At 41.7% G+C, this 72,089-nt stretch overlaps 1 long non-coding RNA gene across 1 annotated transcript; it reads left to right on the top strand.

Moving 5' to 3' along the window:
* Positions 1-30,773: 30,773 nt before the first annotated feature.
* On the top strand, positions 30,774-46,023 carry LOC115635321. The gene is made up of 3 exons (XR_003996560.1): positions 30,774-30,926; positions 39,423-39,653; positions 45,677-46,023. It is a non-coding gene; the product is annotated as an uncharacterized LOC115635321 (long non-coding RNA).
* The last annotated feature ends 26,066 nt before the right edge of the window (positions 46,024-72,089 follow it).

Raw genomic sequence — 72,089 nt, forward strand, 5'->3', positions numbered from 1 at the left:
GTGTGTCCGTACTTGTGTGTGTGCTGAGTATTATTTATATTTAATTCTTCATCCTTTGCTATTTCTTTTCTTTCTGCTTTTTATTTTAAATGGCATATTTTCATATGCTTTTGGATCCACCTTTGTGTGTACAAAATGTTTACTCAATTTGCATGCACTGTTACTGCCACTGCAGATGCAAATTGGCTAGAACATACAAATAGTTAAGTAGACATATTTGCATACAATTGTCTGATTCTTGCCCAGTCATGATAATTGCATATGCAGATTAGGTGCACAGTTGTGCATGTAAATTTTTGAAAATCTGGCCTCAATAGTTTATTAGGCAAGCTCCAAGTTTCCTCTGACAAAATATTGAAGATTCTGGTTGAACCCCTGTGGCTTTTCAGTATTATCTTCCCTCAGTAAATGTTCTGCACATTTTTATTCCCTCTAGTATTCAAGAAAGGGTTAGTCTGCAGATTTATATAGCCATTATTTCAGGGTGTTTTTGATTTTTTCCAAATGCCTCCATTAATCCACTTTAAAGTAGGAAAAAATACCTCTATTTTAATTTTCAGAGGCTATTCCACTCCGTGTGATTCTGTGTTTTCAGTTGAAACTGCAGTTTCTCAGTGAATTAATTGTAATGGAGCTGAAAAGATTCTTCTACTAACAGAGATTTCATCAGATGCTAATTTTGATCTGTGAAAGCTGGTCCCCAATTGTGCTCTGTCACTGCTTCCATGCTGGAAATGGACTTCAGCAGTGACTAAAACAAACATGTTCTTGAAAACAGTTTCTATCCATCTGAAAATTTCCCGAGTGCAAATTTGGGGCCTGAGCCTGCAGTTTTTCCAAATGAAGAACTTGCTTTAATACTATTTATTGTTTTCATTGCAGTGATGTCTTGAGTCCCAGGCGCTGATCCTCTTCACACTGAAATCAGTGGCAAAACTCTCAGTGGCTTCAATGGAAGCTGGATCATGCTTCCAGTCTGGGTTATTGTGCTAGGTGCTGTATTGACCCATAATAAAACAGAATCCAGGAGTTGTATGTAGATAGGAGTGTAGCTTAAAGCTTTTCAGTTTCCTCAGATTGTATTGAAGCTTCAGGTATTTTTAAGCTCCTTGTTCTTTTAAGCTCCTAGCCACATTGTTCTGTAATTAAAAAGAGAGAAACTAATGAGAAGTTGATTTTCTTTAAATATACCAACAAAGCACAAAAGAAGTTAGAAAAGCAACTGCCTAATTTGACTGTGAAAGATCCGTGACTGCTGAGGTAAAGCAGCCAATTTACAGTGATTGTCGCAACTACACCTGCAACGTAGACCAGCGACAGTGTACACTTTTTGTACATGCCGTTCTATGCCTAACACTTTTGAAAATATGGTCCACAGTGAATAAAAGTACAATCAGTAATCACTCTGTCATCGGGACTTTGAAGTCAACAGGAGTCCATGAACAATGCTTACAAGGTTAGGTCCACTGTTCCTTTGTGGATAGCCTATTCCTAGAATGGTTTTTGCAGCTGACATAATTAGCCAATGCGTGGGCAGTGGGGGAAATGCGAAAAGATGTTCATCCTTCCTCAAAATGTGCTCCAGTCAGCTCCAGTCCTGCTGAAGCCTCTTATTGCATTCCCATTACGGCATGTCATCTGGAAGGAGGCCTTCTGCAAATGTTTCCTAGCAGGGAGAAGAACAGATGACTCATGGAGGAAAAAAAACAAAATACAACAAAAAACCCACCAAGGTGCTTCTTCAGAGTGGCAAAGCACTGATTTCTGTTATAAATGGCTCCTTTCATTCTGCAGGGAGCCCTTTTCTGAGACTGCAATTGGCAGATCCCACTGGTGACCGAATCTCCGGTGTCAGAACACCCCTCCCAGAAAATGAGATGATATTATCGAGGAAAAATGAGTTGTTTAATGGGGCCCAATTGTTTGCTTACCCCCACAGGACAGCTTCTGAAAAATATAAGAACGAACACCTTTCTGAATGACATATCTAATGCAGCCTCAGATATGACTGGAGCAGAAAGGACGAAAGAAAAATCTCCAGAAGAAAAAAAGCTAAAGTGAAGTCTGAATCTCCTTACCAGACAGCAGCCATCTGATTAGGTCGTCTTCATGCCAGGATTAGAAATCTATTCACATGAAAGAAGATTTGCAGAACCGTGTCTTATTTTCTTCCGCTGCCTTGATCTGTTTTGATCCTGGGGAGCCTTTGGAACTTGTTCATATGGGGTTTTCTGCACACACTTTCTTTCAGTCTCTGCAATGCTCTTTTTTCCATTACCTTCTCTAAAGTAATAGACTTCTTCCTGCTCTGATGCTGTAACATGGTGGCTCTCCAGTCCTTCTCACGCCTGAGGAACACAATAGAAAACCAAGGGGAGGGGTTAAAGTAAAGAGAATCTGGTACTATATAACTCTAAAGTTCAACTCAAGAACCAAAAGGAATACACAACAAAGACATCAGCATTCCAAATTTTCAAGTGCCAAATATAGTATCTGCCAATACATGGCCAAACCACGCTCGGCCACTTTCTGATGTCACTCACTACCTGGGATGGCTTCAGTGGGGTTATTCTGGATTGGCATTAGTGTAACCAAGGCTTTGTCATACCAGCACTTTTGTCGGTAAAACTTTTGTTAGTCAGGGATGTGAAAAAACAACCCTCTGACCAACATAAGTTTCACCGACAAAAATGCTGGTGTGAGAAAGACTCTCCTGCCAACATAGCTAACGCCACTCATTGGGGGTGGTTTCATTATTCCAGCGGGAGAGTGCTCTTCTGTCAGCAAAGAGCAGCTATACGAGAGACCTTACAGTGGCACAGCTGTGCCGCTGTGTGGTCAGTAGTGTAGACAGAGCCTAAGATCTGACTGCAGTTCCAGTTAGATATATCCAGATAGTAGCATCTCTCATCCAATGCCTGCACTTCCTGGGCCTGATCCTCAAGTCCAGCTGAGTTATGCTTATCTCCAGGTCCAAGGTGTGGGGCAGAAAAGGTGGTTGTATGACACCTTAGCGCCATCCTGAGCCTACAGAGGGCTGGCTGCTCCGTTACTAAAGAGTGCCCAGCTACTAATGGCATCAAGGGGCTGTTCAGCAGTTGAAGATCATTGGAAAGCGGCTGGGGTTTGGCTACACTTGCTTGCCTTGGCCACACCCTGATTTTCCGGTGCCTGAGTAGGGGCTTGTTAAGGGGATAGCTACTCCACACTCCGTCCTGTTGAATGTGTTGTAAGAGTGCTCCATACAAGAGAAATGCCTGCATTTATGTAAATAGTTAATAGATACAATGCCAGTAGAGTGCATTAGAATATGTAACAATGTTTGTAGGCTTTGTTGCATCCGTAAAGCTTATTGTTGTGTGCTACAAATGACTTCATCTGTGCAGGTTACATGGAGTTCCTAAGGAGTCTCACACAGCAGGGGAATCCTCAGCTGGTTGGCTGAGAGGATGATCAGAGTCTGGTGCCCCATGTGCACATCGTATTTAGGGCTGCCAGCAAATCTTGAGCTGTGATCCTTGGCTGGCATTAGCTTTACAAAGTGAGCTTAGAGGAGCCTCCCTGATGATTAAGAGAGCAGGAGCTGTCCTACATTTTTCTTAGTGGTTAATTCCCTTTTGCCAGCGTCATGTCTTCTAACCCAAGTTCAACAGTAATATTATACCCTAGCCACTCTTTCTCCTTTTACCTTACTAGACAGGCTGCAATGAATGTAATTTCCTCAACTTTAACTGTGTCATGTAGTATTAAACTTCATTAAAATCAAATTTGGGGTTTGTTTTTATGCCAAAAACACAGTTTGTAAACCCCAGGCAGAAATTACCTGGAAATGTCCTTCTTTTTGCAGAAAACCATATACCATTATAGCATATTATGGCCTGCTCACGCCTGCCAAAGCATGTTACTCAGTCCCAGTTTATTCTTGAGTTTGAAGACTGCTTTTTAATTAAAGTTCTGTTTGATTCTCTCCAGCTCAAACAAGGCCAGATGTGGCCATTTGGATCTTTGCAGGCTATACAGCAGAATTTCAACCATATTTATACACCTTGAGAAGTCATTTAAACCAATCACCTACAATCCCCATTGACTTTCAGGCAGAAAATTTACCAGGAAACCCACTGTCAGCATTTGGCATGTTAAAAGAAGAAAAATATGTTTAACCCAGCTCCAGTCCATAACCTATTTTGGCCTGAACAATGTCCATGGGAGAGAATCTTGGGGCAGGTAAAGTCTCCTTTGCTCTGTTCCAGTGCACTCTACTGCAGTACTGGTATGGGAAAGTGAAACTGACTAGATAAACAAGTGAACTGACACCACAGATTTTCATCATCTGCGGTAAGAGAAATGCAAAAAGTAAGCAAGGAGCATAAATCAGGGACCTACAAATTGGATTTAAAATAAAAAAAATCCCTTTAAATAGTAAAATGGATTTTTGATAGTGTTGTAGGTTAAGAAATTTGTTTGTTTACAATACTGCCTGTGACTTTGAAGTTGAACATTTCCAAAGGCTGGGAAAGTGGAAGCAAGATGCTAGCAAGCATTGTTAACGATCTTATAACATCCCACAAGAGAAGGCTGTTTTGGGGTGTAAGACACTAATGAAACCTAAGATGAAGTAGTGAGTGTGGTCCTTATTCCTTAGAAAAAGCTAAATTGTTCTTTAAGTAATTCAGTGCAGTAAAACCAAAATTATCTCAAGTATGAAAGGTTTAATTTTTAAGAGCAAGAAACAGCAGGAAATTGGTCTTATTCTAACTGGAAGGGAGCAAGAGTGAGTGAGAGAGAGAGAACATACTGACCTAAATAATTGAAGGTTTTGGAACTTTGAGGGAATGGATAAAAATTGATCCTGGCAAACGCCTCACACATTGAAAGAATAAGAGTGCAGCACCTATCCTTAGAACAGTGTATTTAAAACATATGGAACAAGTGATTGTGAAGGGCTATTTGAAGCCTAGAGGCAACACCGGCTGACAGCAAGAGGCATCTAATGCAGAGTCCCAAAGGAAAAGGAGAATTATAAAGGAAGCAGGCATAATGGTTCACAATACTTTTTTTCTTTTTCTGTGAATTTGTGCCGTTTCTATGTGACAGGAACCTTACCAATTACCAGCAGTGATAGGAGCACCACTACAAAAAATATTGTATCCTCTCTCTGTGGAAAAGTCCATTGAGACATAAGGAGGGGGTAAAACCTGCATGGGTGTCAGGCTGTTTTTTAGGGACGACCTTCAAAGTATGTGATTTGACAGATGGCCCTTTTGAGAATGGTGTAACAGAATCAGGAAGGAAAATATCAGTGGGTTTGGTGGGTAACTGAAGAGGTTTGGTTGGAGTGTCTGGTAACCAAACTAACACAATTAGTTGATGTAAACTATGGACACTGGACTGTACAGCAGAATTCAACAGAAGAACGGCAGAGAGGGAGAGAAGAGTTAAAAAAGGGAGTAATAAAGGATAAGGGGAAATGGTTAGCTGAATATTCTTCTAGGACACTTAAAGCAGGTAGCATCTGAAATAGGGACCTCACCAACCTAATGATTCTTTTACTTACATCAGCTACTATGTTTGCTGTTGCAGAGAATGCTGAGGCTGCGGTACTAGGGACATAACTGCCTGCCAGCTTTTTTGTGTGTTCCTGTTCGAGGCTGAGTTTTCCTTTCTAGGGCTTTCAGAAAAAGCAAACATGCAATTTTACATGCAAAATGGGTGAACCGTTTACAACGGATGCGTGCATGCAATGGCCATGATTTTGCATGCAAACTGAATACTTATCCATTTGCACATGGAAATCAATCAGATAGGGGTTCCCCTAAACTCTATTTAAAATTTGGCTTTCAATGGAGGGTAGTGAGCTGGGCAGATAAGACTTCACTGAAATAAGAAAATGAGTGTTAAGTTTTGATAACAAAAATATGCCAGTAATTTAATGAACTGGGAAACCTTGTCTTGGACCAAATAAGCATGGAAAGATGCATGGTCTTGTTGAAACTGTGGACTGAGTTCTGATGGTACAGGTAACTAGGGCAAGTCTCTCTTCTTTTTTCTCCCCCTTGAGAGCTGGTGACAATGTTCTACTCATAGACTCATAGGCCAGAAGGGACCATCATGATCATCTGACCTCCTGCACATTGCAGACCACAGAACCTCACCCACCCACTCCTGTAATAGACTCATAACCTCCGGCTGAGTTACAGAAGTCCTCATATCATGATTTAAAGACTAGCTGTTCCAGGCTGGTGCCAGTGGGGAAAATGTGTTGGAATGCGAAGGGAACAAATGGGCCAACATTTTTTTAAAGCTTTTCTTCTTGATTTTTTAAAAAACCCTTTCTCCCACTGCTATCGACCTGAGGTCAAATTCACCTCTCCTATAAGTCCACAGAGGCTAATTTGGCCCATGATTTTCCCTGTCTCACACTGAGAAGACAAACTTAAAGAGATGCCAACCAAAAAAGAAGTTGTTTGTGTTACATACTAATGGCTCTCCCTGGGCTCAGTCCTTTACATGCGCTGCAGTCTGTCACCAGCCAGTGGGAAGTTAGTGGCGAATAGGTCTGATGTGCATGTTCTATGAGAGGATCGTCTTATTTCAGCATGAACTGTTTGGACCCACTCTCCTTGCTACTGCCCCTGAATACTCCATCCTGGGCACCTCCACAGCCATTACATGTAGCCAGGCCTGAAAGCAGGGATTTTTCTTTTTAACTGGGAGGACTCATTTGTGCTGAGTACAGTTTTTATGAGGCTGCCTGCAGGACAATACAATAAAAGATTGATCCTTAATAGCATTTCACTGAAGTTTTGCCATAGGAGACAGGTTTTTTTCCTTCACTTGCTATGAAAGTTTCTATTCTCTGCTTTTATTTTTTTTTATTATTATTATTTTTTAACACAGCATAATCCCAGATCTCCTCTAGTTCCTTTTCTCTACTCCTCATCTCCTCCCCCTGTTCCCCTCCCCCACCCTGCATCCTTTGCCTCTTCAGAACCCTTCTTCGATCCTTTCCCCTTCCTCTTTTTATAGTTAAAGCAGGACTGACATGAAGCAGGTTGGCTTTGAGCAGAGCAGTGGAAAATGGCAGACTATGCAATGAGATGAGAGTGCTGTAGCGCAGGTTCTCCTTTGATCTGCCCCAGCTCTCTAAGGCACCAGGCACCAATTCGACTCAGCTACTTCGGTGAATCTTTCTCTTTTAAACCCTGCAGTTTTAAGATGCGATTTTGGAAGCCTTCCTCACGTTGGTGACATCGATGGGACTATATGTGTCAGTAATCACCAGCATGAGCATGGGATGCATAATGGGGTCCTTATGGTTAGTCTTATAATATGGATATTTGGGCCCAAATCATGCTTTCCTTGTGCCTGCAAAGCAGTCATTTAAGTCTGTTTACTCCCAGGACCTTCCTCTATAGCATACTCCCTGCACAGAGGGGCTTCCCCATCGAGCACAGATCTGATTCCACCCCAGCTCCATCCTCTCACCCGCAGCCCTCCAAAAGACCCCTCAGTGTAGGGAACACCCCATGCTGGAGATGGGTCAGGGGACTTCCCAGGTTTGGAGGGCTGTAGCAGAGCAGACCTACTTTCTGGCTATTACCTAGCTGCCTCAAAATCCACAGGGGCTGTGGCCAGCAGGACAATATAGGGCAGCCCTCGGGGGAACTCTAACCAGGGCCAGGCACTGATTAGACTCCCAGCTACCCCAAGATTGGGGAGCATAAAATACCCCGCTCCTCTTTGCCAGGCTCTGCACTGCACAGGGATGAATCAGGGGCTTATCCCTAACCACCCATTAATGGTGGTTTCTGACATGAATTATTATTCTAGATGTTTGTGTATTGCACCTGCTGCAGCCAAGCAAGTGCATGTTGTTCAGTTGCCTAAGTCATGCCACACTGTTTCTGTTCCCAATTGGCTGGCTTATCTAATGAGCCAACACAGTGCAAATTACATATTCAAGTGTGAAATTCAAATGTGCCATTTGAGTTAAAATGTCTGTCTTACCAGTCTTCCTACCAATACAGCTTGCTGACTGGAATTGTCACAGATGGCAAACACAGAAGGGGGTGTGAATGTCAAAATAAATTCATTTGAAAGTTCAAATGAACAATCACAGGCATTTTCCACCCCAGAATTTGCCCAGTTTTAGGTGGCACTTGTCTGAATATTTGAGTACTATCCCAAACTGTACCTCCAGACTTTTTGTGGTTCCTCCATCACATACTGAGTGTAGTAATTGTGACACCTGTTTGTTTTTTTTATGAAGAAGCGTGTAGCTAAAAAGACACACAGAGTTCCAGATGATTCCCTTCTAATATTAAGCCAGACCCTGCAACCCTTATCTAGTAGTCCTTGAGCAATCCCACATGCTTGAAGGATGTCATGACAGAGCCCAGTACTAACCAATTTCAGAGTCTTTCAGGGATGCAGCATGAGCCGGTGTCTAGGGCACTGGATTGGGAATCAGGAGAGGTGGATTTTATTCCCTGCTTTGCTACCAACCTGCTGAGTGACCTTGGATAGATCACTTAATCCTTTTATGCTTCATTTTCTTCATCTGCAAAATGGGGATAAGCTATTTTCCTTCAATAAAATGTTATGTATCATAAAGAAATTATTATTACAGTCCTCTCAGCAGCCTTGCTGCGTGAACATCCAAGCTCTGCTTTTCTAGAAGGTCTGAAGACAAAAGGAATCTCCGTTATTTGTTAAATAATTATTTAGAACTAGAACTTTTACTCTTCATTTTATAGGTAAAATAAATCAATCAGATTTAACAAAGAAATGAAGATGATTTGCCCACAACCATGTCTGAGTGCAAAGATGCCATTTTGCAACCTAATGAAGCCTTCAGTTAAAAAAAAATAAACAGGTACAGAGAGAACACCTTTTGATGCCTAATAAAAATGTTTTGGTATCCAGATAAGCTTGACAAGTGATATGACTTATGAACCTTCCAAAGGGGCAACATAACAGCAGAGGGGGAATTGAAATGGGTATGCCACTGACGATATCGAATAATAATAATGAATCCTCCCAAAAATCCAAAAGGGCTTGGTAGAACCACTGTGAATTGAAAGGAGCCAAAGTGAGTTGACAAATACAAACAAGTCACCTAAAGAGAAAAGGTAAACTTTGCATTTGGGACCTAATCCAGCATAGGATTTAAATTTGTACTTAACTTTAGTCAGGCATTCAGTCCCATCTAAATTAATGGGAAATTACTTCGACTGTAAATTCTTTGGAGCAGAGATTGTCTTTCTGTTTTGTATTTGTACAGCACCTTTTACAGTGGGGTCCTGCTCCATGACTGGGATTCCTATGTATTTACCAATATAAATAATGCCTCAATACAGATTATAATAATAAATGGACTATATCTGTGCTTAAAATTCAGCGTATGCTTAAGAGTTTTCCTGGATCAGGATCTAAGCAGATCAAATCCTAATTTCATATTTAGGCAAACCAAAGTCCCAATCCTTCAATGAACTCCAGAGACAGATTCCTCCACCAGCATCCAGTCCCATTGGCTTCAGCGGGGTTCCTCTCAAGCATGGGAATCTGCCCATACACAGTTTATTGTAGGGTAGGGGCCATAGTCCTCGTTTGCATATTAACCACTTCCATCCTTTCTGACATCGAACAAGGTAACGTTAATTTGCTTTCCCCTCTTCTCTTTACCGATACTTCATGTTTGATCATGACAGAGATTAAATGGGGATCCATTTAAAAAATGCTCTTTAGCATCTTTATAAATCATCAAAACTTCATAATCTGAGATTATTACCAGGTGGGTATCTGCTGAGGCATGTCTAAAGGGACTATCCCTGACTTTGATGTATTTTTTTCAATGCTGCTAACAAATGGGTCATAGCCCATTTCTTTGATTATACAACACATTTACAACTTCTGCCACACTGAAGATGCACGGAATATTTCTTATTTATAGGCTGGGCCTAGGCATGCCTATTGTATAAAGAAAAAGGTTCCCTTCCCTTTTTCCCCTTTGTCTATGCCACGAGAAGCTTCACATATGTAAACCTTCCCTGCTGTTACATGTGAGAATTGTACTACTGACACGTACAAACATAATCTCTCCCAATCTTAAATAAGCTTTCAAGGTTGGCAACAAAACCTGATTAAAATTGTGCTGAATCAAGGCTCCTATGTTATGAAGTATCATCATCCAAACTCTTTAAATAGTATTTCTATAGCGCATTCCTCCATAAGTTCAGTTTGTATTCAGTCACTTAAGAAAATTGCTTCTTTTGCTGTTTTCACAGCAGCTTTGAAAGTCAGCCTCTGATTTAATAACTGCTTTTAATCACAGTCTGGCTTGTTTCACTCTGACAGCATAGATATAACAAATTATTTATTTTCTATAAGTTAAATATAATGTCATGGCAGCTCCCAGAACTTTGTTAATGCAACAAAAAATACAAATGACAAGGTTTCCATCTCACTAAGGACATTTCTGTACATATAATTTTCAGTAAACACAGCAAATGAAATAACATGCATTCTCTCCTAACAGTGTCACTTAAAACCATTTGTACTTGTTTCAACAGACGAGCCTATTTTTCACGTTCTCCTATATGTTCCAGAACATGCGGGGGGGGGGGGGTTCACAGAGATCCCAAGCTGTACTATATATGCAGAATCCTCAAGCGGTGATTGCATCACAAGTATTGTTACTCTGAACAGATCTCTACTCATTTGCCATGGATCGTTGTGTTCTGTGTAGGAAAAAAAATCAAACTATGTAAGTAATAATGGATGCTTGTTTATATATTTTTAGGAGAGGACCGGTGGAGGGAGGAATGGAAATCCTGCCACTAATTTGTTCTGATCCTGCTGCCTCATTAGGGCAGCCCATAAAAGATGGGAAATGTTTACCATGTCAGTGAATGTGAACTTTCTGCATGGAGCTGTTAACGCCGTAAATAGCTCAGGAGGAGGGAAAGAGACAGCTGGAGCACACTGAGTTTCATAAAGACTATACCAGGGCCTTGAATCTTCATTTAACCCATCACTGAGGTGACAAATACCCACCGCTTTGCTGCTGAGTGATGCTGCTGCTGCTTGCCTGTTAATTTATCTGTTTTCAGGCTGTCTAGACATTGTTTGGGTCAAAATGTGCTGTCTCTCCCCCGCCGTGAGATTTGCCTGTTCAGCACTTGTTACAGAGTCCTACTGTGCCAAACAGGGTTTACAGAAGAATGCTCCCTCTGTTGGGGTGGTTTATTAAACAGGACTTGGACTATGTGTTTTTTTTTTTGATGGGTCTGAAGTTTTCTACAAATAAAGTTTATTTTTAAAAAACCCTAAAAATACAAACTGGCTGAGCTAAACATTTCAAGTATGTTTTTCATTCAGTTAAAAACCTGAAATGCTTGAAAGTCCCAGTGAAATGCTCATTGTTTGCTGTGTATGTTCTTGTAGGTTTCAGACCTCCCATCTCTGGCATAAACTAAATTGTAAGCTCTTTGAGGGTGGGACTGTTTCTACCTTTGGGTTTGTACGGTGCCCACAGCACACTGGAGCCCTGATCTTTTGCTGATACTCTTGATTGTTACTGTTCTGTAAATATTAAAGAATGATTCTCACAACTGAGATTCCACCATTCCCACTTTTTAAATTGTACTTCAAGTCAATCACATTTGTTATCGGGTGACTTGCATATACGTTTCCCAGCACTGATCAGGAAGGTGTCACATTTTGCAGAGACTACAGTGATTTTTTTAGATCGCTTTTTCCAGTTGCCTTACCCAAATTGCTGCTGTTAGGTTTCCAAGGAAATAATCAGAAGTCCTAGAACAGCAGAATGTTCTTTCTACAAAAAAATTGGAGCTGCATTATATCTTATATACTACTACTGGCTTTCTACTGCTTTTTTCTACAGTGATAGAACACAGAGGTAATGGCCCATCTAGGGTTGGTCAACATTTTTCCATAAAGAAGAAGCAGATGAGAGGTTAAAGTCAATTTTTTTTTTTGCAGAAGTGTCTGCTTTCCTTGAACATTTTTTATTTTTAATTGAGAAAACAAATGCCCCCAAACTTAAATATTTTGATTCTGAAATTCCATGGTGCTTCATTATGGGAGCTGTAGATGTGTTCCTTGAGTTCCCACTCTCCTCTGTCAGTCAGACTTCATAGCCAAACTTTATCTCCCATAATTCACTGCAGGCATGTAACTGCCATAATGCACCACCTCCTCTTATCAAGAAAGGAGACCGTGCTGCATCATGGGAGATATAGTCTGATCAGACAGTCTGCCTAGAGAGGAGATTGGGAGCATAAGGTACATGAACTACAATTCCCTGGACACTGCAACAGTATTTCAAAATAGAAATATTTTGGAGTTTGGCCAAAATATTTTATTTCAATTTTTTACCTAAAACTCATTTTGTTTCATGAATATTTCTGACATAAATCAATTTTCATTGAAATTTTCTACAGAGAAAAACCTGTTTTCCAACTAGGTCTAGCTCCATTCCCTGAGTCTTTTCTTCTCCCTGTGCCTGGAATCTTACTCTAGGCAGGCCATAAAGAAGAGTAGATGGATGTGCAAACTCCCCATTCCCTTGCACAGCCTTGTAAGGACAAAGGACAATCTTGCTCTCAGTGAAACTCATCTATTTTTTCAGCTCATACACTGACTGGGAACAGATAGGAATTTTCTCACATTTATATATTATATAAAGTTATTTGCTGAATAATTTCTGGCAGCAATTCTTGGTTTGCAACTCTTTTATCGGACAAGAGGCCCTGGTCCTGAATTGTGAATCCACACAGGCAGACTATTGAATTTGCACAGAGCCCCATTGACTTCAAGGAGGCTCCACTGGGGCATAATACATGAATCACAACAGACGATTGGGTCCTTAGACGACCAAAGTTCAAGCAGTTCTTATTGGACACATAGGTCACTTGGTAAGTTTCTGTTGATAGTAGTTCTTGGAATCTTGCTTTACAAATATTCTGCAATATGCTTTAAGTTGCACTCGGTTAACAGAAATTATTGTTGGTAAACGCACATGCTGAAAGGTTTGTAGAAGAAAAGATGAAAGGGAGGTACATTTAGAAGAATGCTAGCAGATAATTCATTGCAGCTCTTACGCAGCTGTAGTTTCAGTTTCACTGACCAAGACTCTCAGACCTGAGAATTAATTCTCACTGAACAAGCACTATTGGGCGAGGTTGTTTTGTTTTGTGTGGGGTTTTTTTTTAAACTTTTTTCCACTGAAATTTAAAACAAAATGTCATGGAAACATAAGATTTGTAAAAGTTAATTATTTCAAAGCCTACATTTTAGGCCCAGTTAAACTTGAAAGAGTCCCTTTATTAGTCCCATGATACATTTCTATATTTTTTTCACAGAATTTGTATAGTTTTTCTTAAGGAGTTACAATAAGAATAATTCTAGAAATAACACTTCCCACAAGACAAATGGAATGAAGGGGTAATTTGGCTGAGTGGTTAAAGATCTGTGAGATACAAATTTTGGGCAGCACTCTGTGTGGTATGTCCTGCTGATGCAAGACAGTGAAGCAAGTGAGGGTCACTTAACTATCAAGAACCAAGTGTAATCTAACACATTCACAACACCTTGTAAATTGACCTTGTGCAGATACTGCTTTAAGCACCTTCCACTCAAAGGCATCTCCTGCAAACCCTTTCCCCAACCCTACTGTGAGAGTTCATTCCCCCATCCCAAATATCTGTTTGTCATGGTGCAGAAACATACCTTATCATATTGCATCTATATAAATCCATGGTATGCCCATATCTTGAATACTGCATGCAGATATGGTTGCCCCCTCTCAAAAAAGAATATTGGAATTGGAAAAGGTTCAGAAAAGAGCAACAAAAAATGATTAGGGGTATGGAATGGCTGCCATATGTTCATTTCCTTTGGGGCATCTGGCACTGCCCACTGTCGGAAGACAGGTTACTGGACTAGATGGACCTTTGGTCTGACTCAGTATGGCCTTTCTTATGTGGCTGGCCCATGCCAGCTGACGCAGGGCTCAGGCTAAGGAGCTAATTACTCCCATCTCACAGGGTCCCTGAACCCGAACATCTACACCACAATTAAACAGCACCTTAGCCTGAGTCAGCTGGCATGGGCCAGTCACAGGTTTTTAATTGCAGTGTAGACATAGCCCCACAGATTTCCTTTGCGATCTTGGGGTAGTCAGAATAGCTTCAGAAGAGGATTAACTTAAACCATGCAAAAGCACTTAATGCAGAATAAGAATGTCTACACAGTTAGTTAGTGTGGTATAGCTATTGTGCTTTAAATTCACACCCTAGTTATTTTGCACTAGCTTCTCTATGAATTCCCTCCGTGGAAACGCCCTAAGCTTCTCTGTGCCTCAGTCACCCATCTGTAAAATGGGGATAATAGCACCATGCTATCTCACAAAGGTTGTTGTGAGGATAAATACATTAGAGATTGAGAAGCACTCAGATACTATGGTAATGGGGTCTTGTAAGTATAGTAGGTAGGGCAGTTGAAAGACAAGATTGAAGAGAGAAGAAATTCTCCATTGTCAGATGGTTTCTTACCTAAATCTTTCTCATCTGCTGGTGCATACTTTTGTAAAACTGACATTTTTCTCTATGAATCACCAATGGAAGGCACATCTAATGTCACACACACATGCACGCACACACACACACTCACTCACTAGTGGAAAGAACATGACTCAGATGTACTCTTCTTCTGAATAGAGCCATAAGACAAAATGTTTTGTAGCAGTCTGGCTTGGAGTGCCTGTTCTCCTCCCTCACTATCTTCCTTTATTTCCCTCTTCAGGGGGTTGTTTACTGCTATTGCTTCACTTCAGCCATAGGTCATGGCTCTTATTATATAGTTATGATTATTCTAGAGCAAATGCCATTCATCTGGTCAGGAATGCTTTAAAAACCTTAATTATTTTGTGGCTAGACATCAGGTTGTATTTCTAGAAGTAGCTTGTATTTCTGTACCATGTTCATTTCCTATAGTGCCTGGTTCTGTGAGGGTTGCTGAAAGCTTTCAGGTTCTTGGGTCCCTTGGAAATTCTCCCCAGACAAAACAAAAGGTGAAAATTTGGAAAGGTTTTATTGTTTTCAGATCTTTGGCTAGTTTTAATCAAATAAGTGTCATCAATTGGAGCATCTCTTATTTACACCCCATGAGGATCTAGTATAAATAACTCTTTTTTTATGAAGCTCTCTGTTTATGTATATCAGTTTTCTACATTTCAGGTTCCTGTGGGATGAAACGTGCTATAGAAATTATTATTATTAACATAATATAATTTCTGATAACGGCCACAAACCTTGTTAATTTTTTATATTTTTAGAAAGATTTACAGGGAATCCAGTGGAGAGAGACAGTAAGTTATTTCCTTGAAGTTATGTCCCCTGCAATTTGATTTTTCTTGACAGCTTATCCATCATGTGATATGCTTATTTAGAAAAATAAATAAGGCTGCTTCCTCCAAGCCTGGCCCGAGGGCTCTATAATTACATTTTAGCAAAACTCACAAAAGTCTGCCAGCTTTTCCTGCAGTATTAGAAAAGATGATGTAGTCATATCATATCATTATCATATGATAATATTCTTTCCATTCCACTAGCATCTCAGGAGGATGTTAAATAGCAGCTACTAAAATCAGATGCTTTTAAATCAGCAGGTCTGGATAACTTGCATTCAAGAGTTTTAAAACAGCTGGCTAAGGAGCTTGCTGGACCATTAATGTTGATTTTCAATAAGTCTTGGAACACTGGGGAAACTGCCGAAGTCTGGAAGGAAGCTAATGTTGTGCCAATATTTTAAAAAGGTAAACATGACTCGGGTAATCAAAGGCCTGTCAGACAGACATCGATCCTGTGCAAGATAATGGAGTGGCTGATATGGGACTTGATTAATCAAAGAATAAAAATACGGTAATATAATTAGAGCCAATCAATATGGATTTATGAAAAATAGATCCTATAAAACTAACTTGATGCTTCTTTGGCTGAGATTATAAATTTTTTTTATAAAGATAATAGTTTTGATGTAATATACTTAGACTTCTGTAAGGTGTTTGACTTGGTATCACACAACATTTTGATTAAAAAGCTTTGACGATATGATATAAATGTGGCACACATTAAATGGATTAAAACCAGCTAACTGATAATCTCAAAACATAATTGTAAACAGGAAATCATCATTGAGCGGGTATGTTTCTAGTTGGGTGCCATACGGACCAGTTTTTGGCCCTACGTGCTATTTAACATTTTAATCTATGACCTGGAAGAAAACAAAATTATCAAATAAAGTTTTCAGATGATACAAAATTGGGGGAGTGGTAAATAATGAAGACAGGTAAGAGTGATCTGGAGTGCTTGATAAGCTAGGTGCAAGCAAACAACATGTGTTTTAATATGGCTAAATGTAAATCTATACACCTAGGAATAAAGAATGTACACCATAATGTATACTGGGAAGCTGTGATCCTGAAAAATAGTTGGGAGTCATGGCAAACATGAACTCCCAGGCCAAAAGGGCTAATGCAATCCTCGGATACATAAACATGGGAATCTTGAATAGGAATAGAGAGTTATTTTACTTCTGTATTTGTCACTGATGTGACCGCTGCTGGAATATTCTGTCTAGTTCTGGTGCCAACATTTCAAGAAAGATGTTGATAAATTGGAGAGGGTTCAGAGGAGAGCCATGATTAAAGGATTAGAAAATCTCCCTTATAGCAATAGACTCAAGGAGCTCAATCTATTTGGTTTAAAAAAAGAAGTTAAAAGGGTGAACATAAGAACAGACCAAAGGCCCATCTAGCCCAATATCCTGTCTTCCGGCAGTGGCCAATGTAAAATTCCTGGCAAATTAGTAGCAAATCATTAGTGCATCTGTAATTGCTGTGGAAATCTGATAAATACATGTGCACATGCACATTATCGCATGGTGCACACAAGTCATCCACTTGCATGTGTAAACTAGGAACATATTTATGCCCCTAATTTATCTGAAAATCTAGATTTTAATTTACAACCTGCTATGAAGGTCTCTGCGATGCAGACTAACACGGTCCGCACAGGAGATAAATGTGAAAAGCTCCTGGGCTGTACTGAATGGCCCAAATATCAGTGTGAAATCACCCAGAATAATCAGGGTAACTTTAAAAACTGAAAGATGAAATAAAGTATGGATGTGTGTCATTAACAAGGAAACATGGGATAGGCCTAATCACACGCTGATTTGAGCAAATGCAGCTTTGCCACTAACTTAAATAAGAGCAAGAACAGGCCCAGGAAATAGAAATTAAGAATATTCCTAATGGCAACATAGTCTCCATCACGTCTGAGTTCCCAGGTTTGGAAGCTAGGAAGACAGCTGTCTCTGTAAAGAAAAGACTGCCCCGTGTTCCAGTCCTAAGGGAGTAATAACTGTTCACTTGCTTCTTAATTTTTAAATATGCTTATTGCAGTGGAGATAGTTTAAAGTGACAAATATAAAAAATACTTTTCATCTGTTGCCTTCCCAACAGCACAATCTCACCCGATTAACAACTGCAGTGCTTATACTAAAAACTAATGATCCTCCATTGGTCCCCATCTCCATTAGCAACTGCAGAATCCCAACAGAAACCTAATTAACACATTGATTTGCTTAAAAGAAAAATAGTGATCTTTGGCTGCCCATTCCACCAGTTGTGAGTTTGCCACCTGATCTCTAGTAATACAATTGATCTCCTTCAAATAGAAACACGAAGCATCCATTACTTCCCCTCTCCTAGCTGCAGGGTCCCACTCTTTTGCCAGAGTTCCCTGGAATGTTTTATCTAAGAAGCTTAAAAACTAATATGCCATGTTGGTCTCCTCCTGACCCGCTGGTCCATCAAGCTGATTTCAACTGACTGCTAGTCTGGCACAGGAGGGGAATGCTCACTGAGGATGTCAACAGCATGCTGACTGTTAGAACTGGGTGAAGCATCCAGATAAACTCCATAAAGGAAAGGGACATGACAGACTTGATGGGATCCTGTACAGAATGATTGTGTCACCCACAAGAATCCTTTGATAATTAGACTTTTCATCTAGAGAGAACTACTTGTCAGAGGCACTCCATTTGTTCTACAAATGCTACTCTTGCTAATGTCTGGAGGCCTGGAAGAAGCATATCAGCAATGGTAGTAGGGACAATAAATGGAGACTCTCCCTTGGGTCAAATGGTAGAGTGGCTGCTCTTGGGGATCCAAGAGTGACTGTGTTCAAGGATTCCTCCTGAGGGCAGGGGCTAACATACAGGAAGGGGTTTTAATTGAGTGTACTATGGTTGTGGACAGCATGCTGCAACTTTAGGTTGTAAATGATTGGGAATGAAAGAATTGATTTGGATAAAACAACCAGCCTAAGTTGACCATCTGGTTTGTAAGTAAGCTCTTTAGGGCACTGTACCTTTTATCTGTCAACAAAGCATCATGCACACCTACAGGACTATACAAATAACAATAGTTCTAGTCATCTGGCCGTGCTTTGAATGAACCGTAAGGCCAAGGGTTTCAAAGGTGTCTGGTAATATGGGGCTGCCAAATGTCATACACTCAAACTCTTTCTGAAAATCAACTCCTTTTAAGATGGGTCAAGTCGGGCACCCACAATCACTAGTCACTTCTGGAAATATTGGCCTCAGCACTTTCAGCTGCTTATCTGGCCCAAAGAGCTGCACTTTCTGAGGTTCCTCCATCACGATGAATGAACCTTTTTTCTGCACAGAAGTATAATATCCAGTTCCTATGGCGACCTATACAACTGCATTTCACAGGCAGCCTACTGCATTTGGGGCCTGCTATCCAATAGCTAACTCTAATACCCACAACACTCCTGTAGTAAAGAGCACAATAAAAATCACTATAAAATAATAACTAAGTGATAAAATTACAAGTAGGAACAAATAAAAAAAATCACATGCACGGTACGAACCATGATATAAGCCTAGCTATGAACCTGTCTAGTCGCACACACAAACTACACCCTTGGGCATAGCCAACAAGCTGAAAGTAGAGTAGGAGTAGAGTAAGCGAAACCATATGATTGTGCGGCGTGTGTTGACAATTCTGAAGCGATGAAATATAAATCCTAGGGTGCATTTTTCTTTTACTGTTCATATTAGATTTCTCAGATATTTTCCCACATTAGTAGTATTTGAGAAATGGAAGTAATTGTAGCATACACAAATACTAGGGTATCCTACAGTAAGAATTCAAAGATACTACATCACTATTGCCAGCTGAATTTTTAAGGACCGTTTCTGTAGGATACTGTAGTACTTTTTTATGAGAACATACTAAGTAGGAATGGGGGGAGGTGAAAAAATGAGAGTGACGAGGCATAGAGTTCTCTCTCCTACAGATTTCACCTTAAATCAAGCTCTCGTCTTGCCTGTCTTTGCTGACTGTCTAGTTAGAAATTAAAGTTCTCATTTTGCTTTTCAAGCAGAGCTAATAATTCTGGCATTTTAGTCATGATTTCCTGTGTCAATATGACAGGTTGAGGGAGAAATAGCTGAGGGGTGAAATCCTGGCCCTAATGAAGGCAATGGGAGTTTTGCCATTGTCCTCAACTGAGCCAGGATTTCATCCCATGTGTCTTGGTGTCTGAAAGGGAATTTCTGTGCCTGCAAGGTGATTTCAATAACAATGAGCACAAACATTTGAGGAAAGAGAACACAAAAGGGCAGGATCAAATCAAAATTAGTTTTCAAATTCAAACAAATATTTGCAGTCCATTTTTAGCCACTATTCACATGGTTCTACAGAATGCAAATATAGAACAGTGTGTATAAGCCCATTTTTCAGTTAGAGAGATTGTTCTATGTATTGGAATAGATTCACATTCTATAACTTAAAATCTAATCAGCCTTAGGTTCATAACTGAATACCAGCAATATGTGTACTGTATTTCCAAAGGTTTGGAGTTAACGACAAGGTGTTGAACAGTCCCCAGAGTAGAGGGGTAATTCTCAAGGAGAGTAAAATGAAGATAAAGTTGCAAACAATGTTGTACTTTTAGAAGACAGGTAGCAGTGCCTAAAAAAAGTGGGCAGGGATGCATATTTTTTTAGGAATATCCAAACTGAATATTAAACAAGAACATAAGAATAGCCATACTGGGTCAGACCACTGGTCCATCTAGCCCAGTGTCCTGTCTTTTGACAGTGGCCAGTAGCGGATGCTTTAGAAGGATTGAACAGAACAGGGCAATTTATCAAGTGATTCAACCCCCATTGTCCAATATCAGCTTCTAGCAGTGAGAGGTTTAGGGACACCCAGAGCAGGGGTAGTGTCCCTGACCATGTTGGCAAATAGCCATTGATGGACCTAACTTCCATGAACTTATCTAATTCTTTTTTTTACCCAGTTATACTTTGGGCCTTCACAGCATCCCCTAGCTATGAGTTCCACAGGTTAACTGTGCCTTTTGTGAAGAAGTACTTCCTTACATTTGTTTTAAACCTGCTGCCTATTTATTTCATTGGCTGACCTTGGTTTGTGCATTATGTGAGAGTAAATAACCACCTAAAGACAATCAATCCAATCTAAAGACTGAATACATACCTAGAGCGCTGGATGGCTCATTGTTATAAATTGCTCTAAGAGTATTGCTAGTCTCAAAAGTTCAACAATCAAGAGTCAGAGGCCAAAAAATCATGAGATTGGCTCCAAAAGCATGAGGTTTTTTTTTTTAAGATATTGCCTTTTTTTGCCAGTCTTTTCATTGTTGAACTCACCCTGCCCTGGCCCCTCCCAGTGTGTGAGTGAGAGAATTGGAGTTGCCAGCCCCCGCCCCCCCCCATTTAGAAAATATGGTGATTCTGGCCCTCACCACAGGAACTCTCTTTGGCTCCCTGATTATGCAAAGCTTTCCCCTGCCCCCAACACCTCATCTGCCTGCCCCCTAGCCCAGCAATTCATTATGCCCTCAACCATCATAGCAGTTCTGCCCCTGTCCTCATAGTTTATTTCCTTGATAAAAGAAGGGCTGGATGGTAAATAGTTTGAAAACCTCTGACCTAATGAATACATCATAATTCACACTCACACATAGAACTTACCTTATTATTTTTTAGGGTTGGTGAGTTACAGATATAGATAGTAAAGAACTTTACACTAACTCTTGCTTTAGTTGAACAAGGTACAGAGGAATATGTCAGCAGAGAGAGTCTTAGACAAAAATGGTGTCAAGTATCAGAGGGGTAGCCGTGTTAGTCTGGATCTGTAAAAGCAGCAAAGAGTCCTGTGGCAGCTTATAGACTAACAGACGTTTTGGACCCACGAAAGCTCATGCTCCAAAATGTCTGTTAGTCTATAAGGTGCCACAGGATTCTTTGCTGCTTAGACAAAAATGAGTGTGGAAAGTATTTCTGATATTCGAAAAATAACCCTATAATTACAGTGTTTCTCTGCAAAAACTTAACAATGTACTGATCACTCATGTGAGCTATAATGTTGAATTAACAAGAATATTAGTTTGACCTTTTGCAAGAAACACTTCCCTGACTTACCAGCCCCCTGACTTCTCTGCCCAAGAGTGGGCAGCACTTCTCACACATACTGCAATCTACTGCTCCAGAGCCTCAGCCCGCTACTTTCCTCCCATCTCTTCCCTAGCTCTGGATCCCCCCTCCACTTGCCCTACCTCCCCCCTGCTCTGGACCAACCTACTCCTTTCTCTTACCCCCACATCCCCCTGCACCCCCTAAATCTACCTCCTGCTCCCTCTTATTCTTTCCAACCAACTTTCACAGTGTCTCTGCTGCTCTTTGCAGTCCCTGTGTCCTGTCTGGGCCTTTGAACTATAGAGTGGCAGCCATTTTGCCTGGGAGCCTGGTTTCAGTTTGGCTGAAAAAAATGGCAGGAGGCAGCCAACTTTAGGAAGGACAGCCTCACTTCCATATGCAGATAGACTGTAGGAAAATGGAGGCCATCTTGCTGGCTTTGGCCCCACAGACAAGAATAGGAGACGGTGACCATTTTGAATAAGAGAAAATTCATAATTTGGAAGCCTTTCATCATATTGTCATGACAGGTTAAAAAAAAATCCTCAGATGCCCCAGAATCATGGGAGTCACAATAAAATTGCAAGAGCTGGTAATATTGAATCGCCACATTCAAATAACAATTTATACTACTAACAGGTCCATTATGTGAACAAATGCTCAATTTGCAGATGGAGTTTTTGTTAATTGCATATGCATTTTTTAACACTCAGAACTGCATGCCTGCCCTTTTGAAAACAAGGCTCTTAATGTCCCTTTATGAAAAATTCCTTATTTTTCTTTCACCAAATTAGGCTGATCTAAGTACTTCCCACTTTTGTTTTTAAGGGTACAAATAGAGACTATTACAAACGACATCTTTAAAAACAAGTTACAAGTGTGATTGACTTTGAAATCACTCTAGTCTTCTAGTTTTTAAAGAGGTTTACTCTGATTAACTGACCTGAATGTTAACAGAACTGGAATTTTAATTTGTATTCAGACTGTAAGAAAATCATCTACTCAGATGAGACAGTGTTATTTAATTAGGTCTAGTAGTTAACTCAGAAGAAAGTAAATGTACTGCCAGGGGTTTGGAAGACTGCTACAGACCCCTGGGATTTGGAGGAGTTTGGAGAAGCTTAAAAATAAGATGTCAGTAGTTTTAGGAATTAGAAGTGTATACCTTTAGAAGATATTACATAGAACCTCCAACTCTGTAGTCAGCACCTTTTCACTTTGTATTGCCCATCAGTTTTAATGAACTTGGTAAGATCTTCATTTGGAATTCAAAATTTGGAACCCAATAAATAAATAATTTTAAAAGGTTCCATTTTTAGCATCTCCAAAGAGCAGCCTCCGATATTCTGATAAATCCGGTACTTCCAGGGTGTTTGTCTGCCATGGCATTCGTGTCTCATTTATGACGCGAATGAGCTGTGAAAATTATAAATACTGTACACTCCGCAGACAACAGCCATTAATAGCAATGGAAGGATATTATCGTCACAATTATAGGTTGAGTCTTTACAGTTCTCTCTGTGGTTCATGAAATAAATTATACATAGTCTCTGAGATCCCCATGCCTACATAGTTTAATATACTGGTAAGACTTTGCTTCTGCTTTTTCATGTAGGCTTTTTTTTTTGTTAGTTTATTTATTTTTATTTGAAAGAAACACTGCGAATTACAGACTGACATACTTTTGATGAAACGACAAGGCAAGCATAAAGCTATACAGAGTTGGCAAATGAGGCAGAAGAAAAAGAAATTATTTTTTAAAGTTATAAGATGTGCAAATTGATTCAAGAATACTAGCTGTTTTCAATTTTTTATTACCACTTATTTTAAGGACACCCATGTTCTCACAAACTGGAGTTTATATTCTGATATGAAAATATAATTTACTCTTAAAATTGACACTTTTCATCCTGTGGAGTGGAAGCTTTATGCCCTGAAATACAGAGCAGGTTTCATCCTCATTTAAAGTAATGCATTAATGGGGAAAAGGGAGACAATCTTAAATAAGGGTGTGATCCTACAGACGTTTGCATATGTGAGTAATTTCATTCACCTGAGTTGTCCTAAATGAACTCACTGAATAGCTCTGTATACCTTAGAGAGGAAGTAAGTATGGTTCAGTTGTTAGGGTGCTAGCCTGGGACTCAGGACCCCTGGGTTCCATTCATTGCTCTGGAACAGACTTTCTGTGTAACCTTGAGCCAAATCACTTGAAGTAAAACTTTCTAAAGCACCTAAGTGATTTAGGATCCTAAGTGTATGTCTACACTGGCAAGTTGCAGTGTATTGTGCCCTCATCATCTACAATATAAGCCCTTAGACCCACGTCTAGGTGTGAGTTGACCTATGCTGGTGTGCTTTTCTCCTAGGGTGACCAGATGTCCCAATTTTATAGGGACAGTCCCGATTTTGGGGTCCTTTTTTTATATAGGCTCCTATTACCCCTCACCCCATCCTGATTTTTCACATTTGCTGTCTGGTCACCTATTTTCTCCACACCTCGTCCCTCTCAGATTTTGGAAGGCATTGCAGATTCTTAAACCTTGGGTCGAGTGCTGTAGCTATCTTTAGAAATCTCACATTTGTACCTTCTTTGCATTTTGTCAAATCTGCAGTGAAAGTATTCTTAAAATGAACAACACGTGCTGGGTGATCATCTGAGACTGCTATAACATGAAATATATGGCAGAATGCAGGTAAAACAGAGCAGGGAACATTCAGTTCTCACAAGGAGTTCAGTCACAAATTTAATTAACATATTATTTATTTAATGAGCATCATCAGCATGGAAGCATGTCCTCTGGAATGATGGCTGAAGCATGAAGGGGCATATGAATCTTTAACCTATCTGGCACATAAACACCTTGCAATGCCAGCTACAAAAGTGCCATGCAAATGCCTGTTCTCACTTTCTGGTGACATCGTAAAAAAGAAAAGGGAAGCATTATCTCCTGTAAATGTAAACAAACTGGTTTGTCTTAGCAATTGGCTGAACAAGAAGTAGGACTGAGTGGACTTGAAGGCTCTGAAGTTTTAGATTGTTTTGTTTCTGAGTGCAGTTATGAAACAAAAAATTCTACATTTGTAAGTTGTGCTTTCAGGACAAAGAGATTACACTACAGTACTTGTATGAGGTGAATTGAAAAATACTATATCTTTTGTTTATCATTTTTACAGTGCAAATATTTTAAATAAAAATAATATACACTTTGATTTCAATTACAGTGCAGAATACAATGTACATGAAAATGTAGAAAAATGTCCAAAATATTTAATACATTTCAATTGGTGTTCTATTGTTTAACAGTGCGATTAAAACTGCAATTAATCATGATTAATTTTTTTGCAATAATTGCATGAGTTAACTGTGATTTATCAACAGCCCTAGTCATAAGATAACCTACTGCATAGAAAACTTTACCTGTATACATCTGAGTGCTTTAATACACCAACCATTCTGCAGTGCGGTACGACTACTGGATTGGTGAGTACCTGTACACTATTTTATACTTTATTCATTTTATTGTATTCTAATTCTTTGAAAATTAGTATTCCATTGGTAAGCATAACTCTTAGTTAACCAGAATTTTTGATTAACCAGCATCCCCATTCCCCCAATATGCTGGATAACAAAGCTTTTACCGGAATAATTTTTTGGAACTGCAGTGACTGCTGCTCCAGGATCAGTTTTAAATTTAAGGTTTCAACCCTGAAGATTCATGCTTCTGTACCAAGGTGCATCTGCTCTACTGTGGACATAGTCCCTAAAAGTATGGCCTCATTCTTATCTGATAACACTCCCTCTTGGTGACCTGCATGTTATTGCAAAATGTCCCTTTTTTATCGCAAAAAAGATTTTGTGGCATCTCCTATATTCTGCCTCTTTTGCTGGACATTGTTGCCCGCTGTGGCTTGGTATCTTGCCATGTCTCCCACAGCTTTCCAAGCTTCCCTCCTATTAAGGTTTCTTGGTCTCCCACTCTCTACTTGTGCAGTTCTTATGTTGTCAATTCGGTCTGACTGCTCCTTTCACATTTGAGTCTTTTTCTCTTTACTGTGTCAGTACTGTCTGATGCAGTCTCCCTGATGCCGCTAGCATGTCAGTCACACTGCTGCTTTTTTGTGGTTTCTTGCATTCTCACTTTCACTATAACTTTTGCTAGTATGAGATTTGGGTCTAACTGAAGCTGTGCTAATCAATTGGTGTCTCTTATACCAATAACTATCCTGTCTATTATTAGTTCTTCTGTTAACATTTCATAATGGCAACATTCAGCAAGACTATGAATTATAATAATAAAGGCCTCAGCTTTTTCCTTTTTCTGGGCATCTCCTATTAAATTTGGCCCTTTCCCATATAATGTTCTGTCTGCCTATGAAATGGGCATCAAATGCCTCTTTTACTTTGGTGTATTCTCTTGCCTTTTCTCATCAGAGAGGGGTAAGGCACCAGGATATCAGCTCCAGGACATCAGCGTCAGCATCATCCATGAAAAATAACAAGGCATTTACAAGGTATTCTTGTGCTTTCTCTATTAAACCAGAAGCCAACTGGAATTGCTCAAGTCTCTGGTTTCAGCAAGGCCAGATCGGATCTGAGTTGCCACAATCAAACTTCTCTAACAAAGCGACTTCTGCTATGGGCTCCATTGCTGTGCGAGACAGGGGTCCCCGCCTTCCTCCTGCATCTTTCCTCCCTGATTTTCCACTGTTCCCACTCACCACTCTGGAAGTCTCTTTCCTTTCCCTTATTCCTTCTTTAGAAAGAACGATTCACTCACTTCTGACACCAGGTAGTGTAAGGATATAAACACCAAAAGCCACGTTTTAAGCAGCAACTAGAGAACAAACTCCATAACCAGGAAGTTTCGACATTTATTAAGCTCCCTGCTGCAACAAATCCTGGTCCTCTCTAGTGGAGGACCAGGAAATCTATAACCCTTACACAGTGGGTGACATATAAGATGTACAGATGTAGATGAAGGTAGATCAGAGTGAATAATTCATAGTCAATCCTTCAATTGATTAATTTCATCTCATTTTCTATTCACATATTGTCCATGATCAGACTGATATTTCCTTGCTTTTATTCTTTACTTGCAGATATTCACCAAATACATTCCATAAATAGTTGCTGGTTGGCAAATCGTCAGTGAGAAGTTCATTGTGAGCATTTGAGATTTTAAGTTTGAACTATCTCCATTAGTTTTCATTGGACTTCCAGGTCACATTGTATTGTTTCTTTCCCCAGTTGGCTGAGAATTGGTCAAAGAAACAGGTTTCTGATGGAAATACCTGTGATTCACAGTTTCCCTTCCATGAATATTCTCGAACATTTGCTAGAAATGTCCTGCTTCTATGAAAGTCCAAGCTCAAGAACTTATTTTCTAGAATGCAGGCCTGATCCAAAGCCTTCTGAAGTCAATGAAAAGATTTCCTGTGAGAAACAAGCACAAAAGGATCTACAATCTACAGCTGTCAGTTATTTTATCTGAGCAAATATTCATGGAATTAATGTTGAAGAATTTCATCAGCTCAAGTCACAAGTGATGTGCCTTCTCTAAACCACACAACAAATAACCTACCTGGCAGGGCCCGAATTCTTTATAAGGAGGGAAGTGGGTTTATATAGCAGTTCCTTATTCGTTGCTGTAGTAATTTCACAAAGCTAATGCCTACAGTATTCTTAATGGAAAGAAAAATGTGAAAAAGAAATAGGTTTTGTTGTTTGGAAAGATAACTCTAGGATCACTAAGGATGGATTTCATTGTTATTACATTGTAACATCATAAGCTGGATTGTCACAGATTCATAAATATAACATTAAAATAATGTTTAGGTTAAAATTAGTGTGATTGTACTATAGTTTAATTTTAATACCTCTGCATAAGTAGGAGGGGTAATGCATTTATTTCACTGTGTTAGGAAACAAACTCATCTCTAACTTGCATGAAGAAGAAAATCATAACTCACAGCTCTTATGCAATAAGAATGCAATGGGATAATACACGGATGATTCACTGAGACATCAACTCCAGATAGGTCAGATCAAACTCTTAGGGTTAGATGGTGATCTGGATTACATGCCTACACTAGGGAGTAAAGGGAATTGAGCATAACCCACACATCCCTGCCTGGGCTACCTGGATCAACACCAGAATGAACTAGAGTCTGTAGCTCCCTGAGCTTCAGTTCCCCATCTGTTAAAATGAGGTACTAATATTTTCCTCCTTTCTGGGGGGTGCTGTAAGGATAATCTCATTACTGACTGTGAGGCACTTTGATTCTATGGTTATTAGCACTAGTGAAAAGCCAGTGAAAATAAATAATGAAACAGGTCTCCATGTAGCCGGTGTCTTACAGAAAGGCAAGTAAATGTTGAGTGTAAACTCCCTACAGATGTCTTTTTAGAGTTATTGCCTTTAGGTTGGATTGTGCATCATTAGGTTGCTAGTACAATATGAAACCATTTTTGCATGTAGTGAAATAGTTCAAAAATTACATTATTTCCATAGACTGTCATAAAGCAATAACCCCAGTGAGACTCAGTGTGTTTCACTAACTAGCCCTAACTGGCAGGAGGAAAGACCTATTCAGCAGCCCTATTTGCCCATGATGTTGGATTGACTAAGGAACCCACCATGCTTTGGCAATGCAGTAATATTATTAGTCGTGCTTGTCTCCCCACTCAGGATTGCTTTTACACCTGCATTGCCACTGTATACGCTACTCCGTGACAGTACCTTATGTTGCACCTTTTAGAGTTGCAACACAGAATGCTGTCCGGAGAGGGGAGTGGTAGTTAAGATGGCTTTACCTTTAAGCTACCTTTGCGTGCTTTCAAGTAAAGCTGGTGAGAGAATCTCTGATGGACTCATAGTCCATCAGAGTATGCAGTTCCAGAATTTTGTTTCAGAAGAAAACAAAATTTCCCAGGCAGGAAAAAGTTCCAGTATGGTTGGAGAGAAACATTTAAAAGTTTCATTTTGAAACAATTTTTCATTTTGAATTCTTTTATTTTGTATTAAAATTGTACATTATAATGCAAAAAAAAAGTGTAGATCAAAATGAAATGTTTTAATCGACTTGAAATGAAGTTAATTTCAGAATTTTCCTTATGGAGATTTTTGAACACTTTGATTTTTGTTACAATTGTAAACAAAGCCAAATGTTGATAACTGAAAATACTTCGTGAAATGGACTTCCATCCTCCACAGAGCTGTACTCCTGACTGTTGGCTGCTCTGGGGCCTGTAGCAGCCCACAAAGTAACTTTGACAGCCATGGGGAGATAGGGGCAATCTGCACTGCTCAGAATTTCCAGAGCTCTGTGGATTGCAGCTCCACCTCTTCTTTCCCCTTAACACATCCCTTCCACCTCCAGCCCCATCCCTGGTATATGCCCTGTGCTAGAGTTTGCATGAGGGTTCTCAGCAGACAGTCTGTGAATGTCTTCTTTAGTTCCTGCTCTAAGAGATTTCTTCCCTGGGTGAACTAGTCTTTTAGAGCCCCTTTACAGGGGCCAGAGCAAGGTGAGAATCTCACCCAATGGAACTAAACTTGTATAAAGTGGTTTGCACTGGTGTGATTTAATCCAGTTTGAAATCAAGGTAAACTAAACCAGTGCAAGATGCTTATTACACCAGTTCAGCCCGTCAGCACTAGGGGGATTGTACTGATGCACGTACATTCCTGTGCATACTAACCCAGTGGAGACAAGAGCTATAGGAAAACATCCTCAACACCCGAGGATGAGTGACATTCGTGCCAGTTTCAGTGGGCTGTCTCACAATGGGACCAGGCTGCAGAAGTTCATATAAGCCAGTGGTTTTCAAACTTTTTTCATTTGTGGACCCCTAAAATATTTCAAATGGAGGTGCAGATCCCGTTGGAAATCTTAGACATAATCTTTGGAGCTTTCGGGATCCGCAGACCGCTGGTTGAAAATCACTGATTTAAGATATCACCAGTCAACCAGAAAATCCAGCAAATTAACGGAAGCTGAGTGAAAGGATGGGATTTGTTACCTAAAACAACAGTTATTAAGAGTGCAGAGGTAAATCAGGGAAATTATTACTTTTTAAGAGTTCATTTCAACTACAGGAGCAAGCTGGAGAAGTAATTCCAGTTCAGGCTGCTTTCAGAGAAACACTGCCCAGACAGCAGAATACAGAGTGGCAAAACATTACCATTAAGACACAAGCCTTATCATCGGAACAAACTGCCACTGGCTAAGCATGCCCAGAGTGAAGGACAGTAGAGAATTTAAGGGAAATACCCTTGGCGCAGAGAAATTTATGGCCTATTCCACAAAGACTCCATTAACCAAACTCTCCAGCACAAAACCAAGTGACTACCTCCTCAGCCAATGGCATGCCATGTTTGAAACATTACATCATCAGAACAAAATGTTATTGGCTTGTCTTGTTCTGAGGAGGGCACACACTTCCTTGCAGTTTTTCAAAGCTACTGCCTCTTAGAAATTAACCCTTTGATGGGTGTTTCATTCAGCACAGGCTACCTTCTTTATGGTAAAGTTGCTTTTTTCCATACTAGCCTGCGTGGTTTTGTTAGCCACGGCTTGAAACTCTAAATAAACAGCAAGCTCTCTTCAGCTCAGATTATTTCTTAACCTTCACTACAGAAAAATGAGCTATATGGTTGGTTTTTTTTCATTCAGGAAAGAAATCCAACAACCTGCCAATGGTACTACAAAGAATAGAATAGACTGAAGCAGAAACACTGCACATCCCAAAGGAAAATTACATAACACATTTCTTAAGGAAGGGGGAAGGGCTGCTGCAGTGTAATGAAGAATTCCTCTAGCTGGTTCATTAGACTGCCTAATGGCTAGGAAAAGGGAGGCTGCAGACACAGGTTAGCTCTGCCCAGTTTGTATTTGTATTGCTCTATTTCAGTTTGCTTCCAAAAATAGATGCCAGCTTAAACTGCATTAAGGAGAAAAGAAAGAGGTGCTTGTATTCTTCTTCCTTTCGGTGTTTCCAGGTTGTCTGGTGAGTGTTAAGAATGCTTTTAATAAGATTACTGCACAAACTCGGAAGCAGCTGATGAAACCCTTTGCATTCTAAGTAATTTGGTTATGTAACTTTAAAAAAAAGGCAGAAAGAAAGATGCAAGGAAGCTTCTAGAAGATCATTTCTTGCCTAACTTTTTTTTTTCCTGAAGAAATGTTGTTCCAGGGAGTGTCTGACTAGTTCTGCAGCTTGGCAAAAAAGCCAGACGTTACCTCATAGCTGCGGCCAGACAGCCCATTTCTATGCCAAGCAACCGCTGCAGAAGCACACAGCACAGGGCCCTGCTTGATTAGCACTTCTGCTGTTTCAAGAGTCCTGGAGTGTTTTGTTCAAGGTGGGCTGCTGAGTGGGTACTCGGTGTTCTTTTGTGCAAATGAGCTTGCAGGCAGGGGGATGCATGGGAGGGGGTAGAGCTGGAGGGGGGACCAGTACACAACAGAAAAGGGCTACATTAATATTCTGCATTCATGTTATCAATGGGAAGCAGGATCTGTTTGCGGTGACCTGTGCAGAAAGCAGAGGTAGGACCGCATCCTAAAGGTCAAAGCAAAAGAAAGAGATGGGAAAACAAAGAGTTGTAATGAAAGATCAGGTCAAACTGAATTAAATGCTTAATTGTTTCCCTTGTGCCTCATCAAATGGCTTTCTTTAAAGCCACGGGGATCTTTTCTTTTCAGAGAAAATCATCAATTCATCAGGGCGCTGGAAGATGAAGAGTGTTTGCAAACATTGCTCCCAGTATAATTTTCCTGTCTTCTGCCCCTTCCTACTGGTTTACCTAGTGCATCAGTGTCTACACACTTTATACTTTATGGGCCAAAGTCAGACCTGGGGTAATGCCATAGAATTACACCTGCCTATACTAACTCTGAATCTGGGCCCATCCAGTGTACTTAGCACTGGTTTTGGTTCATTGTGTTGCTCACAAAAGTGAAGGACAGATAGCCCAAGCATGGAGTGGACTAAGGCTGTTCACCAGACAGCTCTGCCAAGGCCCCTCGGTTCTGGACTGCAACATCCCCTGCTGTCACTGTCTCAGACTGACCTCTCCCAACTTCTTAGACATTGCCAGTCATGCTGGCCTTGTGCCAAACTGGGCAGTGGTTTGTAAGGCAGATGAGAGATCAACTAGAGGGACCCTCACACTTATTTTACCTGGGCCCCAGTGTAGAGAAATGGAAAGTTAGTGTCATTGGCTCACTGCGCCACACACTAACTTATTTTCTCTAGATGCAAAGAGCATTGGATCCTGCTTTCTGCATGGACAAAATAAAACAGAAAATGTTTTATGTCAGAATCTTGCCGGGGGTAACAAGTAACCATAATAATAATAATAATAATAAAAATAATAATTAATACCCATTTGGATTTTTGTCTGGGGATCACAAAGCATTTTACAAACATCAGTAAATGTAGCCTCACAAGGCCTCTCTGAATTTGCTTGGTATTTTTAGACCCATTGGATGGAGGGTTGGAGAGGTAAAGTGACTTGGCCAAGGTCACCTAGGAAATCAGTGGCAGGGACAAGAATTCTATAACTCCTGACTTCTAGTCTTATGTTTTAATCACAAGGCCTCATTCCTCTTGTAAGTGGAATGAACCAATTCCAATTCAATAAGAATCCTCTTCAGTCTTCAACCAAACCTGAATCTTTGCTTTGTGAATGTGGATTAGTTTATTGTCTTGTGCACCTCTGCTCTGCTGGGTTCTAACTGATGAGTGCAAGTTAAAACATGTGGTTGAAAGTTCAAAATCCAACAGAATGCAGTTTTGATACAGCCAAATGCAAGGTAATACACCTGGGAACAAAGAAGCAGGTTATAACTAGAGGATGAGTGACTCTGTTGTGGAAAGCAGTGACTCAGAGAAGGAATGAGGGATCATCATAGATAATCACATCCACCTGAGTGTAAGCCTGTGGCAAAAGGGGCTAATTGGTTGTTGGATGTATAAAAAGGGAACTATCAAATGCCATTAAGGAAATTATCTTGGCTCTGTACACTGCATAGGTAAGACTGCTAGTAAAATACCATGTCCAGTTCTCGTGTCCACATTTCAAGAAGGATGTAGAAATATTGGAGAGCGTTCAAAGGAGGGCCACAAAATGATCCAAGGGCTAGACAGCAAGCTTTATGATGGGAGGCTTAGGGAGCTCAATCTAGTCGGCTTATTGAAGAGAAGGATGAGAAGTTGATCATTGTTTATAGCTACTTATTCACAGACAAGGTATCTGATAGAATGGGTCAGGGGGTTCAGTCTTACAGACAAAGGTGTAACCAGAACCAATGGCAGGAAGTTGAAGTTAGATAAGTTCAACCTTGAAATAAGACACCATTTCCTAGCAGTGAGGATAATTAAAACATTGGACTGGCTTATCAAGGGCAGTGGAGCCTCAGCATCCCTCTTGTTGAGTGTTTAAAATGAGATAAGCTATCTTTCTAAAAGACAAGCTGTAATCCAGCTTCTGAGAGAAATTCTTCAGCCTGTTTGTTCAGGGGGATGGGCGAGTGCGCTTGGATGGTCATGGTGGTTCCTTCTGGCCATGGAGTTTGCACATCTGTGAATGCCACCGTTCATTCCCTTCCTTTTTGGGCTGGGGGAGAGCAGGATGGCCTGCATTGCCCTTAACATGCTCAGAACACCTCAGCTCTGCATTAAGACAATGACTATAATCAAATCTCATGCTTTAGACAGTTGCCTGCAGGGGTCAGGAAGTATCATTTTTTCACCAAAGCAAAATTGGCCAGATGGATTCTGTGGGAGTGGGGTTTTCCCCTTCTTCTGAAGCATCAGAGATGCCCACAGCTGAAGACAGGACACTAGACAGGCTGCACCAGTGCAGTGATGTGTTACAAAGAATCCTCTTCCTCAGAGGCCTGGCTGGTAGGTCTTGCTCACATGCTCAGGGTCCAGCTGATGGCCAGAGTTGGGGTCAGGAAAGAATTTTCCCCCAGGTCAGATTGGCAGAGACCTTGGGAGGTTTGCCGCCTTCTGCAGCATGAAGACTGGATCATTTGCAAGAATCATCTGGACGTGCCTCACCTAATCTATTCTCTGCCATAGCAGTAACTCTTGGTGGCACCTGGGTCTCTCCTGTTTTCTGCATGTGGCACACCATAGCTTAGACTTCCGAGGACTGAAATGCATTAGTTATTGGGCTCAATACAGGAGGTAACTGAGTGGAATTTAATGGAGGTTAAACTAAATGATGCAGTGGTTCCTTTTGGCTTTGAACCCTATCAGACTATGTAAAGCGCTAAATTCTCACAATAGTGGATACAGTATATGGGCTGGATTCAGAAAGATTCCCAGTTACTCCAGGCCCCAAAACATGTTTCAACACCATCATCGGGGAGAGCAGCACTTGGAGGCTTCACAAAAGGAGTGGGGGAGATAAAGGCTCAGATCTGGAGTTAGTTCCAAACTTCCCCAGGAGAAGTAGGAATTTGGAGCCTCTCTTCAGTTCAGACAATGACTAGGGAGGATAGGGCAAGTATAGGGGCACATGGCCTCATGGCTTTCAAGGAGAACATGATCAGCCCCTCTCTTCTCACTTCTAGAAACCTACTACTTCATAAATATCAAAATGTGCTTTCATGTGCAGCCAGGCCCCAGGTCTTCTAGCTAAATCCTAGCTGTTTAGTTTCAGTTTTCATTGCACAGAATAACAGAGATTGGCCCACCCTGACACCAGACTGCGGAATCCTATGGACTTCAGTCGGACTCTACATTTGCCTCACCAGGCCATGGGTTGGATCTGATTGCAAGATCAGGGCTATAATTTTCAGAGGAGAAAAATGAGTGATATATTTTTGCTAATAAGAATTCGGAGCAGTGACCCTAATCAGGGGTTTGCTGAGAGCTGTGAGTTGGACTGATTGTATCCATGGCTCCTGCTTCTTACCAATCTCATCTCTTAATTAGTAAGATAAATATTTTCTTAAAAAAATAATATTTTATAATCACAGCAAGGCACTGCAGGGCAAAAATTCATTGTCTTAATTTACATCTAATGGAGAGGTGGCACTCAACCTTTAGCTTTGTGCTTGAATACATACTAGTAACCCCTTGGAGTATGGGAATGAATACAACACTATTCATAATCCTGTCTGTCTCCTTCCACACCGTGCAAGTGTATTTGCTGTGACTCATAGCTACGCATTTCAAAGTTTGTGAAATTGTTAGTGTCTGCATGTATGTGTGTTTTCTCCTATTTGTTGCCTGTAGATGAAAGAAGAGACACACAAGATAGGGTTTCGAGTGCCTGTTTAAATTCTGGAGTGGTGAGCTGTGTAAGTCAGGCTGGCTGAGTTGGTTAAAACCATTGCTGTTTGACTGATGATGAACTTTTTGTTTACTGGAATGGCTAACCGGAAAGCCTCAAACCAGGATACGTTTCCTGGAGGCTTGCATGTAAGCTAGAGGAAGTACGTCTGTAGAGTAAGTATCTTGAATCCAAAAGGCTGGATCTTCAGTTAAATATGGTTACAGCTCCAGTCACAAAAAGGAAACCACATGGTTGAATATTCATTTTATTTTAGACTAAGAAAAACTACACCAAGAAAGCACAAAAATAAAGTCTCTAGAAGAGAGAAGTGTGTGTGTGTGTCTGTCCTCCATACTGGATGCACCAATTTGGAGAACAAAATGGCTGCTGTCTCTACAGTCAGGCAGAGTTCTTAGCAGTGCAAGAAACTTTGCAGGCAGTATGCAGAACAACAAAAACCAACCAGTTCCATTTCAAATTATCTGGCAAAGATCCTTTGATAAGACAGAGTTTGCTCTTACAGAAAGATGGAAAGAAGGTAATTAAATATACTTCTGGGGTGCATTAGAAGTAATCTAGTACAGAGCAAAAATCCTCCACACTCTGAATGTTTCCATTTCAGACATATCGGAAGGAGTGGGGAGCTGGAGGGAGGAGCTCTAGAGAACCATAAATGGACACTAACAAGGACCAGTCCAGGTGAAGTCAAACCAACAAGTAGTTAGTAAAGGCTATACTTGTAGATTCATAGGCACTAACATGGACGGAATTGGATCATTGTTTTGTGTCTCTGTATGAATGTAAGAAGTTTGCTGAATGCGTACATACTGCACATTGGAAAATGGCTATGGATGCAACTGAAATTTCCTTGGAAGATAATAGCAGTACTAACAGTAAAAAGTAGAAATTGTTTAGCTTGAGGGCCTGGAAAGGGAGAGAGGTGCTTGAGAAAGAAGAGGGTTTATTATTGTTTGAAAGTGGGTATCTGAGGGATGCTGGAAAGGAGCTGCTCTGTCATTATGGGCTGCAGCTGGGGATGTTTCAGAGAGTAAACTAGTAATAGAAATATTTTATAGGACACCTGACCAGAAAGAACAACTGGACCGTGAAATGACTGTGCAAATAAAACAGGCATGTAAAAAGGAGAGGCGGTAGGAATAGAAAATTTTAACTACTCAGGCATAGACTGGAATACATTAAGGGGAGAAACATAAGACTAGAAATATGTTTGCAGATCAGACAAAGGCCCGCTTTCAAATTCAATCTATGCATCAACTGCATGGCTTGTGTATTATGGAGGTTGATATTACCACAGCCGAGGTAGAAGCCAAACTCAAACAGCTTAATGGGACTAAATCAGGGGGTCCAGATAATCTTCATCTAAGAATATTAAAGAAACTGGCACATGAAATTGCAAGCCCATTAGCAAGAATTTTTAATGAATCTGTAAACTCAGGAGTTGTACTGTAGGACTGGAGAATTGCTAACATAGTTTCTATTTTTAAGAAAGGAAAAAAGTATCCAGGTAACTACAGGCCTGTTAGTTAGACATCTGTAGTATGCAAGGTCTTGGGGAAAAAACTGAAGGAGAAAGTACTTAAGGGCATTGAGGTCAATGGTAATTGGGACAAAATACAACATTTACAAAAGGTAGATCATGCCAAACCAACCTGATCTCCTTCTTTGAGAAGGTAACAGATCTTTTAGACAAAGGAAACGCAGTGGATCTAATTTACCTCGATTTCAAAAAGGCATTTGATATGGTTCCACATGGGGAATTATTAGCTAAATTGGAAAAGATGGGGATCAATATGAAAATTGAAAGGTGGATGAGGAACTGGTTAAAGGGGAGACTACAATGGGTCATACTAAAAAGTGAACTGTCACGCTGGAGGGAGGTTACTAGTGGAGTTCCTCAGGGATCGGTTTTGGGACCAATCTTATTTAATTTTTTTATTACTGACCTTGGCACAAAAAGTAGGTGTGCGCTAATAATGTTTGCGGATGACACAAAGCTGGGAGGTACTGGCAACACAGATATCATACAGGAAGATCTGAATGACCTTGTAAACTGGAGTAATAGTAATAGGATGAAATTTAATAGTGAGAAGTGCAAGATTATGCATTTAGGGATTAATAACAATAATTTTTGTTATAAGCTGGGGATGCATCAGTTGGAAGTAACAGAGGAGGAGAAAGACCTCAGAGTATTGGTTGATCACAGGATGACTATGAGCTGCCAATGTGATATGACCGTGAAAAAAACTAATGTGGTCTTGGGATGCATTAGGCGAGGTATTTCCAGTAGAGATAAGGAGGTGTTAGTACCGTTAAACAAGGCACTGGTGAGACCTCATCTGGAATACTATGTGCAGTTCTGGTCTCCCATGTTTAAGAAGGATGAATTCAAACTGGAACAGGTACAGAGAAGGGCTACTAGGATGATCCGAGGAATGGAAAACCTGTCTTATGAAAGGAGACTCAAAGAGCTTGGCTTGTTTAGCCTAATCAAAAGAGGGCTGAGGGAAGACATGATTGCTCTCTATAAATATATCAAAGGGATAAATACCAGGGAGGGAGAGGAATTTTTTAAGCTCAGTACCAATGTGGACACAAGAACAAACGGATATAAACTGGCCATCAGGAAATTTAGACTTGAAATTAGACAAAGGTTTCTAACCATCAGAGGAGTGGGAATTCTGGAACAACCTTCCAAGGGGAGCAGTGAGGGCAAAAGATATATCTGACTTCAAGACTAAGCTTGATAAGTTTATGGAGGAGATGGTATGATGAGATAGCCTAATTTTGGCAATTAATTGATCTTTGACTATCAGCGGTAAATATGCTCAATGGCCTGTGATGGGATGTTAGATGGGGTGGGATCAGAGTTACTACAGAGAATTCTTTCCTGGGTGTCTGGCTGGTAAATCTTGCCCAGATGCTCAGGGTTTAACTGATGCCATATTTGGGATTGGGAAGGAATTTTCCTCCAGGGCAGATTGGCAGAGGCCCTGGGGGGGGGGTTCACCTTCCTCTGCAGCGTGGGGCAAAGGTCACTTGCTGGAGGATTGTCTGCATCTTGAAGTCTTTACGCCACAGTTTGAGGACTTCAATAGCTCAGACATAGGTTAGGGGTTTGATACAGGAGTGGGTGGGTGAGATTCTGTGGTCTGTGTTGTGCAGGAGATCAGACTAGATGATCATAATGGTCCCTTCTGACCTTAAAGTCTATGATTCTGTGAGGTAATACAAAGGGACTGAGTAAGGACATGAGGGGAGAACGCTGGGGAAGTGCCAATGACAGGTTCCAAGGGAAAATACATTACAGAGAGAAAGAGAGCACTCTTTGAACACTTGGAGTTAGGGTTAGGATGACCTAGTGAACCTTCAGCAGCATCTCTGAACCACTCTGCAGGATTCAGGACATGAACCCAGCCCTGGAGTCAATGGAACTACCTTCATGGGCCCCTAGTGGTAATTCCTAGGGTTAAATCCTGCTCCCATTAAAATCAATGACAAAACTCCCACTGACTCCAATGGGGCCAGGACTTCACTCCTGGTATTTCATGTTTTCCTTATCCAGAAGGTTGGGCTTTGAGTATGGGGCTGTAAAGCAAGGCAAAATGGTCTCCCACAATTCCACAAAACTCTTCTCTAGGAAATAGAAGGGGCAGGAGCCATCCCCTTTCAACAACCCCACACAATTCTTGGTTACACACAGTCACCAAAGGGAGGACCGCCAGTAAAGGTAATGATCCAAAAATGCAGAGAGCCAAACTTGAAACTGTGCACTTCTGTGTCCACCAACGTGCATAAAAAAGTATTTCACACCTGCAAGTGAGCATTTGTGAACAAAAAAGTGACCACCAGCCTGATCTGCTTGCAAAAACTCCTATATATGCATTCTTGTGCGTGCATTACGTGTGCATTCTTGCGGGACCAAAAACTGTGACGATTGGAGCCCCGCTGAAAGCTTGGCTCATTTTACAGAGTGTTAGTACAACAGGGTTTTGATCATTGCTACCAAACTCTGAAGTATGTTTTTTTAAAAAAAACCTCCTTGTTTTAGTGTCATTGACTGAATGACCTTCACTTGTTTTTAAAATGGAAGATATAAGCTTCCAAACAGTTATGAAAATAGTTTATTTTAATTTAGAAGACTCCCACCCATTAATTTTCTTTGCTGGGCGATTACTCAAGGTTACTCTTGGCAGGCTACACAGTGTTATGACTGTGATTTTAAAAAAAAAAGTGGAACTGATCAGAGTAGAATTTCCTGTTCAAGAGTGTAAAATTGACAGACAGTAGATGATTTTTGGAACATTGCAGCTCTCAGGAAGCATTCATTGTTTTCTCACAATCCATAGACTTGACTCTATCTCCTGTTTCCTGATCTACTGTAAACAATAGATAAACAGCATGGTGGAAGACTTTAAAGGATTATAGGCACTAGCGGAGTGTCTGGCGATGGCTACTGGTCTGATTTATCGGTAGTACACGAATGTTACAGGAGCCTCAAAATAAACACTGCGTTATTTCATTCTGTTTCTTTTTTGTGGAAAGGTGAAAAAGAAAAAACAAAGGATATGAACAGGTACCAAAGAACTACAGTTCTGTTAGTCACCCCCACTGTTGACGCAAATTGATAGAAGACTCGGACTATTAAATAAATATTCAGCCTCTGTGTAAAATGTCACCTGATGAACGAACAGTCTCTGTTCTGAAGTTGTTGCATCAAAGGCTCAGGACAAGACCTGGGAAGAGGAGAGAGCTGTAAGCAAAGTCACGTAGCAGGTGAATAGTGTGGAAAAACAAAGGCTGAATTTTTAGGGGTGTTCATAAAAATAATAGTAAACTGAGCATATGTTTTTAAATGACTTAGAATGAGCACTCCAGGAAAACTCTTCTGAGTATAAGAGCTGTCAGAGATAAAGGTAATTATGTTTGTGCTATAAATGTTTGCTTAACAAAATGCAAATTCACTGTAACAGATGCACAAACTTGTAATATAAGAAAGATATGGCAAACTAAAGATGAAATTGCAGCACGTAGGAGGGAAGCTGGAATCTTTTTTATATCCTGGTTAGATTTCCTATGAAAATGTGCCCTGCTCTGCATCAGCAGATTCCTGCACCCATGCATAGCCCCATTTAAATCAATGGGGCTCTGTACAAATGTAAGTGTCCACATGCAAGGAGTTCATTAAAGGATCAGAGCTGGATTGTAAGCTGTTCAGTCAGCAGTTGTCTTCCTGGGTGCTTTGTCTGTGCCTAATATACAGTGGACACTGCTGGACTACAATTACTAAAGCTGGTCCAAAAATGGGGTGGTTGCTGCAGAAAATTTGGCCCAAAACTAACATTTCAACCTTTTGTCAAAGAAATGAGGAAAATTAGCAACCAAAACCCCAAAATGTAGAGCTAAAAACTGCTAAAAATTCTCTGTTTTGGTCTTCTGGTGTAAAACTGAAAAATTTCAAGGATAACAGGTACTTTCTGTAAAAATATTTGTTGAATCAAAAACACAAGTTTCTGTCAAAAAAAAGTTTAGGTGGAAAGTTTTCATCCAGCCCTAATAAATAATAATAGCCACTTAGCTAAGACTCTGCTAGTAGAACTGATAGGGTTACATAAGAATTCTCTGTATGTCCTTTTTCATGATAAAATATTGTCATAATGGGTGGATATTTTCTATATGATTTTTTAAAATGTCAGGTTCAATTTCTCATAACTGCTCTGACGATTAGATGCACTTAATGACCTCCCAGTTTCTAATATGTTAATTGGTGATGGTACTGTCAGTGCATTTAAATTACCAATAACCTAGTAAAAAGCTGCTGCACAGTAATGCTCCCATAACAATAACCACTGCAATGCTGTAACCTACTAGAGGGCTAGTATTTTTCACTCGAGAGCCAAGCTTTGGTCTGTGCTGCTGTTGGCTGGGGTTAATTAAACAATCAGAGCAAAGTGATGAGTACGTTTTGGGAACTTTACAAGTTGTGTAGAAGAGTTGATTGAATTTGTAGCAAGAGATCCCCTACATTTTACAAGGCAAATTAAGCAAAATATGAAGATCTTCAGCAATTGCTGGCATGTTTCTTCCTTAGGGTCTCTAATCCATTGTTTTAATTTATTGGCATACGTCACCACTTACACCTGCATCAGATTTTGCCCTGAGCCATCTTGCTGTTCCTGACAGCTGGCTAGGGCAAAAGAAAGTCATCCAGCTATGAATGTTTTCTCATAACATCATAATGAGGATATCTGAAAAAGTCTAAGCCTTTGAGATTCAGTCCTTGACTTTTTTGAAAAAAAAATGGGGCTGGCCACTGACATATGTGATTAATTTGTGTCCCCACACTCTGGTTGCACATGCAACTTGGGTTATGGTGCACACAAATTAATCATCAAGGCACTTGGAAAATAGTTCCCTGATTTGCTTAAGTAGTCATGATAATTAGAGGTCAAGTCCTTAGCCACTCTTTCCAGCTGCTTTGTGCCTCTCAGGCAGTTGGGGATGCCCCCTTGCATAGGGGAATTTCTCGGTGGCATAAAGCCAGGATGACTGGCTCTAGATCACCTGCTACAGAAGCCCTCAGCATAAGGGAGTGTCAGAGAGAAGGCTGGAAGTGGAAGAGGGCCTGGCCAAAGCACCTTCTCCTCTGGTGATCACTGGCGGGCAGAACAATTCCTGGGGGATCATTGCTGCTGGGATAGTTTAGCAGTCATAAAGTGCAAAGTCGTCAGGCTGCTCTAAGTCATGCTATGCACTGAACTGACTGCCAGCCGTCCCCAGCGTAGGGAAAGAAGAAGTGGATTTAGAGACATCTTCCCACTCTTTCCCTACCTGCCCTTGTGCCTCTGCCAAAGATCTTATCCCCATGTATGCAAATCACATGGTTACCCCCACCGCCATTCTTAAAACCAGGCTGAATTTGTGTAAGCTAATTTGTTAAAGCCAATATTTCTAGAAATTAGCTTTGGCCCTGCCCTCAGTGCAATTAGAGCCATGCTAAGACTGGAATGTTGCCTTCTTGTTGCCTAAATCTCGCTCCAGAATCAGTTAAACATTGCAATGCTGAGCACAGCAACACCTAAAGACTTAAAAACCTGGCCCTAAGTACCTTCCCCAAGGTCCCACAGTGATTCAGTGCATTTCCCCTGAAGATTTTCCATATAATACGTGTTCTAGCACAGGTCCTTCCGGAAGTGTCTGTAGAACAATTTTACTGTGCCACTGACATTATGTGACACCACCTTTCTGCTGGGACTGCCAGCTTGCAGTCCTAGAGCTCCTGGTTCCAGGGAAAATCAGCACACATACAGTTCCCAGAGGTGACTCAGCCCTCCAGTTTTATCATGGCTGATCTGGGCCTTTCATTCCTCTCCCTTCCCCTCCACTACCTTCCTGCTTACGAACTTGTGTGTATTGGAATATCCTGGAGGGAGGTTCATTGTGGCTCTAATATATATTTTACAGCCCTGATTTTAGACTCCAGGTTTGCCAGCATGGCTTTGAACACCTGCTAACCCACCCCAATTCCTTTCCTAGCTGCAGGTAATCATTACACCTAACACCTGCTGGAAGACAAAATGGTGGTGCACTGCAATGTGCCGTGGTTCAGTCAGCAGGGGACAGAAACGAAGCTATAAAAAAAAGACTTTTGTTACTGCTGAACCATCTCCAATTCTTATTGGATGAGGCCTGCAAACCACCCTGCAAGCCAAGTAGCAGACTCATACTTTCAAGGGAACAGTTGATGAGTAAATTTAAGATGGAATAGTGGGAGGATGGGTTCCCAGTATCCGTGGCTGTGAAATGCCACACCTGTCACTGCTGAATCAATCTCTCCAGGCTGTCTTTATCATGTGTCTGTCTGCCTGTCTACCAGAACTGTACTTATCTGGTCAAAGTCACTCAGTCTTATTTACATTATCCATGGGAGTGTGCTGGGAGTGGGAGTGTATTGGCCAGGGAATTATATTGTGTTGAATGCAACCCAATTAAAATCAGCTCATCCTCATACTAGATTGCAATTTAAGATAAGGTGTTTCTTTTATATAAATTAGACAAGAAAGATTATGTTAAATGCCACACCCCGTAAGTATTTCAAGAGGCATTACATCGGTGAGAACTGTTTCTCCCTGAGTCTGTACTACAGAGCCAAAGAAAACACTTCCCCGTCCCCCGAGTTTTCTTCCTGTTTTGTTTTTTTAAAGGACATTTTCCCTCTATCTCCTACCAAAATGACAAGCTGTCATGAATTGTGATTTCATTACAGTTGTAGATGTAACTCAGTAGGGAATCTACTCACATTCACATGGGCCTGATCCTGATCTCTTTTATAGCAGTTTAAATCCATTAACTGCAATGGAGTTATTCCAGATTTTCACCAGTATAATCGAGATCAGAATTTTTTCCTAATTATAATACTTAACCTCTGTGTAGTTCAGAGCACTTTGAAAATCATTAACTAATTAATCCTCACAACAGCCCTAAAAGCCACTAATCATTCCTCTTTTAGATATGGGGAAACCGAGGCAGAAAGCATGACTGCCAAAGTCACAGATAGTGTCAGCACCAGCTCCAGCTTCAGAGCTCAAGTATCTGACTCCCAAACATGTGCTCAGGCCATTAGAACCATTCTAATAGTCACCATCTCAGCACCAACACAGCTTTACCCATGCTCTAGCCATCATTTCTCACCAGCTTTCCCCACCATCACCTAGCAGTAATCCCCCCAAACCAGCCTCAGGTTTTTTTGGGGTTCGAGTCAGTCCTGCTAAGGTACCATGGATAGATTTTGGTTCCCAGGTGAAAAAACATTTGAAAACCATCATGTATCTATCAGCTAAAGTGATTGTTGCCCTCCAATGCCTGCCAATGCACATATGTTGCAGTTAAATGTAATAAACCTGCATAGCTTTATGCGGGGGGGAAGCTACTCTTGTAACGGCCAGATGTGAAACAGAAAAACTAGAGGACCTCATGTTTCTTATCCAGAGGATTTTACATGCAGAAGAGGTATATATTTACCTAGACAGGTCTCTTTTCTCTTGTATACTGAGTCAGGTTATTGTGGTAACTTGAGTCAGTTAGCCACATGCATTTTTATAGCATATGATTCATAGATTCATAGCCTCTAAGACGGGAAGGGACCTCGAGAGGTCATCGAGTCCAGTCCTCTGCCCTCATGGCAGGACCAAATACTGTCTAGACCATTCCTGATAGACATTTATCTAACCTACTCTTAAATATCTCCAGAGATGGAGATTCCACAACCTCCCTAGGCAATTCATTCCAGTGTTTAACTACCCTGACTGTTAGGAACTTTTTCCTAATGTCCAACCTAAATCTCCCTTGCTGCAGTTTAAGCCCATTGCTTCTTGTTCTATCATTAGAGGCTAAGGTGAACAAGTTTTCTCCCTCCTCCTGATGACACCCTTTTAGATTCCTGAAAACTGCTATCATGTCCCCTCTCAGTCTTCTCTTTTCCAAACTAAACAAACCCAGTTCTTTCAGCCTTCCTTCATAGGTCATGTTCTCAAGACCTTTAATCATTCTTGTTGCTCTTCTCTGGACCCTCTCCAATTTCTCCATATCTTTCTTGAAATGCGGTGCCCAGAACTGGACACAATACTCCAGTTGAGGCTTAACCAGCGCAGAGTAGAATGGAAGAATGACTTCTCGTGTCTTGCTCACAACGCACCTGTTAATGCATCCCAGAATCACGTTTGCTTTTTTTGCAACAGCATCACACTGTTGACTCATATTTAGTCTGTGGTCCACTATAACCCCTAGATCCCTTTCTGCCGTACTCCTTCCTAGACAGTATATGGGGTCACATGCCTAGTCCAACTGAAAGAGTTTTGCCATTAGTTTCAGTGGAACCAAATCTATCCAAGTGTTTGCTCATGTAAAAGCTAAAGAGAAAATGGCTTTGCTGTCCCATGCTGATGCCAACCAGGGTTAACATTAGTAATAGGCAAAACAGGTCAGTGAAGATGAAAACTGCATCAGGCCAATAGAATTTTTTTTTGTCAGTTTGGGTGGGGAGTTTGATTGTCTCTTCCCAACCCTTACTGGACAGACTTAGAGTTGTTTACACAGGAGAATTTCCCACCATAGCTATACTGGAATAATTATTCCACTATGGTTAAACTGATGTAACGATAGCAGAATAATTATTCCAATATAGATATGCCAGGAAATATCCCTTTGTGGACAAGCCTATCGAGGGAAGGCGCAAAAGTGAGCTTGTTGAAGGATTATGAAGAACGAGGGACCTTTAAAAGTTCGGATAAGCTTTAAATAAACCAGTCCAAACCTTTGGAGGTTTCCCCATCACTTGTCAAAGGGATCAAGTCACAAGGGAGAGGCAGAGAACAAAAGGGGCAGAAACATGGATTCCTTTTACTAAGGTGGTCAGTTGGACAGGGGAAGTAGTATAATTTCCAAGAGAAACGGCGTGGTGCCTGGACTTTAGATTATTTGCTTTTGGAAGGTGTGAGTCATTAGGAGAGAGAAAAAAAATCTTTGTCTCTGGTCGCTATGCAGTCCTGTAGAACAGTAGTTTCTATGTTTATTTCTGTGTTTTCCAGCACTGAACTTGTTGCCATGCATCATTATGAAACTAGAGTTTGTGCACACTCCAAAGAGAAAAGCAAATATTCACCGATACAATAGCAGCTGCTTCCAACAGTAACAGCAGACGCAAATATGTTAAACGTATTGGGAGAGGAGGTATAATTAAAAGAATCAGGCATTCTTGGTAACCTTCCCTTGCTGAAGATTTTTTTTTTTATATATAACAGAAACAACTGGACTGGAAGAGCACCCAGAGCAAGCTGGAAAGAAGAAATCTTTGATCTCCTCCTTTGTTATTATTGTGTCCCAAAAGAGAGAGAAATACTTCCTGTTAAGTTACTCTGTTAAAAAACATGGGCAGCAGGAGATCTGATGGTTTGATCTTCTTAGAGTTTTTTATTCCTTAAGTTTGACATCTCAGTGCTAGAATTCTACTCCTGAGTTTTGTTTTTACATCTCTTCACCATGTTTTTGGGGGGGAGTTGGTTGTTTGTGTTGGGTTTTGGTTTTGGTTTTTAAAAAGTTGAAAATAAAGTGTGACCAAAACAAGCCTGTGTTTGTGAGATGCTGTATCTTCCGCAATCAAGCTACTGCCCTTCTCCAATTTCAGTTGGGGTTTTATTATTTGGTTTGGTTTTGGTATTTTCAGTCAACTTTTACCTCAAGGTTGATTAAAGGCAGGATTTTGTTATCATGTTTATTGTTTACACTAAAATCAGCCCATTTCAGGGGAAATGAACTTACAGAAGTCAGGTGTGCTGATGCCGTGGCAGCTTTCTACAGACTGGCAAAGCTGGATTGAATCACTGTGCAGTTCTTCTTGCTCTCTCTCTGGGCTCTGCTCTTTTTGGGATGGACTCATAAACCGTCAGGAACACTAGAGATATTCCAGGGACCTATCGTTCACAAAAGCTGGCAGACTGCACCATTCTTATACCCCTCAAAAATAAAAGATTCCTAAAAGTATCTTTTGTGTGCTCTCTCTTTTTCTAGCAGGGTTGTCTCCCTCCCATCCCACAAGAAGAGATTCTGATACATAAATATATTTGGTTTCCACAGCTCCCTTGACTCCTGCACACACTCCCGCACCGTTATATTTTCTGAGGCTCAATGCTGTGCACTGTCTCTTCATGGTTAGTCTAATGGAGTCATTCAAAAATACCAAGAAAAGAAAGCCTAGCAGGTAAGAGCCAAGGTGCCCCTCGCGTGCTTTGTGAATTGCTTTCATGCTTGGTAAAACTGGCAGGGGAGGGGGAAAAACACTCTGCAGCTCCAGTCTAGACCTCCCCTGCTGTTCAGGGAATGAGAGAATTTGCAGCCAGAGTAGCTAGCTTGGGTGAAATCATAATAGTTCCATTGACATCATACAGTGTTTGAAGGACTTGCAGACCCAATATCCTGTCAGTTAAAATGTCTCACACTTGCACTGATGCTCTGTTATGACTGAGGGACCCTGATAATGATGCCAGTTGTGCTGCTTTCTCATGCAGTGACTAACATATGGATCAGGACAGCTACAGTGAGGTTTATCTGGATCAGGAAGAGCTACAGATCTGCTTGTAATATAAGTAAATGGTACTTTACCTTCCCATTTATGTTTAAAGTGGTGGTTGTGCTGTGTTGGTCTCAGGATATGAGAGAGACTAGGTGGGTGAAGTAATATCTTTTACTGAACTAACTTCTGTTGGTGGAAGGGACAAGCTTTGAGCTTCTTCAGTCCTGGAAAAGGAAACCAGAGTGTTCAAGCTAAATACAAGCTAAATCCCACCTTTGACTGACAGCATTCTGTGGCAGTTATCAAGATTATGTCCCCCAGTATCTCATAGTGTTCTTCAAATATCCTCTCCAGCCTGTTACCACATCTGACACTCCCAGAGCTACTAAGCCATTGTAAAAACTAGAGAAACAACAAAGTATAATACAGCTGAACAGTGACTTCTCAGCAAATCAGCTTGTAACAACATGGAGGCTTCTGCAGCCTTCAGAATTATTTGGTGTTGGTTGACCAGAATTTTGATCATGTGCCCCGGCTTATTTTCTGAGCTGCTGCTGACTTTTAAGACCTACTGCACAGCTAACTGATGGAAAATAAAACCTTTATGTGTGCTACTGGCAGTGGCTGTAAGGGAGGATCTTGTTACGAAGGCCGTATATGGCACACTGACCTGTGCTATAACTGTACATTTCAATTGTGCTCTGCAAACTTTGCCCCTGCAAACTGATGGAAAGGAGATAGATGGAGCACAGATTCATTTCTGAAAGGAAATGAGAATATAAATTCATTTAGGAAATGTCATGTCAACTTTTCTTTTCCCTCTCCCTCTCATAATAAACTGCATGGCTGCCAGGAATTTCTGTGAAAATAACACTTGCTTTTTGAAAATCCTGTTTGAGTATTATAAAAGACCTAGAGACTGATGTGTCATATTTAAGTTCTCTGCAGAGGTAATCCTCACTAAACAAATGGGGGCATCTCCCTGAGTTTTACTGCTGACAATGATATCAGTGTAGGATGCAACATTACTTCACTGAAACTTTGAGAAAATATATAACGCATTTACTTAATGGACTGAGCGGTAATGTCATTGCTTAAGTGAAGCCCATGAATAAAGAGCAAGATGAAGTAATTGCTTCCAAAACACTTCTGGAATGAAGCAAAGATTCATGGTGGTTGGTCTCCTGGGGCCTCATTGATAACTTATTTTCATCACCGTTTGCTCTACTGTGACATAGAGACCCCTTTCCAGGTGATACTACAGCATTAGCTCAATAGATGGCACTAACCATAGGACAGTTGTGGTCTGGTCCTTCTTAGATTGTGGTGTGTGGGCTCCATCATGGGTTGGGTGCAAGTGTAGTAGTACCCGAATGAGAATTCATTCTAACCACACTGCTGAAAATTACAGTGGTGGTGAGTCAAATACTTTTGAATGTGAGGTGGGTTACTCTAGCCCTTAATGGCTGAGACCTGCTGGTCTAATGTTCTGAAGACAAGGTCAGAGGTCAGGCCCTCTGACTTCTATCTCACACAGGCAGACTGCAGCAGAACTAGGAGTGGAACCAGGAAATTTTGGTCTAAACAATTTGCCGCAGGTCACACAGACGATGGAAGAATGAAATGGCCGATCATGGGGTTAAGCCTCGCCACATCTGCAGCAAATTGTTTTGACCAAAATTTTTAAACTTGAGTGCCTAAAGCCTTAAGCACGTATATAAAACTGACCATATTTTCCCAGTTGCGGAGCACATGCACCTCTCCTTGCAGGCTACCACACACATACCTACATCAGCACCAACAAACTACACAGAAACCTGTGGTGCAAGTCCTAGCTGGGATGATTTCAACACAAGTGAAGAAACATTAATGGGCTGATGCTGCAGTCTGTACTGATTCACTACAGTGGGAATTTTACATGAGTAAGGTCTGTAGAATCAAGTTTAATTTGGCCACATCTGCAGATAACCCTGTTGCTCTGGCTTCTTTCCAAAAAGGCAAATCTTCTGCAGATGTACATGAGCAGAGCAGACCTCAGAGAAGGTGGAACTGATAGCGTTCCACTGCAGAGGACAGGGGCAAAAATCTGGCATGGTACCACAGGGCTCTGCAACCTTGCTGCACTGAGCTCTGATCAGCAGTGAGTCCCTCCGTCTATCCCAGGACTCAGGGATTTGCGTGAGGGACCAGGAGAGGGGTGTTCCATGGATCATCTATTACTCGCATCCACCATCAGACCCCCACTTCCCACCCTGGAGGTGGAAGAACAGTTATAAGGATAGTCACAGACTTCCTGGGTGATCTTCAGTAACTCATTTGATCTCTGGGTGCCTCAATTTCCCATCTTCCACTTATATGTTGTATCCCCTTATTCCACCCATTGTTTGTCTTATCGGTTTAGATTGTAGGCAGTTTGGGGCAGGGACAGTCTTTTATAATATATATGTACAGAGCCTAACACAGCAGGGCCCTGATCTTGGTTTAACCCTTTCAACACTTCTGTATAACAAATGATAATTAAAAAAATTAAATATGTTGACTGTCAGTGTTCCTGCGTTTCTTACACAAAGGCTCTGGCTGCTGCATGTATCTATCAAAGCAAACAGAAGAAAAACAACTTCAGTTCTTTTTGTAACAGCAGTAAAATACCATAAGAAAAATCTGGCCCAATGTCCCAGTTCTGCTGGGAATAAATAAAAGGGCTGAGAACTCTGTAAGTACAAACCCAGGATACTTGAGGCCTGATATTTTGTCAGCCAGAGGAACAAAGATAATGGAGATGTGGTGATTAGAGTAGGGCAAGGTTTTCATATCAGGTTTGTCTTCAAGGAACTGAGTATTCTGCTCTGCTCTGCATTAAGAGCAGTTTATTTCATTATAGTCAGTGGAGAAGGAAGAATTCTTTGAAGGAAAAGGGACTGCATGGTTTCTAGATACCTGACTTCTAAACAAAATGTCCTGTGGGAATAAGGCAGCAAAAAGTTTGACAATGACAAAGAGTCTAATTTAGTAAAAATCTGTCAGCGGGGCCAATAGTTTTTTGTAAAGAAGTACTTTGTGCATGAACAGGGATTCATCATGGACATGCCAGCACAGTAAGAAAAATAAAGAAGGGGTAGCTAACATTCAGATCCAGGCATGGAGCAAGAGCTCTTTATGTTCACCAGTTCCAACAGATGCTGGCTACAGAGGCTGTCCCCATGGTGTATGTGCTACAGAGCAGCTTGAGGCAGGGGAGAGAATGCCGTGAACTAGAGCAGCCCCAGAGTGGATGTTCCAGGCACTAGAAGCCCTGGGAGAAAGAGAGGGAGGGAGGAACAGAGGGGGTAAAATCGCACCCAGCCAGGGCCACCACTTCCTCAAGCCTCCACACTCAGAACAGAGCTGGGGAGATTCCTCCCCACCCTACTTTGGGGAAGCTAGGACCCAGGTGGTGCCTCTCCTTTCCCTCCCACTGCCCACCTCCATACCCTGGCCCTGTGGCCTTGGGATAAAACTGCAGAGAGGAAGCAGCCAAAGATGCCAGCTGATAGGAGCTGCTGCCTAAACAGCTGAAGCGGGGACCTGCGGACATTCAAGCCATGCCTTCACTGCACAATGCTAAGCATGGGGTAAGTTACCCTGCAATACCCTACCCCATGATAGCACAACCACATTACTGTACTGTCACGACCTCCATATGCCAAGTGGGGTATCTGGTCGTGACAAGCCCGGCAGCTGTCTGGGCACATATCCCAAGATTCAAAGTGCCACAACTCACTGTGCTGCTCTGGACTTACATTTCCGGGGTATCGTGGCACAAGTTGTCTACCCAGCCTGGGGCTCATGGAAGGAAATGGTCTAGGCCTGTGGAATTCATTTCCTGGCATGCTTTCTACCCCTGGGTAGATAAGGAAACCATCTCCCTGCTTTGGGATAACCCTATGTTCCCCAGATACCACCCTCTGCCCTACCTGCCTGTGGGCTGCATGTCAAGGTTCTTTGTTCCCCAATATCCATGGCCACTTTCAGAAAAGGATCCTTTATTATAGGCAGCAGCCTCATGGCTGCTGCACACATAACTTGGGCTTTTCTCACCTTTGGGTAGCAATCACACATTATGCAATCCTCCTTATCTGCCTCAATTTCCCCACTTTCAGCTGGGGTCTCAGTTACAGCAACATGGAGCTGTGTGTGATGCTGGAGAAACTACCAACTGCAGGGAACTAAGCAGATGCAGATAGTCCATTTCCAGTCAGAGGGCTTATGGGAAGGGATTGGTGGACCAACATGACTCAATTATTGTGACTGCTCGTGGCTCTCATTACCAATGCAGTTAGCTCAGGGTAGCAATGCATGTTAACAGCTTCCTTGCAGTCTTTCCTATAGCTCAGGATGACTTTTACCATGTACCACTGACAGAGAAATGCAGATGTGGAACATGGGGCAGATTAAGGGAAAAACTGGCAGTTGAGTCTGAGTTCAGTCTGCTGTGAAGACAAGCTCTCAGAGAACTGTCTACAGTTCTGACTGGACTTGCTCTGTCCTGTTCTGAGTGGCTGTTTACTCCCATCTTCTCCCTCCCTCGTTCCCTCCCAACTTCCCTTCATCTGCCCCTCTTATCGTTTTCTCCCCTGCACTGTTGCTCTCAGCCCTCTTCCCTTCAATGTCCTCTCTCCATTTGATTGATCTCCTCCTAAAATCATGGCACTAACACAATGGTTGCTGTCATCACATTGTTCACTTTGCTTAGATCTCATCCCGCTTTCCCCCCACTCTGTGTCTGTCTTGTCTATTTAGACCTTAAGCTCTTTGAAGCAGAGAGATAGCGGACTTAAAACAAACAAAAGTAAGCACTTCCTTGCACGACACTCAGTCAGCCTGTGGAACACACAGGCAGGGGATGTTGTGAAGGCCAAAACTATAACAAGAGTTCAGAAAGAATTAGATAAATTCAAGCCATCAGTGGCTATTAACCAGGATGTCAGAGATGCAACTCCGTGCTCAGGGTGCCCCTAGTCTCTAAGGACTGCCAGAAGCTGGGATTGATTGGCAGAGGATGGATCACTCAATGATTGCCCTATTCTGCTCATTCCCTCTGAAGCATCTGGCATTGGCCACTGTGAGAAGACAGCTAGATGAACCATTATTCTGATCAGCTATGGCTATTCTTATGTAGAGACTGTTTGCTACTCTGTCTGTTGAGCAGCTAGCACAATGGGGTCTCATTCTTGGCTGGCCCTGAGGCACTACCATAATAAACATGATCAATAATAATAATGAAATTGCATGCTTCCTTATTCTGTGGCCTGAAAGCAACCTAGTCACCCCAGCAGGTGCTGGGCAGTATTCTAGACAACCCAGTGCTCAGTCGCTTACTAGCACATCTGAATGAGGTTCCATTGCAATGGAATTCCAATAAATAATACACCAAGGCCTTCACCCAGGCAAAGATTTCCTCCTGCAGCATTTTCATTTATTCATCATCTGCTTAAATGGACCATCCTTCCAGGGAGAAATGTTTTTCACCCAACTGGGATACAGTATTCTTTTTTCCTATGATATTATGTATTATTCTTGCTTCCACGTATAATGCGATCATAAATGCTGTTTTTAAAGGTTCAAACTGCCGTCAGACTCACCCATGTAACTTGCACTGACTCAATGTGGTCTTTTCATCCAGTTCTGAGGGCTGAGCTGGGTCGCAAATATCTCATTTAGATTCTGGGTTGGTTGAAGAATTAGAAAAAAAGAGACAATTTTTTTTTTGGTGAAATTTTTCACATTTTTCTAGCTTTTCTCCACACCTGTGAGGGCTAGACAGTTGCTTTTCTCCTTTCAAATGAAATCTAAAATTCTCAGCAAGTCACATGAGCCCAAGAGGTAGGACTTTAATAAAAACAAAAGATTGTGAGACTCACAATAAAGTCATGAAGTTGGAAACACTGTGCCCAGTGCATCCAGATAAGAGTGTGTGCACTGTAGGAAGTGATTACATGGAGTCAGTCACTTTTACATCTCTCTGTCTTTCATGAACATACCAGGAATCCACGACTAAAACTTTTTTTCAGATGATTCAGAATCCCATCATGGGAACTATCATAGGCCCTACCAGGGCACAGAAGAGATATACCAAGAGCAGCCTTGCCCAGTGTATCATGAGCTAACAAAGGGAGAGGCTGGGCCATTCTGAGAGCTGAAGGCAGAGTCAAGATACTAACAGGAAGCCACAGCGTAGAAGGAAGCTAAGGGAAAGTGCAAGCACACAGCTCACCACTGCACCTCATCTGAAGACTCATCTGAGGGGACACAAGCTGTCTGGGCTAAGGCTGAATGCTAACGGCCTGCTATTCAGAGGTGCTGAGCATGCCCACTAGCCACTGACGTCAATAAGTGCTCAGTACCTTTGAATATGAGGACATCATAAATAACTCTTTCTCCTATGCCATGTTACTGCTTCCTGTCGTGTTCAGTGTACGATGATGAAAATATAAGAAGTCTAGTCTCCGTCTCTGAGGCTGGTGGTGTTCTTAGAAGGGATCAGTCCTAGTGGGCGTCATGTGATGTGCTTGCAGCTGAGACTCTGTAAAAACTAATGGCGAGAAAGGGAAATCAGCTTTGAACCAGGGTGAAGGAACAATCAGACATACGAAAACAAAGGAGGGACTTTGTTTGGGTTTGTGTGTTTTCTCGCATTCTTGGGAGACTTTGCAAAAATGTTCTAGTCTTTAGAGATGCGGAAAGCATTCAGAAAGGCTGCATTCATCTTTCTTCTCCTTTCAGAGACACATCATCTGCAACAGGGCCTGAGATCTACTTAGACAAAATGCTTTTCAAAAACCCAACACGAAGACTGTACAATGAAAATCCACCTCTGATCTTTGCCTGCATCTCCCCAAGCAGCCAAAGAAACACCTTTCATGCTGAGTTTTATTCTTTTTCTTTCTTTCTTCTGTGAATATTTTTATCCTGATTTTTTTTGTCATCCTGTGCAGCAAAAGAAACTGCCAAAGAGACAATCTGTAAAAGTGCTTTCTCAGTTTGCTAGATTTTTTTTTCCTGTATACAGGCTGTGAGGTCAGAGACTTGGGTTTCTCTTTGTTTTTTTGTGCCCAGCTGCTATTCCTGTGTTATAGCACAAGGTCCAGATAAATAAGGGAACAGAAACAAAGGCGATCTATTTAAAAGAAAAGGTCTGTCCCCAAAAGTCTGAAGAGATAGACTATCTATTATCCCCTGGGCAGTATCCAAGGAATCTTTTGCAATCTTAATGCTGGAGCTACAATACCCAGTGACTTACTGTGCCCTTAGCAGAGGGATCATCCAAGATCTGAGCTGCTTCACAAGGACCCCAGCTTAAGTCTTGTTTGAGTGCCAAGGAGAGGAGGAGCTCCTTGCGACTAACTAGAGCCTCCCAGAGTAACTCAGACAGTATCAACCTGAGCCCCAAAAGTAGGGCTGTGAAAGTGCTGATGAATGTAGCAAGGATGATTGAGGTAGACCTAGGAGATGCAGAAGAGGCTTTGGATGGATAAGAGAGAGCATCCTTGTAGTCTGAGAGTGCTGGGATCTATTCTTTGGGCACTGACCATTATCATAATAGGGGCCAACTGTAATATTCAGATCTGGAGCCAAAACTTCCCCAAAAGCCTGAGGGGATTGGTCTGGGCCCATCTCTAATGTAGATGCAGCAATGACTTTTCCTGGAAATTATAGCTATGGAGCCATTCACAAAAGGAAAATCTGGAGTTCCCCAGGTCAAATCTCATGTTTCAGAGCAAAGTTGGCTAGGAACATTATGGGTTAGGCTTTTACACTTGCTGTACCTCAGAAGCATCTGGGTATTGTCCACTGCCCGAGAGTCAGGTTATTGGACTAGATGGGCTGACGAGGTAGAGGAGTGTCTCTGGCAGGCCCCTCTTGCTTTTGATGAGGTCAAATACTTATTATAGGCACTCACTCTGTTTGTTAGAATGGGATCAAGGAAAGCAACTGCACTGTTGTAAGTTAATAAGACAGCTGGGCTTTGTCTCCATGCGTGAAAGCATGACATGGAATGGACTGATTTAGCAAGGTACTAAGTAGTTATGAGAACAGAGAAGCGGGTTACGTCCAATGTATAAAGCAGGAGTGGCCAAACTTACTGACCCTCCGAGCTGCATACATTAATCTTCAGAAGTTCAAGAGCCTCAAGACATGCACAAGGCACCACAGGGCAGCTCTTGCTGGGGCACGGGGCTAAAGCCCTTAGACACCCCCCACAAAGGGAAGAAGCCCCTAGTCTCACCATCCCATCACAGGGCAGAAGCTCTGAGTATTCCCCCACCCCTGCAGACTGGTAGGAGGAGAATGGGGGCGGGGGCAGGGCTGGGAGGCTCCACGAGTCACACTTTAACTGTAATACAGCCAGGGCCGGCTCCAGGCACCAGCAAAGGAAGCAGGTGCTTGGGGCAGCCAATGGAAAGAGGCGGCATTTCCAGGTCTTCGGCGGCAGTTAGGCAATGGGTCCCTCACTCCCTCTCGGAACGAAGGTCCCGCTACTGAATTATGAAGTGGTGCGGTACAGCTGCTGCCGAAGTGCCACCAATCATTTATTTACACACATACACACACACACTCCGCTGCTTGGGGTGGCAAAAAAGCTGGAGCTGGCCCTGAATACAGCTGTATGCAGCTCACAAGCCACAGTTTGGCCATGACTGGTATAAAGAGCTTTGAAAACCAAGAGAGCAATTTGAATGTGGGCTTTGTAGCTGGCTAAGAGGAGGGTGTATACCAGCTTTCCTGAGTGGGAAGTGAGTCTTGCCACAGATTTCTACATCCGTGAGAGCTGCAAGTTTTCAGCACCTTTGAAAAATCAGGCCATTTATTTAGTCACCTAAATATGGATTTAGGGGCCTAATTTTAGACAGCCATAGTTTGAAAATATTGGCCCTAGAACACAGAGTTCAGGCTGAATTTGAAGGGTTGCTCTCACATGGATTCTCCCATCACTACCATGTGAGATTAGTGCTTGCATCCAACAGGCACTGAGCCACAACCACCAAACACATCCAGTCTGCCAGTTGGACTTCAACCAGACATCCAAAGGTGAAATCTTATCTCCATGCTTGAGAGAACACAGGAGGAGGTGCAGATGGTCTCTATAAACCATTGCAGGAAACAAAGTACACTCGATAAGGAGAAAGAGAAGAAGATGACGAAAATGGCTAATGCCAACGATTGTGTTAAAGACTTTGACCGTGCCTTATGGGAGACTGCATAGTTAAAATATAAATAAACTGACTTTAAAATATCCAGGCTGGAACAGTAGCTGCTGAGATGAATTTAACAGTAGCTGCTGAGATGAATTTAAATCACCTTCTGTAGCCGTTGGAATGTTTAGCACTGTAGGGGAGTGGGATGGTTTTTTTTTCCTGTTGCATAATTTTCTTTTCAAATCTCTGAAGCAGCATACTGAATTTATTTTTTTTAAAATGCCACCGGAGATGCCCACACCTCTTTTCAATATTTTACAAGTAACGTGAAATACCACATAGGTTTAAGAAGAGGAGCTAATAAACCAAATTGTCCTTTTTAGCCTTCTTCAAGCAGTCCTTTGCCTTTATTTGAAAACCTGAAAATTTTCAAAGAAAAAATGTTAGTGAAAACAAAATATTTTAGTTTCTATCAAAAAATTTCCATGTGTGTATGGGGCGGGGAGGGAGGGTATATAATCATTTCTCTGTTCTAAAGTATTGTCGGACTCTTTTTCCAAGGGACTTTTACATATTATGTGATCGACCATGCATCCATTGTGTTGGCAAGTACTTACAAAAGAAGTCCCATTGGCTTGAGTGGGACTACTTTTATGAGTAACTGATAACAAACAGCTGCAACTCAGTCATCAGCACAAGGTCTATGTACCATATAAGCTCTATTATGAGGACTTAACTGATGCATTGACTTTGTTCTGGTCCCCGGCTAAGAATGAATGTCACTCCATTCTGACTAAGAGCTGCGCCATCTAAATCTATATATAGTTCAGCATCTTTAGATCAACCCTTGACAATGTTAGATTTAATATTAATTTCATTGTATGTTTATGCCTCCAGAGGATACAAGACAATCCTAAAGCCCTTTTCCCCCTTCCAAAATGGTATATGAGACAAATAAATCTACAGGACTCTCTTAGACTGACTGCTGATTCATTTCTGATTCATAAAAATAAACAGATAGCAAGACATATGTCTGAGCCAAACAGCATTTACTCTGTGGGAACATGTAAATGTAATAACACACTTTAACAGGGTTAAACAACATTAGCCCTCTGATTTGTCATTATTAGTGTCACTAATTCTAGTTTCATGAACATCACTGAAAATATATGGCACGCAAAAAACAACCACCATAATGTGAGTATGTCCATCTGTCTTTCCAGAAGAAAAACAGGCTTGGCAGGGACTGCAGATCTGCATGGATTTAAAAATCACAATTTTTTTATTCATTAAAACGTGGTTATGGTCTGAAAATGGACTTGGAGGGGGTGGGAAAAAATGACCCCTCATTACAGACCAGCAATTTTCTTTTCCCCCGGCACCTGGGCAAACTGCTGACAGATACAGAAACCTAACACTGCTCTCAGTGATGCCAATGGCAAAACTCCCTGTTGACTTCTGTGGGAGAAGGACCCCATCCCACATGTCTACTGCTGTCAGCCGTGCGGAGCCAATGCCCCCCCCCCACAGGGAGCAAACTGGTTTCTTTTCTGCCTCAGGCATCTTCAGCAAATTGCCAGCTAAGCTTTGATTCCAGACTCTTTATTGTGGCTGAGGATAGCTGATGACTGGGCTCGGCCAAGCTTGTGGAGTTTGAGGCAAGCTCCACATTGCCAGCCACAAGCACAGCTCCTAGGGTAAGTACAGGGACTGCTCCTTCATGCATCCCCAAGGGTCAAAAAATACCCCCCAAATGGCTGGGGAGGAAGCAAGACCATGTGCTCCCCGGTCCAAAAGCTGAGCCATGGTGAGCTCCCTTAAGTACAATCCTTATTTCAGTCCTGTGGCAGTATATGTCCAGGGTATCCCTATGTGACAGAATCTAACCCTAACAGTAGAAGGCCGCAGCCTCCTGTGGCATACATGGCTAACAGTGCTTGGCTGCAAAAGTGGGAGAGAACAATTATGAGGACAACACCAATAGAGGCACATGCTAGTGCTGCAGTCTTTCTGCCTCGTCTCTCATCCTCCAAATGCTAACCTGACACAAACATATGGCATGTACTTTGTCTGCTAGTATTTCTCTCTTTCCTTCTCCACTCTTTTCCTCGGTCTTTTTGTGCTTGTTTTTCACTCCACCTGCTATCTGTTCACCCTATTTTTCTCTCTTCCCCTATCTCCACTCTCATTTTCACAGCCTCTCTCCAAAAGAGAAGGTGAACCCAACACATTTCAAAATATGAGGTGAGACAACAATCTCTGAGCAGGTTTGAAAGAAGTCAACGTGAGCTAGCCCATCCCTCGGCAGGGTGATGAAAGAAGTAGGAAGAAGGTAGACTGAATTTTGGATACCAGGCAGAGCACAGGGTAAGCGCCTATTTTAATCCTCTCCAGTATCTGTGAATTGGCTTGTACAAGCAATGCTGGTTTTCTCAGGTAAATTGAGCCAACAGGGGAGCGAAGTCGCTGATGGGAATTAAACATTGTGCACCAAGCTACAGTCATTTCTTTCTGACATGTTAAAGTACTTTAGGTACCAAAAAAAACTGAGTGTGTATTAGTCCATATTTTGCAGAAGATAAGCCTAATCTTTATGCTCATCTCTAATGGAACTTTGGGGGCTGGATTAAAAAAGTCTGTCTAGCATCACTGTAACTCCTGGCAGTTCCTACTTCTTAGTGGGTGATCTGTTGTTTTGCTGTTATTGCTAAATTCTAATAGTCATTCTGCTCAGTGGTTCACAACAGATATTTCTCTGCCTACCATGGGAATGGGGATAACACTACATTGTCACATCCATGCCCAATTAGTCATTGACCAGAAGTTATACTGTCCTTAACACTGGGGTATATCAAAGCTCCAGGTAATGGTGGCACATTCTAGATCCTGCTCCATTTCAAGGAGAGATCTGAAAAGGCAAATACTTGCAGGTGTTTCTTTAATACAGACCAAAATGAGATTGGAAGGGATGCCTAGACAACAGGGGCCTGATTTTCAGAGACCTTGAGCATCCACAGATCCCATGACTTCCACTGGAGTTCTACTTGCTCAAAACCTCTTACAAAATATAGACCCAAATCTGAAAAGTCAAATCCCTCAAATGATTCTTTCTCTGTCACTTATTTTCATAACACAAGAACTAGGGGCCACCAAATGAAATTAATAGGCAGCAGGTTTAAAACAAACAAAAAGAAGTATTTTTTTACACAATGCAGAGTCAACCTGTGGAACTCCTTGCCAGAGGATGTGAAGGCCAACACTATAACAAGATTAATAAAAGAACTAGATAAATTCATGGAGGATAGGTCCATCAATGGCTGTTAGCCAGGATGGGCAGGGGTGGTGTCCCTAGCCTCTGTTTGCCAGAAGCTGGGAGTGGGTGACAGGGGATGGATCAGTTGATGATTGCCTGTTCTGTTCATTCCCTCTGGGGCACCTGGCATTGGCCACTGTCGGAAGACAGGATACTGGGCTAGATGGACCTTTGGTCTGACCCCGTATGGCCGTTCTTATGTTCTTATTCCTCATTCCCTTTTTGAATTTTAATGATGTATCATTGCCTTTCATTAATGATAAGCCATTAGAAGGTGAATTTTCAAAACCCAGGCAGGATCCTTCAAATATATTTCTTTAATTTTTTAAAGCATCCCGGGTCCCTCTTCCCAAGAACCCCTTAACACGGTGTGCTTAGTGCTTCTGGTGATGGGAAATCAGGGAAAGATTTTTAATAGATTTATTTCTTAGACTGTGTCCTGTCATTCATAAATCCAGTTAGAGAGACTTCATGACTATAGTGAACTAAGAGAAATTTTATGCCCATTCACTCACCTGCAGAACAACTTAACATTGCATGTCAGCATGTAAACAGGATTGTCTGTAATTAGGCTACTATCAAACAGAAGTACAGTGGTCACAGATAGTAAAACCTGGGCAGGGATCTCTTCCGCAGTGTCTGTTTGACTTTGGTATTCAATAGCCTACATTCAGTCTTATGCAGGAGACACACAGTAAAAATGAGTAAGATATAAATACATTACAAATATAGATTGGCTCCAAGGGCAATATCAGTAACATATTGCCTCGGGGAGTGAGGGGGCAGGAGAGCTTGGGACTGGGACAACGAAAGGAATTATTTTTAATTGACAGCAATCGTTTTACTTCCACTGTCCCAAGAGACTCACGGTTTCACTTTCTTTCTTTTTTTTCCTTGGAGCCAGCTGGAAAGATGTGCAGGGAGCAGCTCTGCTCGGGAGACGTGCTGACTTCACTGAAGGCAGAAATAGGTCCCTTTAAGGGATGGGAAGCTGGTTTCTTCTGTTGTTGGTGCTGTCCAGCCACAGGTCAAGAGCCCCAGCATGTCTGTGCTCTCAGGTGGTCTCCTGAAGCAGAGCTCTGCACCCGGAGGCCCCAGAGCACCTGTTTCATGGGGCTAGGCGTGCTCTCTTAAAGCCTTGAAGACAAGTGTCTTCTCGTGTTCTGCATGGGCAGGTGGGCAGTCTCCTGAAGCTGGGGCTCTGGATTCACAGCTCCCAGAGCTCTTGTCTCTTGTGCAGGTGGATGGGCAGCAAAGTAAAATGAAGGGTCATATGTACAACTACTTAACTGGGTCCAATTTTCTTAGTACCAAACACCTGATTCAAGGGAGGCAGCATGCTCCCATCTGAAGGCAGTCCACATACCTGTGTTATATTCCTGATTCAATGTGTAACCTTGGATAAGTCACTTCACCAGCCTGCTCTGCAGCCTTCTCAGCTGACCAATAGGGAGAATGACACTTACTTCCCCTTTGGAGATTTGAGGCAAACGTTTTTCACAGTGAGGTAATTAACTACTAGGCAATTTACCAAGGATCACGGTGGCTTCTCCATCACTGACACCTTTTAAATCAAGATGGGATGTTTTTCTAAAAGATCTGCTCTGAGAATTATTTTGGGGGAGTTCTCTGACGTGTGTTATATAGGAGATCAGACTAGGTCATTGCCACTATCCCTTCTGGCATTGGAATCTGTGAATGTGTGAGGCAAAGCACCATGTAAGTTACTTGCAGCTTTCAGTGATATTGTCAGATGCAGAAGGGACACCAAAAGAACCCATTAGGCAACTACTAATAAGTTGCTTATTGTTACCTCAGACTAGTCTGGCAACAAGCACAGCTTAACTACAGGGCTTGCATCCGTCTGCTGCGTGTTTAGTGGCACCGCTCCATGGAAAGATGAAATATATGGCTGGGCAATAACAGAAAAGCTGAAAAGAAAGATTTATAATTTTCCCCTTAAGCTTGTCACTCACCTCCCTAATAGAGATGTGATTTAGGAAGGCAACAACTTTTTTTCTTTTTTCTTTTTTTGATAAAAGCTTTGTGTATGTACCCACAGCCTGACAACCAAATGGGGCTGCTTTTTTCCTTCTTTTTCTTTCACTCTCTGGATTGCTTCTAAGTCTGTCAGTCAAATGGAGCAGCAGTTTCATGAGGAGGAATGATTAAGGCTCCTTCAGAATAATGGACTGCACGCTGTGTTTTTTCTATTCGTCAGCGCTGAAGATGGAAGAGTAATTCTGTGCTGCTGAATAGCATGGTTTCTCAGACATATAAAATATAGCTCGGAAATACTGTACTCAATGAAGCTCAAAAGCCTCCAAGTGCCTCTACCTTTTTTCTGATTATTTCTGCATGAACATCCTTTATTTTTTTCTTTTCACCATGTGCTCCTGGGCCCTGATTCAGCAAAGCCTTTGAGCAAATGCTTAACGGTAGCTCCATTAAGCATATGCTTTAATCTTAAGCACTTATTCTGCACTCCATCCTTGTTCAATGAATCGCATAAGCACATGCTTAAGTTCCACTGAAATCAAAGGGACTTCAGCACATGGTTAAACATGTTCTTAAGTGCTTTGCTGAGTGGAGATGGACTCTGTGAAGATTCCCATTGACAGTGGGCTTTGGGTCAGGCTCTGACTCTCCAGAACTTGTTTTTCATTGAAAGTTATATGATCAGAACAAACAAACATTGAGACCCAGTATGTTTGGTGGAGAGAATGTGCAAATCACTCACAGTAGAATCCTGCTTCAACGATGTCAAGGCTGTTCATACTATCAGGACTTGGGATAAGGGGTAGTGAATAAGGGAGTCAATAGGACAGGGAGATCCTGGGCAGTTCATTAGAAAGGGAAGTTTAGAGTGTGAGTATCTGAATGATCATATTAAAGACTTGTCTTATCGGTACAATTAATAGCTGTATTAAAGGCCTATGTAGGACCTGGGATATCATGTGCATTTAAAAGTAAACTTTGTTTTATCTAGCATTTTATCTAGCATCTCTTCTCACTTTCACCTGTGTAAATCAGGAGTATCTCCAATGGAATTACAGGCATGAAAGAAGAGAAGTGGGACCTACATAGTTAAAGAATCGGGCTGTATATGCTGCACAAATATTAGCTAATCAGTTAACCCACACAGCCCCTTGCAAATAGGAAAATGCATATTATTATCCCTGTTCTACCTGCAAGGAAATCTGAAACATGGATGTGTGAAATGACTTGTGCGGGGATGTAGGAGATCAGAGCCAAGATTTCCTGATGCCAAGCACTATGCTCATTGCACTAAATCATGCTGTCCCCAGCAAAGAAATGAGGAAGCTGAACAAAGGGGGGCAACAAATGGTGTTTGGGCACTTTCCTTCTTCTTTATAGCGGACAAAGACAGCTGCATAGTGGTTCTGTTCCTGTCAAAAACACAGGATAAAATATGTATTTATTTTGTTTGCATTATTGGGTTGTAACTTCCCTCTTCCTTGTGGAGGACTTTGGCAAACTTTGGAGGACCTGGAATATGACATCACATCTGAAAGTTGGACCGTGAGTTGCGGCTCTCCTCCAAGAAGAGAGGAGATGTTTAGTCTTGAGTCTCAGGCAGGGACACGCACAGCTAAGGTTCTCAGCCCTCCTCGGTAATGTTCTCCAAAACTCTCCCAACCTTGCTCTCCAAGGAAAAGAAGGAAGTTAGGATCTGATATCTGAAGGCAAAAGAAGTGGCTGAGGTTGTCATTATACTTTTGAAAGGTGTAATAAGGGGCAAAGTCCATATATATGTTTTTGTTTTGTAATTCAACTAAGCACAATCTCCATATTGGTATTATTAATTATGTATATTACAGTAACATCTAGGGGCTCGAACAGAGATCAGGCCCCTATTGTGACAAGCACTGGGCAAACAAATGATAAGACATGGTGCCTGCGCTGAAATGCTTAGAAAGTAAATGGATGAGCCAGACTAAGGGTAGGAGAATGGAAGTATTATCCCCAGATGTGAAACTGAAACACAGAGAAATTAAATGACATGTCCAGGGTCACACAGAAAGCCTGTAGCAGAGCTGGGAAGTGACCCACAGTTCCTCAAACTTCAGTTCCATGCCTTCATCACAGCACTATCCTCCTCCATTCAGTTAAGGTACAATGCATAGAACCTAGAAAACAAAAACAAAGTGAAGATATGTCTGCACTGCGATAACCCCTCCCCCGGCACTGAGTCTCAGAGCCCAGGTCAGCTGATTCAGGCTGGCGCAACTCAGGCTGCAGAGCTAAAAATAGCAGCATAGACATTCGGGCTTGTCCAGGCTCAAGAGACCCTTCACCCCTGCAGAGTGTCAGAGCCCAGGTTTTAGCCTGAGCCTGCGCGTCTACACTACAATTTTATAGCCCTGCAAGTCAGGGCATCTGACCCAGGCCAGCCACAGATCTTTCACTGAAGAGTAGACATACCCTCAGAGTCCCTCTGCAGTTCACTGAAATGCAGGATATTACTTCACGACTCCCTCTGATGTTTTATTGTGTGGCGAATCTATTGGGGGGTAATTTTCAAGGAACACACTTAACTGAATTTTAAAAAAGGAGAAACTATTCTGGTCAGTTTCACTTATAGTTTCACTGGCTGCAAGAATCCTGCCTGTATGAGTGACTGTAACAGCCTGTGTGCTATGTTTGCCAACGTACAATGGAGTGAACACTTTGGTACAACATGGTAAATGTTTCATGAAAAGAGTATTAAATGGACTGTCTAAAACCCTGAGAGACTGTCTGCACTGCAGTCAAATGCAGGACATTATTTTATGATTCTCTGTGATCCCTTTTGCATTGTCATTCTAAACTGTGAAAAGAAAAGTGAATGAAGGTAGATTACAAATCCTAGTCCCTATAAAGAACCTGTAATTATTTGCTAAACCATTGCATTTAGTCTTCATGCTCTTTTCTCTCCAGTCTGGGATATGCTGTATTTGCCTGCTGCACTCTCTTGACCATATTACCAGAACAGTTTAGAGGGACCATCTGCATCTCCTCCTGCTTTCTCACATGCATGGAGATAAGATTTCACCTTTGGATGTCTGGGTGGAGTCCAACTCGCAGTCTGGATGTGGTTGGTAGTTGTGGCTCAGTGCCTGCTGCATACAAGCTTCATTTTGAAAGTAGAGTTCATGATTTTAAGGAATGGCAGGAGAGAAAACAGCACAATAAAGATAATGGATTTCAGGAAGGCAGACGTTAGCAAACTCAGGAAGTTGGTAGGTAAGGGGAAAACAGTTCAAGAGTTGGCTGTTTTTCAAAGAGACATTATTAGGGATCAAGAGCAAACGATCCCACTGCATGGGAAAGATAGGAAGTATGGCAAAAGACCACCCTGGTTACCCAGAGATCTCCAATGATCTGAAACTCAAAAAAGAGTCCCCAAAAAAGTGGAAACTAGGTTAAATTACAAAGGATGAACATAAGCAAATAACACTAGCATGTAGGGACAAAACTAGAAAGGCCAAGACATAAAATGAGATTAAATTAGCTAGAGGTATAAAGGGTAACAAGTAAACATTACATTAGAAGCAAGAGGAAGACTAAGGACAAAGTAGGCCCATTATTCAAACTATATTGGAAAATGTGGAAATGACAGAAGTGCTAAATGAGTTTTTTGTTTCTGTTTGCACCAGATGGTTAATAGCAATTGGACATCTAACAAAAAGAATGCCAGTGAAAATGAGGTAGGATCGGACGGAAGCTAAAATAGGGAAAGAACAAGTTAAAAATTATTTAGAGGAGTTAGATGTCTTCAAGACTCTAGGGCCTGATGAAATAGATTCTAGAATACACAAGAAGGTGACTGAGGAGATATCTAAGCCATTAGCAATTATCTTTGAGAAGTCATGGAAGATGGAAGAGATTCCAGAGGACTGGAAAAGGGCAAATATAGAACTAATCTATAAAAAGGGAAATAAGGACAACATAGGGAATTTTGGAACTGTCAGTTTACCTTCAGTACCCGAAAAGATAATGGAGCAAATAATTTGCAAACACCTAGAAGATGATAATAAGCTGATAAGTAACAGTCAGCATGGATTTGTCAAGAACAAACCATGTCAAACCAACCTGATAGCTTTCTCTGACATGGTAACAAGCCTTGTGGATGGGGCGGAAGCAGTAGAGGTAGTATATCTTGACCTTAATGGTTTTTGATACTGTCTTGCATGACCTTCTCATAAACAAACTAGGAAAATACAACTTAGATGGAGCTACTATAAGGTGGGTGCATAGCTGGCTGGAAAACCATTCCTAGACAGCAGTTATCAGTGGTTCACAGTCAAGCTGGAAGGGCATATCAAATGGGGTCCCTCAGGGATCAGTTCTGTGTCTGGTTCTGTTCAATATCTTCACCAATCGTTTAGCTAATGGGATAGAGAGTACACTTATAAAGTTTCTGGATGATACCAAGCTGGGAGGGGGGTGCAAGTGCTTTGGAGGATAGGATTAAAATTCAGAATGTTCTGGACAAAGTGGAGAAATGGTCTGAAGGAAACAGGATGAAATTCAATAAGGACAAATGCAAAGTACTCCATTTAGAAAGGAACAAACAATTGCACACATACAAAATGGGAAATGACTGCCTAGTAAAGAGTACCGCAGAAAGGGATCTGGGGTCATAGTGGATCACAAGGTAAATATGAGTCAACGGTGTAACACTGCTGCAAAAAAAGCAGACATCATTCTGGGATGTATTAGCAGGAGTGTTGTAAGCAAGACACGATAAGTAATTCTTCCACTCTACTCCACGCTGATTAGGCCTCAACTGGAGTATTGTGTCCAGTTCTGGGAGCCACATTTCAGGAAAGATGTGGACAAATTGGAGCAGGCCAAGGGAGGTACTGGCCGCCGCTTCCAGCAGCTCCCATTGGCCTGGAGCAGTGAACCGCGGCCAGTGGGAGCAGCATTTGGCCAGACCTGCGGACGTGGCAGGTAAACAAACCGACCCAGCCCGCCAGGGCCTTTCCCTAAACAAGCGGCGTCCCAAGTTTGGGAAACACTGGTCTAGGTAATACTAGTCCTGCCTTGAGTGCAGGGGACTGGACTAGATGACCTCTTGTGGTCCCTTTCAGTTCTATGATTTTCACACAGAACTAATGGGAGCATGCATTCTGAAATCCAACTTGAACTCAGTCATATTTTAATCCATTTTTAGATGTCTTAGGACAATTTCTTGAACATGTTTTGGGCTGCCATTTTTTTGGTGTAAAACTGGATTTTTTCCCATGATAGAAAGCTGGAATCTGCCTTAAATCTCAAGGAACTTCAAGAAAAGTCTTTCTTTCTTTCTTTCTTTCTTTCTTTCTTTCTTTCTGTCAATGGGACAGAAGGGACATTCCCCCATAATACATATACAAAAACATATAGATATATATATATACGTCTCCAGTAGTAGCAGGATGCATATATACATATGCTCTCTCTTATTCTACTTTATTGCAATTCAAAATAGCAACACTCTGGTTATCTGTCCTTTCCCACCAAAGACAGGGAGGGGTTATTTGGGTGGAGTGAGGAGGGCTGATTGTCTGAATTTTTTTAAGTCATCACAATGAAGTTAAATATAATTTTCGTGAAATGCTCCAAGCACACCACATTTGCTTGGGTATGTTGTTTTTCAAGTTTTCTCCCACCTCTAATCAGATCTGATTCGGCACAGTTGGCAGTCACTACTCAGCTGTGGCTCACATCTAAGCTAGTAAGCAGACTGTCTGAATCACAACTCAGCCCTGAAAGGATGGTCTTTCTAGGTCAGGGCTAAATATACCGAGTATGGGGGTGAGGATGGAAAAGTTCCCATTAAAGCTGCCTACACTGTGCCTAGCCTGTGCTGAGTCTCACAGGAATGCTGGGAGGATTAAGTCACTAACATTTGTAAAGTGCTTTGAGATCCTCCAAAAGAAGATGAAAGGTATTATTATATTCACGATTGCCCTAGCCCTGGCAGCCCTGAAGGTCTGCGAGGGGGAGGGAGGGGGATATGTAAACGTGGTGTGAAACCACCTTTGCTGGCTCCCTTTATCTGTACTGAGTGCTGCTCAAGACCTAGCTCTTCCATCATTGCCAATGCCAGTGAACCTGGCTTGTGTCTACACATAAGATGGTTGATATATGGGATGCTGAACTGTGACTGTGTAACTGGGATGGCCCTCCTTCCAGCTCCTAGTGCAGCATGGTGAAACCCTTTGTGCATGTTCTTTTGGCCTGATTCCTTGCTTAAGCAGCATGGTGTAGCTGCTCAGATGTTTCCAGAATGCATCAATACATTCACCCTTAGACAGGTGGTAGGAGTGGATGCACAAGCTCAGTCGACCAGTGGTTGTGCTGTGAAGAAAGGTATTGTGTGGATACAATTCAGCCACGTTTGTTGCAACGGGGTTGGATGAAGGTGTCAATGTCTGGTTGAAAAGCACAGAAGTCCTTGTGGTGTAGATGGAGCCCAAGTGCTTTCCTTGGGGCTGAAGTCTGCATGATACCATCTGAAGCACATCTCCGATGGAAGAAGGCAACTCACAGAATCTACTTCCAGCCTGGTCCAGGTCTCCCTCTACCCTGCAACTGAAAATTGGTAACTTGGCTGGAAAAAATAAAGTACAGATCTGCACACTGCTTAAATGTAATAATGAAATGAATGCGCATTTCCACGGGCACACAGACCACTCTCTATTAATTCTACAATAGCATCTTTTGGCGTCATATAAGACATTAGCCCTCTGTGAGAGTTTTCTTCCCTTTAGAAGATGAAGCTTAGTCTCGATTGTTACGGTTGCTAGAAGCAACTATTCTGCAAAAACCATTTATTTAAAATTTATTTAGCTAATTAAAAATATTGTAATAGCACTGTGTTCATAGGATCCAATATCTCCTCCACACAGTGCATGTAATGGGCTACGTGTTAACTTCTTCTGTAGAACCACAGAGAAAAGGGGAATATGGAGATAAAAAAAATGGCTGCCCCAATTCAGCTAATTCTAATGCACCATCTCCTATAAAGCATCGGGACCCACGATCTGTTTCATTTTTTATAGAAAGAAAAGTAACAAAGTGTGTGTGTGTGTGTGTGTGTGGCAGAGGGGAGTTTATAATGGAGTCAATTCAATATAGTTGGCAACAGGAATAGAACAGCCTTACATCAGTGACATTTTCCAGTGAAACAAACCTGTCGTACAGAGAACAATTTTTAATTAACTCTATATCTCATGTGTCGAGGAATGTGAGCAAACTTCTTCATGACTTCACTTTCAGCTCCAAAGTACATCCCAATTTTTACTCTCCAAGAATAGAACCGGGGGAGGGGGGCTGAATAGCAGGGAATGGTGGGTTTCTAAAAATGCATGTGAAATTAAGTGCAAAACAACTTTGCAAGTATGCTACTGATTTTTTTTATCTGCCTCTTTTCCATAATACAAAGCACAGTGCGTTAACCATTACATGGTCCTGAAAAAAAGTCATGTGCTGCCAGAGGTGGCTGAAGTATGTATTGAGATTGAAGCCACCAAATATTTGGCTTCCCATCCAAAAAGGGTGGTCCCACCCAAGACAGCGAGCAGTATGTGCCATACACACTGGCCAAATCAGTCATCCGGTCACCAACTATCACCTGCCCACAACTTCTCTCCTGCCATAAGATGGTTTGGGAGGAGCTGCCAATGAACCAGAATGCACCTCTCCTTCCTGTGACATCTGCTGCTCTCTGTTTCAATGGCAAAGCTTGGATCCGTGGAACTGGCTTTAGGGTGTGATTCTGTGATTCTTTAAGGCATGAGTTCCATGCATGGAACTCCCATTGAAACAAATGGTTGCTCTACATGAAAAGGGCCTAGGAGATCAGATCCTTAAACTTAATGTAACCCACACACCTCCTGGGTGTGATGCTCTGTCCCATCTAGTGGCACCAAGACCAATGAGAGAGAGCGAGACAGAGAACAATTAATGAGTCTGCTCTACAGCCTTAGTGAAGAGCCAGTTGGCTTTTAGCTCATGAGATAGAGGCTCGTGCGCTAAGCTTCAGAGGTCCTGGTTCGATCCCACCCGCCGACAACTGGCATCTTTTGGTGTTACATTAACACTCCAGCACTTTGTGGTAGGAAAGTCTCCTGACTTGGCTAGAAATGTTGGGAATTTGGGAAAGGAGGGGACTGGTTGGCAGGGTGGTCCATTGCAGAGGGGAATGCACATTGCCAGTTCTCCCAAGGTGGTGGAGCTGCCAGTATAGCATGTACGTGCCGGAAGTCTTTATAAGGAATTCTTTCAGGAGGCTCCCAGTGCAGTACAACGCCTCCACACACAAGCCGGAATCTATCCATAGAATAGCACAGAGAATGTAGACATAGCCCTTGCAACAAACAGATTCCAAATAATTGCTGTATAAGGCTCAGTTCTGAGCAACCTCAGGTACCCATGCAAAAAAGTAACAGAGTATAAGGCATTGCACGCTACTCACATGGGTAGGCGAGCAGGGGAACAGTCTCTATGGAAATGCTACACTCTGTCCCATGTGTTTGGGTGAGGGTGGGTGGAGGCATGGCCAGCAGAACTCAGCTGGGGCACCAGGACAGGTAATCGATGCCTGGTAAAGGGCTCTGTGTCACAATCAGGTCCCAAATCTGCTCCTTGGTCAGTGCAACAACATGGTGAGCCTTACACAGAGCTTGTGGCAAAGCCAAAATTGAGCCCATACTGAAGCACTAGGAAAACAAAGGACATTTCTCCAGTGTGAGACCAGCACTAACCCATATACTTTTTCCTGGTCAACAATATCAAATTTATTATTATTATTATTATTATTATTATTATTTGTTGTTGTGGTTTTTCTATAGATGAGCATGAAGCTTTGCAGATAAGCACCAGAATGCTCTGCCACCAGAGAGTTTACAGTCTGAACTAATGGACAGGCAAAGAACTGGAGAAGGCGTTACAAAAGGGGAAGGTCATATTTGGCTTGGCACATCTCTTGCTATTCCAAGGACTTGATTTAAAATATATATTGCGTTTATGGCACTGGCAGGAAAGGATTATTATCAGACAAGCTGAAAGAAGTGTGGTTTTAGTGGGGACTTGAAGAAAAATCAACCAGCTATAAATTAACCAGTCTGCAGGCCAAGGAGCTTTATAAATGTAGCCAAAGAGCCGCCAGATCTCATGCACATCTCAGTAGAATGTTCTGTACGGGCTATGCAGCTGCTCCCAGCATGTAGGCTGCAGCTGTGTTGCAGAACTGGAAGATGACATGATGAGCACCATAGATCATATGAGATATGAGCCTGTGTGCTTTAACTCAACTCAGACTGGGTTTCCAAAGTCCTAGAAAGCATAATGACAGATCCAGAGGGATTGTTAGTCCAAGCCTGCATAATAATCTCATCCAGGATTTCCCTAATGGACAATAGTAAAGATGTTTCTCAAAATAATGGGTGAGTCAAATGAACCAAAGAGTAGCTAAGTAGGAGGATATATGATCTGGTTCAGAAGCCTTGGAGTTGGGAATGGGAGAGTCTTACAAGCTGTAACAATTCCGGAAAGTGATGCCAGTGGGTGAGTAGCAGCCACTGTGTTAAATACAAGGGTCTATGGAGCATTATATTTATGGACGAAGAATTATTTTATGGGGCCAAATCCTACTCCCATTGAACTTAATTGGAGTTTTGCCACTAATGTCAATAGGAACAGCATTTGATCCATAATGAGAAAATAATAATGGTAAAGAACAGAAAGAGCCATAATTCAGAGCAGCCAGGAACCTTCTAAAGAGATGTAGTAAACTGTATGTAGTTTGGGTGCAAATATAGGTTTTTACATAAAAGTCAGTCATTCCCCAAACATTTGTGCAGACAGGTGAACAAAAAGGGGGTGCAAAGTGTTATTAAGTGGCACCAAAACATTTTAAAATAGTTTGTTTAAAATTCTTAAGATTTGGACACTATAGTTTTAGCTTAGTTTTTGGGCCAAAGTCAGCACCGTACAAGGTGGTTAAAGTGCTTTGAGATCTATGGATGAAAAGCACTACAGAAGAGCTAGGTATTATTATTATAAGGTGTAATTTACAGGTTATATACGTGGGATTCTAAGTTGTTTTAATTTACCTCTTCTTCCATTTCCTCGGCTTGTAAATTACACAGACTTAGGCACACCTATGGATGTGTAATTTACGCCTCTTTGCTCAGTACCTCTGACTTTAGTTCATTGTCTCTATCTGAGGAACACTGAAATGGCTGGAAACAAGTCATAAAGAAAGCAGCAAAGAATCCTGTGGCACCTTATAGACTAACAGATGTATTGGAGTATGAGCTTTTGTGGGTGAATACCCACTTCATTGGATGCATGTAGATGAAGTGGGTATTCACCCATGAAAGCTCATGCTCCAAAACGTCTGTTAGTCTATAAGGTGCCACAGGATTCTTTGCTGCTTTTACAGATCCAGACTAACATGGCTACCCCTCTGATAAGTTATAAAGAGATCACATGATGCAGCTTCTCAACCAATAAAGGGCCTTTACAGACTCCTTCCTGTGTTTGGTTTCATTAAGGTTGGTTTGGATGACTAGCCCAAGCTACCTAACTCACTCTGGAGGTACAAATAGCTTTGTTTCACCACCCACAGTGAGGTTATGCCCCATATTCAGAGATTT

Source organism: Gopherus evgoodei, chromosome 14 (assembly GCF_007399415.2).
Source record: "Gopherus evgoodei ecotype Sinaloan lineage chromosome 14, rGopEvg1_v1.p, whole genome shotgun sequence".
Taxonomy (NCBI): domain Eukaryota; kingdom Metazoa; phylum Chordata; order Testudines; family Testudinidae; genus Gopherus; species Gopherus evgoodei.